General features: G+C 37.8%; 2 protein-coding genes across 3 annotated transcripts in view; one reads left to right on the forward strand and one right to left on the reverse strand.

Annotated features, from left to right (window-relative positions):
• The first annotated feature begins 19566 nt into the window (after positions 1-19566).
• Positions 19567-51899, forward strand: slc35f4 (solute carrier family 35 member F4). Of its 2 annotated transcripts, XM_084393000.1 has the most exons (7): positions 19567-19904; positions 43506-43806; positions 45376-45595; positions 47169-47294; positions 47415-47607; positions 49417-49506; positions 51186-51899. In XM_084393000.1, the coding sequence occupies exons 1-7, from the start codon at positions 19655-19657 to the stop codon at positions 51425-51427; spliced, it is 1422 nt and encodes a 473-aa protein (XP_084249126.1). In that variant the 5' UTR covers positions 19567-19654; the 3' UTR covers positions 51428-51899. The 2 variants fall into 2 exon arrangements, with proteins under 2 accessions (XP_084249126.1, XP_084249125.1); XM_084392999.1 differs by having other exon boundaries at positions 47169-47607.
• Positions 51900-65467: 13568 nt separating this feature from the next.
• naa30 (N-alpha-acetyltransferase 30, NatC catalytic subunit) overlaps positions 65468-72089 on the reverse strand; it is a 7118-nt gene continuing 496 nt past the window's right edge. The window contains exons 1-4 of the mRNA XM_084393555.1: positions 71578-72089; positions 70238-70361; positions 69900-69955; positions 65468-67628 (exon numbers count right to left, since the gene is read on the reverse strand). The exon at positions 71578-72089 is cut by the window's right edge and continues 496 nt beyond it. Coding sequence (XP_084249681.1) covers positions 67491-67628; positions 69900-69955; positions 70238-70361; positions 71578-72089 — 830 coding nt within the window. The 3' untranslated portion in view covers positions 65468-67490. The remainder of the gene's footprint in view (positions 67629-69899; positions 69956-70237; positions 70362-71577) is intronic.

Below are 72089 nucleotides of genomic sequence, written 5' to 3' on the forward strand. Positions count from 1 at the left end.
ATCTGCACACATCCGTTCCTCACTATTCCCAGCATGTCTGCTTTGGCAAGCAGCGAGAGAAGGAGTTCGGCCAATGACAAACGAGTTAAATTATCCCCAATGTGAATTGGAGAGATGCTGTGTCTTACGCTGAGACATGCATTGCTTGTGGGAAGAAGCGATCAATAAGAGAGGCAGCGAGATGGGGTTGTGAATAGTGTGTAGGGGTCCACTGAAATCAGGGTCTTCATTCAAGTCACACTGTGAAGAATGGCGTCGTTTCACTTCATACATGAACATGAGCTCCATGTTAAGAAAAATATATAAGAAACTAACAGTATTTATTTGATTTTAAAAAAGCCGTAGAAGGTTGAGAGAAAACAATTAGTGACACTAGGAGATAAGCGAATGAGATGGGAAGATAAAAATCTATTGATATATTTGTTAAGAATAAAGCCAGGAGAATACAGGGTTCAATATTAGATTAACCAGTCTGTCATCAAGCCAAGAAGGAGCATTGATTAGCAAGGGAATTTATAAACCCTGAAGACATTAACAGCAAGTATAGATCAGCTGGAATCTCAGGACTGGTGAAAATGAAATGCAGGAAAAGCAATGAATATAAAACCTCCTGTGCAATCTATGGGTTCCCTGTAAGCTTTTCATTATCCTTTAGATATTAGTGCCAGCGCCGGCTGGATTTATTATATAATATATAATATAGTGGGTAAAGATTGGACAGATGTCACAATAGAAGACGGAGGTTGTTTTGAGAATGCATACAAGCAATCTTGTTCATCTTTCCATAGCAATGGCAGTTAATGTCTTTCTTCTGCAATTACATTTTGGAAAAACAGACTACCGGGAAGCAAACAGTTGATATGATGGGTTTTGCCCAATGAACATGCATAATTTTGTGAGCATCAAGTCAGATGAAACAGGGACAAAGTACAAAGCATATTAGTTGCTGACTCAGGCAGTTCTGGTTTTATGCCCCATATAGTAGAATATTAATCTCACATTTTTAGAAAAAAAAAGTTCAATGGCGTTCTATATAGAATCCTAGGGTTCTTGACTCAATTTTAAAGAACCCTTTATGCCTGGTTCTATAAAAGGAGAAATGTCTTAAATGATTGCATAATATGTTTAAAGGGTTATTTAAATTTGTTCTAGTGATAAAATGTTTACGCTGTTTAAGTGTAAGCTGTTTAAATCATAAAAAATTACAATGTAAAATTAATTAAAACAAAATCCATAAAAACACCATCATGGGAAACCCAAGGTTCTATATATGAAGCACTTGACAGAACCCTTTAAAGTGTTATTCCATCGATTTTCAACCTGCTTTGTATTGTTATAATGTTGTCGGCAGTATATTTATTAATCACCACAAGAATATTGACAGCTTCAGGGCTTTCGTGAAAACTATGGATTATAATTCCACATTTTTGTCACCCTGCCCACGGACAGTCGACAGAGGGTTATTAAAGGGGAACTATGCATCTTACTTTACCTTAACTGAACAGCTTCGGAGTCATTGGAATGGTTATATGACTTTTTTCGGGTTGAATGATGGCCGTCTCGCTTCCCCCTAGCGCCTGTGAGCGGAAAAACCGCCCTTGCAACTTTGGGCCGGCGGGCCTCAGCGTCAGGAAGTATCATATGACATCAGGTCTCACGAAGTAACGAATTGCTTTACGGCACTGCACACACACATTTATGTGCTAGCCTTCTGTGTATCATACATACCTCAGTGGACATGGCTCCGTGCGTTCGCCGGCTTCTTTGAAAACAAATGCACATGACCAGAAAGAGAAGATGGGGAGATCGCCAACGAGTTTTGACGACAGTGTTGTCAAATATCTATTCCGAAGCTGTAGGGGGAGCTCTATAGAGAAACCCGCGAGCAAAAAGCGAGAAAACAGTGAAGAAATTGCCAAAACTGCATAGCGCTGCTTTAACAGAACAGTTATTGTAAGACTAGGTTTATCACTGAAAAATTTTATCGTACTTTGTCTACTCTTTAAACAGCACAATGGTAAAAATATTACAGCTTTATTGCCTATATGTGACGGAGTTTAGCTGATGGAACCGTTTCTTTCAGTTTTTCCCCCTCCGTTTGGCCTGAAACACTCTGTTCGTTGCCATTCACTACAAAGATTTTCCATCAACGCAGAGGTTGTTGTTTATATGGCCAAAATATAAGATGACATTCTGAAAGCTTGTAATGTAAATCAATGAAATATTTATAACAGTATAGCAGACTAATTACATAAAACGCATATAAATATTAGTTGCCACTCTAGATCTATCAAACAATATGTCTGTTTAAAGTCCAACTGAAATCAAAATGGACCATATTTACTTTGTTAGCGCATATTACTAGTCTTGTGGTGAACAATTAATCCGTGCAAGTTAAAACACAGAAAAAAAATGTTTGGCTTCGTAATCTTTAATCAAAATCTGAAAATGCCCCTCCCCTCTGCATTGGAGGACCTTCTCTGATGATGTAGGTTTGACGGCTTGGTTTGGGAAACGCTTAACCACTCCCCTCAAATCGTTAGTCTGTAATGAGCGAGAGATGGAGAGGAGGAGCGCTAGAGTAAAACCCTGCCCTCTGTTCAATATTCCTTTTCACTGGGAAATACGTCACAGCACTGGAGAAAAGTCGTTTGCAACTTCCGGTTCACGCAGACTTTAACGCTGGAGCAGATGAGATGGCAGACAGAGACACGGATATAAATGGGGAACGATCTACATTCATCCAATGACTGACAAAGTACAAAGGAACTCAAGGGCTATATATATACACACACACACACTCACACACACACAAGGGAAAACAAGCTAACAAGACACACCTGGGAACAATCAGACTAATCAACAAGGAAAACTACAAAGAACTACAAATATGGCACCAGGAACAGGAAACAGGAAATAGGAAATCCGTGAAAACGATTAAAAACACTGTATTATTCATGCCAGGCCAGTTGGTAATTTCACAATGTAAAGAAACACTACGCCTATAGACTGAACACTGTAACACTCATGCACATGACGTCACTGTTTTCACAAATTCGTGTTGTGTAAATGATTCCTGAAATGTCTCCCTAATCGAACACATCTTATTCAACTCAACAGCTCGTTAGTAAAAACTCAGATGAGTGTGTCAGATAAGAGAGACATTAAAATGTGCAGGACCAGGGTTAGGAACTACTGATTTAGAGGCCTGAGAAAGTCACGCATCAAATGATACAGTAGTCTTTAAAGTGTTCAAAGTCTCATGCAGTGACCCCAGCAAAATCACACTCCACTTGCATCTTTTCACACCAGGCTATGTGAGGACAGTCTCTTTCTCTCTCCCTCTTTTCAATACTTATCTTCTGCTTGATGGAACAGACACAAAAGCAGTGCTGAGCAAATGGCGAATACAAGTGAATATGATGCTGATCAAAATAGGCACAGCAGTCTCAAGAGGGCATTCAAGTCCAGACATATTTGACCAAGGGCATGAAGAGAGTCCACCAAGGGTGCAGTGTGTGCTCTACTGATGCAGAAAAAGACTGTGTGAATATTGCATCAGAGAAACATTACGCAAGTATAAATGAAATTAAGAACCACAAAGACACATTTGTTTGCATTCAACTGCAAAATAGTCAACACAACTGTAAAAGATGGTAAGAAATGGTTAAAGTCCCCCTGTAGTTAATAATTGTATTCCTTAAAACTCATCTTTGATCACTAAAATGTGATCTCCTTTCACGCATTGACTTGATTGGTTACATGGTAGTTTGTGACGACAGAAACACCAGCGATTTCAAATCTTTGGTTCACTGCAGTTTTAAGGAGAAAATACTCAGCAATGGTGTTGACTTATGAATGTGCACATGGTTTGTCTTAAACCATATTAAAAACACCACATAGGCATATAAACAACATTAAAAGCTTGATTTAAATATATGCTAAGAAAGACAAAACAATGATAATATCAGGATATAAAATCAGAAATAAATAGGATTTCATGTCGACTCTCAAACCCCAACAAATCCAAATAATCAGTATCACTCTCATTATGCAGTCTGACAATAAACTTTACAAAAACAAATTTCTTATTGCAAGATAATCACAATGGAATAATCAATAATAGATGAATGGTTGTCATGTTTACAACCCTTATCAAGCTGTATACTGCTATTTGCTAATTATATGAGCCTTTGGGTAAAAAGCAAAGAGCAAAACACATCTTTTTTGCAGATGCTCTGTTTATGTTGAAAATAACTCTCTTTATGACCTCAGCTCCATTATGTGTTATTGGAAGAAGAGCATTTCATGTAAATGTGATGACATTTAAGCGTGAGGTCTGTGATCAACTCATTATTTCTCATAATGTAATCCTCTAAGTGCTGGAGGTGGACATTACTGAAAGAAGCACTCTCACTCATATGATTTGCTTCACCATCAGAGCCCACAGTAACAACAGGCTGATAAGATGGTAAATCTCCCAGGAGAGCTGTCATAAAGTATGATTGGAAGGGGAACAGAATGAATTGCCCAACTCCCTGCATCTGGGGTCTGTCTGCCTTTTTGGCACCGAGATAATAAGAGAATGGCCTGACGAATGTCCCTTCTGGCTATGCTGGAGGAAGTGTATACTTGAAAAAGTGGTGTGGTCTAAATCGATGGTCTTGCCTGTTCAATTAGATAATTGACTAATTGTGGAGGTTTTACAGTGATTGTGAGATTTACAGCAAGTGTACATGTCTCAGATGAGGTTAAAACTGTGACACAAAGAGGATTTGTTTATGATCCACCACTAAGATTTTGGTAACACTTTATTTTGAAGTTACTACATATAAACCACTACATATAAGTAACTTTGCAACTATATGCCAAATATTAAGCCTCGTTAGATGATTTTTGTGCATATCCGATTGGAATCCGATCATATTTAGCAAGTGTGAACAGCAGAAAAGCCATTTACGAAGTCATTTTGAGCTACATTCATATTTCTAGAAATGCATTTCAGTCTGACTGCTCTAATCGGATGTCAATTTCTCATGCCACGTAAAATGTAAACGAGTCAGACGTTGTTACAAGAAAGATGCTAAAAGTCGACGCTAAACAAGGTTGTGCTGTTGCATCTCGAGCATTGTTTGGGATGTTCGTTAAGTTCCGTTGCAAAATATATATCATTAAAGCGGAATTTTGTTATTTTATATCTTCAGGTTTAAACAAAAAAAGCAGTGTGAATGTTAAGCGAACCAGGACTAAATGTATAATTTTCTTTTTTGGTCCAGACCAAAAGAACCAAAAGAACTGAACAACAACTGTGAACACATCCTTAATTTCTTGCTTTCTGATTTTTTTCTTCTTCATGACTGGGAAAGCTCCCAAACTGGCATCTCAGTGTTTATGCTATATGAATGATATCTCAAATGATGCGGCTTGTTTAGGAGTGATGTGCTGTTACTTTTATATACTTTTATACGCATCTACTACATGCGTAATTCAATTTAATATACTTTCTGGCTGCCTCTGTGATGAACGGTTTCTACAGGTGCACATGGGTGGAGAGCTGGCAGAGAGAGATTGTGTTGGAGAAGTAATGTGCCTTAACTTACAATCATTCTAAGAAAGGACAGAAGTTCCAGAGCTATAAAAATACCATAGCTGACAGGACTCAAAGACAGTATAATGGCCTCATAAGCAGTTATCTTGAAATATGCACACACTTTTCCATTTCCTAACATTTAAAGATGACTAAAAATACATTTTTCCTCCAAGAAGATGGTAGATTTCAAGGTCATACAAGTTGGGGAAAGAAAATGCTTAAAATGCTTATGAGTAAAAAAAAATTAGTTTGAAACTCACAAGAACCTATATTGAGGCCTGTTCATGACTACAGGTTAAACCAAGTTATAATTTTGATGATTATGGCTTACAGCTTATGAAAACCCCAAATTCAAAATCTCAGAAAATTTGAATATTACATGAAATAAATTTTTTTTAAAGGATTTTAAATACAGAAATGTCGGCCCTCTGAAAAGTATAATCATGCATATATGTATATAGTTATATATACTAAATATATTAGTTTCACCTTTTAATTTGAATTACTGAAATACACTCTCAGAAAAAAAAGGTACAAAAGCTGTCACTGGGACAGTACCCTTCAAAAGGGTTCTAATATGTACCATTTAGGTACTAATATGTACACGTTTGGTACCAATATGTACCTTTGAGGGACTTATTTGCACTCTTTAGGTACAAAGGTGTACCTGTTGTAAAGGTACCGCCACAGTGACAGCTTTTGTACCTTTTTTTTCTGAGAGTGTACACAAACTTTTGCACGATATTCGAAGTTTTCGAGTTTCACCTGTACATACAATTCACAGCAGTTTCCAGTTTAAATACACAGATGTAGCAGTGAAACACCAACTTTTATCCCTTTTCAGACAAATTATGTTTACAGGGGAAGATTATTGATTAGCCTAATACAGACTTATTTTGCATGGTTCCTTGCACAATATGACCTCAAAACACTTAATCATCATCGTAGATCTAATGCATTTTGATGTTTGCATTACGTAACTAGCTCCATAATCATGGCTTTTCTGTTTTCAGATAAAGTACACTTGCTCATATGCTCACCTGGTATATCGTTTGCAATTGCGATGCGGAGCACTCGGTTACCAATCCTGTGAAACACACAGTTACGATAACTGAGGTCAAAGACTTAAAAGCAAGCTGAAATGCATGGGCGTAGAATACACTGCACTTTTTGGGGACAAAATGTGTTCACGTAGAGGTTTTCAAGGGACAATGTGAATAAATCTAGATTTCAGTTCTAAGAGACAAGATTGTTTATGTCCAAAACGAGGCAAAGTCAGCATTATGTAATGGAGCGCTAAACAATCTCATGTATGTTTCACTCATACTGGATAATAACTTATGTCGGCCCAGGAAATCCCTCATATGGACAAAGCAATTACTTTTTGTCTCATGTCTGCTTTTGTTAACAGTCAGTTAGGTTTAGGGTTTAGTGCTGGTATTTACAAGACAAAGCATTATACATATAGCGACACTCACTAGATATTTTATGTCCGGACTGTCACAATACATACAACATGGATAAAACTGAACTTACTTTACTTCCACTCATTGCACAATTCACTTCAAAAGTGTGCAAGAAGCCTTCTCAATAAGCCTGGTTGGCTGTTTCACTGACACATTTTGGAAGTAAAATGGCTTGCAAATGCCATTTCATGTTCACTGCAACTCACCATTCCACAGACAATAGCAATTTAGTGGTTACCATTCATCATTACAGACATTAAAATAGGAAACTAATTAGAGTTTGGCAACACATTGGCATCGTCTCATCAGATCCAAATCCATCCTTTCTCTAGAGCCCTTACCATCCAAGATGCCCATTTGCTGTTACTAACTGGATTGTCTTTCTCCACCTCCATTACCCTTTCTTCTAGTGCCCCCTCATCCATCATTCCAGTAGTGGGAGAGGCAGGGGGTGTTCGGTTTGACCTTAGAGACTTCTAAATATGTTACCTTGTGTTATAACTCCTCATACCTTCCAGCTAAAGGTGTGTTAAACTCAGAAGACAGCAGCCAACAAACGCATCATGTAACCCGCTTTGTACACAATCGGATACATGAGATTAAACTTCATTCTTCCGATCCAGTTCAATGCATGATGTTTACAGAACACCAACTCTGCATGGTGTCTGTCCTGTTACCTTTCAACAACGTGCATCTATCAACATCTGTGAAGTGAGGCAAATTTTTTGGTCTTAACATGATTGTAATGTATCTTGCAGTATGACCATTGGGCTGTAAAATAAAGAAAAAATAAAGAAAAAAAATTATCATAAAAAGTAGTCCTACAACGATGCCTACTTTGACCCACTTCTTTTGTCGACTTGTCAAGAAGACACTGTTTTCTGAGCTGCAAGAGCAAATTCCCTTTATATACACTTCCAAAGGATGAGGATGTGAAGAGTCAGTGTTACAACGATACCAGAGCAGTATAACGCTAACCTTTTTTTGTTTTGTTTGACTGCTTCTCAAATCTTGGCAAGATCAACGTGGGATTTGCGAATCGCTTATCCATTAAACACTGGGCAGTACCCACTTTATTTGGACCAACTTGCTTTCCTCAATCACAACCAAGCGTGCCGCACAAGCCATGAAAGGTGAAGCCAAAACGTCTCGATCGCCCCCCGGTGACTGGTCCTAGTATAGGTCATAAGCCCCGCCTCCCCGTGTTACTCAAAGGGACTTGAGACCAACTAAACAGTTTAATTACACTTCAAATATTTTTTTTCCGAAGGTGTTTTCTGTCATTTACTGTAGTTTTTATCACGCTGATGTAAATTCAAGTGTTTGTTTTTAAAATAAGTTTGTTTTTAGTTAGTTATTTGATGCTATAAAAATGGTGGTGTGACGTCATGATTGACAGGTTCTCTGAGCAAAGAGCTTCGGGAGCTTTTTTTCGGGATCTTTGGAGGACTGAGGAGATTGGAGCTTTAAAAGCTTTACTTCCTGCTCACTACTGCGCAGGTCTGGTCCCGAAATCACTACTGCGCAGACTCAAATCCCAAGATGTCAGTGCCATATTGGGACACTGGCGGCTTCACTTCTCACCAATGGAAGAGAGCGAATGGGCGTCGTCCATATTTTTTTACAGTCTATGATCACAACCTGTAAGTTTGATTAATTATTGATGTATATATTTTCTACCAAGTGTTCAAAATATATAGTTTTGTGCCCACTATTACCTAAAATTGTGTTGATTAATGCAGATTGTTCTTACTACCATGTAGGTTGTCTACAAACCGGAAGGTTGGTGGTTCCATCCCTGGTTCCACCTGACCAAGTGTCGAGGTGTCCATGAGCAAGACACCTAACCCCAGCTGCTCCCGACGAGCTGGATGGCGCCTTGCAATACTGATACCGTCGTCGGTGTATGAATGTGAGGCAATATGTAAAGCGCTTTGGAGGCCATGTGTCTGTTGAAAGCGCTATATAAATGCAGTCCATTTACCAAGGATTTGGTTTACAAACTGTAATGTTTCATCAGTCATTTGTGTAAGTACTCTGCTAACGTATGTACTGTTATTTTTTGGGAAAGTGTTTACTATTTAGCTGTGGGCATGTTTTGCTCACACAAGTGTAATACAAAGCATTCTTTCTCTGAGTCTTTATTATTAGAACAGAGTAAAAGGGACTATTGTACAAGGGCTATCTGTACAATAATAGGATATAAAGACATAAACACTGTCCACTTTTGTCCTTGCTAACTTGCTCAAGTACTCTCTCTCTAAACACCCCCAGAATGTCCAACTTACCACTGATAAACGTCCTGCTCAAGTCGTGCTTGCGATGGAGGTTCGGGTTGATTATAGTTCTTCCAATGTTTCATCATTGGACTCACGCTCAAATTGATATGGTAAAATCATCATTGTTACTGTCCTCAAGGCCCTGATACACTTCAAGCGAAATCGAAGAACAAACTGATCTGATGTCATTTCAAACAAAATCAGGCCGAAACACGAGAACCAATGAGGGTGAGTAACTGTTTGTGTTTAGAAGATGAACAATAGTCTTAAGGGTTTGGAAGGATAAGAGGGTGTGTAATTGATGATGGCATTTTCATTTTTGGGTGAACTATTCCTTTAATGTCTTTCTAAATATATAGAGAAATTAACATTTAAGAGAGATGACCCACATCTAACACAATGTCTAAATAAAGTTGCTGTACAAGCCATTTCCTACATTTGCAAGATTTATATTGCTCTTGGAAGAGCTGCAGACTCTAAGAAGCAATGTGCGGTAAAGTGCCTGTAGTTTTGAGGAAAGGACAGAGCCGTTCAGATCTTTCATTCAAATCCACAGAGGAATTCTTAAAAGGGTTAGAATCACAGCTGTTTCTGCTCTCTATCCTTGTTGTGTCCACCAGATTGCTGACCTGTACACAACAGTAAAAGACAACCCATCTGAACAACACAATGTCAGTTTAAGAAGTTTGCCTAAAGGCTATGTCAGACGCATGCTGATCAGCTGGTTTAAGGCTTACACTGCAATAGAAACATGTGGTCACTAACGACAACATGAAATTAAAATTATACACGTCCTAGGCCTTAATGTGCACGATTCATCAAAATGTAACAGCTTGCTCTGCCTCTGAAACAACTTTTCCTTTCGGCTGACATCATCTAGCCCGCACAGGTTATTGGCTAATATTACCTAGTGCCAACTAGCTATTTAGGCAGGGGTCCCCACCAGTTATTGTAACCAGCTAAACCAGCAAGACATCCATGGTCAACCAGCTTTATGCTGAAACAACAACAAGACAAGCAACAAACAGCAGAGAGATGATCTATGGGTTATTTCCTCAGTCAGGTAAATTGTCAGATCATTCATGCAGACCTTCACTGAAGCAAAGCATCAGTTTTTGACGTCTGTCTAGGATGAAGATGATTGGCTAAGCATGTGGCTGCGTTCCGAGGCTGCGTTCCAGTCCAAAATTGTCATACCCTTCACTCGCTAACTTCCCTCCGTCTCGTTCACTCGCATGTACGTCATTGCTTACGTTGAATGAGTGCCCATTACTGGCAGAACCTTTGCAATAGGCTGAATTGGAATGTGCTAAACCCTTAGATCACTTAGAATTCACTATGGGGTTGATTTATTATTTAGTTTTTTCCCTTACAAAATTGTTTAATGCAGCATTCTATACATATAGGTGTTTTTTAAATAATTAATAATATCATAGAGTTGTTTGTGGTGGGGTAAATTAAACGCAATATGCGTTGACGCAACAATCGTGTTGCATTGTGGTATATGGAGCTGCCTGAAGTGTACATATGAAGTAGACTCGCTCCCTCGGTCAAAATCGAGGGAGCGAGGGTCTGTCCATATAAACTTCCCTCGTCCACTTCACGAAGTGGAATGCACTCCAAAATGGCGGCAGGGATTCCCCCGAGGGGAAGTGCTTAGGGAAGTTCGCAAGTGTTTGTCTAAAAGTGGACTGTGACGTTTTTTGCAATGTTCCTTAACGCTATTTAAGTGGAGAACAGCATTGGGGCTCTGGACATATATATGGAAGGCAGAGCACTTGTCTTTATGTGCATAATTTAAAGAATCTCACCCACTATTTGAAAGCTTGTTCAAACATGCATCAAAGCACACTAAAGGGCATGAGATGGAACTTTGATGCATTAACTGAAAGTAACAGCATAAAATCAGAATAACTGATGTAAACCAACACCAGCCAGGGATACTGAGGGTATAGAAGTCTCTCCAATTATTAGAAGTCAATATTTTTTTGGTTATAAATCATTGAATCATCCTCTGACAGTCTGCAGCAATTCATTTTGTAATCGACTTTCAAACAGAAATTATTGCGATATGTATTGTTTACATTGATAGTACGTGTCATATTTTCTTTTTACACATTTATTTGTGGGTCAGGGAACATGATTCAATTTGTAAATTCTTTAATATGTTATTTTTATATTGTATTTAAATAACAAGGACAACCCTAGTATTAAGAAATGTTGACTTTAAATAAAGCAATCAGCATTTATTCCTCTTGTTTCTCTGCCCTTTATCAGCAATGCATAACTCTTGTCTGAGTGGATCATTACACCCCAAAATACCACCGTCTGTCTTCTGGAACACCTAAGGCATTATCCCAATGGCTCCTTACAATCACACCACAATGTGTTTAATTAAAACCATACATTGCTATCTGTGTGTGCAAGTAGCCACACATATTAAATATTTACCAGCTCAACCATATGTGCAGTAATACTGATGCTGCCTGAAAACCTTCCCGTTCTCTCTATAACAGCTAAGTGTTATCTTTATAGCACACATGGAATATTTATTCCAGCTGGAGGTGGCTGTGAAGACACTGACCGTGAAGGTGACCCATCAGGTCTGGGAAAGAGAAAAGAGACTTCAGGTTACCGCTCTCCTTCAAGTGTCCCTGCACATGAAATGTGTGATAGCCATACTGTATGACAGATATTAAAACCTCATAGTCGATACACACGACGTCAGAGAGCTCTGAAGGCATGTAATGCATACATACGTTTGGGAATTGAATATTTAAATATAATGAAGAGCACAGCACCGCATTCATGAATTGTTTGAATACGTATGTATATTTTCAACATAAATCATGTGAGGTCTGACTGATTAGAAAAGGTCTGCCTGATTAATTTGCCTTAAAAGATTGCTTATCCAATACCATGAACCTGACAGTTCTAAATATAGAGGCTTAACAGCCATCTGCCTCATTAGCCATGATAGCTCTGACCGAGGAACATGCTATTGGCTCCTGGAATCAATGGAAGTTGAATTTTAATCTCCTCACATTAGCGTTTTGGTCAAGTGCAAAAGAAGGGCGTATAGAGCTGATACTTTGAGCAGAGTCGAGAAATAATGCCAGTACTACCAATCACCGACTCACAGAACAGAAGGGTCAGCAATATTTTGAACAGAATCACTGCCTTTCAAGTACTTTATGCCTTTTTCTGTTGAAAATGGAGGAAAATGACTTGTGATACAGTGGACTCATTGGAAAAATGTGCCTGTGGTGACATTTCTACAAAATTATATAACGGCGGCGATAAAAGCGTGTTCGGTTGAACGTGAATCTGGCAGAGCCGGACAGTAACGGAGTACATTTACTTGAGTACAGTACTTAAGTCCAATTTTGAGGGATCTGTACTTTACTCGAGTATCATTTTTGGGGAGTACTCATAACTTTACTCAAGTACATTTGGGAGGCAAATATTGTACTCTTTACTCCGCTACATTTCTATCCATAACCGTGAGTACCCGTTACTTCTTCAAAAAAAAAAAGGAAAAAAGAAAAATCTCGGAAACCCTCAATTTGTTGTTTCCCGCTCAAACGTGATTGGATTGTGCAGGCGCCACTGATTGGGACAGCCTATCAGCAATCACCTTCAGCTTTCCACCAAAGTCAACTCCATGGTCAGATTTAGATAAGAGACGAAACCATGGACGAAACAATAGATGAAGGTCCATCCCGGGAATGTGCCAACCCGTGGCCCCACCTCGCCAGACTATTTCAATTTTCTGAACAAGTTAATGATAGTTTTCGCTTCAAGTGTTTGCTGTTTACCAATGTAAGCACTGTGGCAGTAGTAATGCAATATTTACTTGTACTCTTGATACTCAAGTACTTTTAAAAACAAGTACTTCAGTACTTTTACTTAAGTAGACATCTGACTGTAGTACTTTTACTTGTACTTGAGTAAAATTTAGCAAGGGGTATCTGTACTTTTACTCAAGTAATGAAGCTGTGTACTCTGTCCGCCTCTGGAATCCGGCAATGGTTTATTACATTGGCTGTTGTACGTATCGCAGCAGCTCAGAAATGAATTGTCTGTTGAGTGCCGCTTAAAGGTTAATTCTCTATCTAGTTTGAAAAGAACCAGGTACACTAAACCATAAACCTTACTGATAGTGTTAACGAAAGCAAACATGAGTTAAAAACACATTTTTCTGAAGCAACCATGGCATTTCATCTTCTTTGTGAGTTTTTGTCTTCAAGCTTTTTTATAGTGACTCATGTTTCACGGCACTCGTACCCAAGCGCTCCGCATCGCAAGTGCAATGCTGCCCAAGGTAAGCTACTGTTTAAGATTACCAAGTCAAAAAAGTCATACATATGGAGCTGATTATGTGATGTAAACGCCAAAATGTATTAGTTTACAAATCATGCACTATGGTAAATTAGTAAATTAGAGTTCATAACATAGTATTGTGCAAGAAACCACACAAAATAAGAATTTATTAATCAATAATCTGCTATGTAATAATAAATTGTGTTAAAAGGAATAAATGTTGTTGGTGTTTTACTGCCACTAGTGTTCATTTCAACTGGAAATGGCAGTGAAAATAATAAATAGTTTAAATAGATCCATTTTTAGAGTTTTGCAAAAATATTGGTAGGCATGCATAGCCTACATACTGCAAAAAGCCTTATGATAAAGGATGCCAACTAAAGTCCTCTATGGTCCTGGGGGCCCACAGGACTGTTCACAGACAATATTAATTAAGTAAACTTTATTATTGTAAGACATTAGCTAATTTAGCATTTAATTTCCCTGCCTGACAAACCAAGCATCCACTATCTTCCTTTCAAAAATGGCCTATTGACTAGTTTGTCATTAGAAAATTGGTTTCTAGTGTTGCTACTTGCTATGCAGTTGCTGTAGCCCATTATCATCTGTCAGGCAAAAATCATAAATTTGTTTAAAAAAGTAATAACATACCTCTGCTCAATAAGATGTTTAATTTGAGGTATAAGTTATGTCCGTATAACACAAATGGTGCAGGATATTGTGTCAATACTTACAAATCCCTAACCATGAGCAACAGTAATATGCATGCATCAAGGGCAAGGCTATTTACTCAAAAAAGCAAAGAGGCTAAATCAAATTGAAAAAATGTAAGCACAATCTCAGACGTTTGTAATTAGTCACTCTCTCACTAATTTAGTTGGAATCAATGTAGGCCTAATGTCACTTCCGTATCTCATTACAATAGTCTCTCTCTCTCTCTCTCTCTCTCTCTCTCTCTCTCTCTCTTTACAGAAATTCCTTCCTGCGGCAGCTGGACAGACATCTCAGGCTCCAGTCACGCACTGAATGTCTGTCTGGGGTGCATTTCCCAAAAGCATCGTTAGTCCGTTAGTTCCGTCGTTATCAGCATAGTTAAACAAGTCTGTTTTTCCCCCGAAAACCATATTCCAACCAACAGTTGTGTGGTTGGACGAACTACAGCTCTCGACCTGTGGTTTTGTTTGCATGGCATGTGGACTTAACGTCCCCTGTGGTGAAAATCAAGTTTTTAATGTTGTTTATATGCCTATGTGGTGTTTTTTAATATGGTTTAAGACGAACCATGTCCTCCAAATTCATAAGTCGACACCATTGCAGAGTATTTTCTCCTTAAATCTGCAGTGAACCAAAAACAGTCTCAAAAAGTCTCAGGTGTTTCTGTCGTCACAAACTACCTTGTAACCAATCACATCAACGTGCGATTATCAACGAGTGGATCTCTGAACTGGTGTGAGTGAGTGGAGGCAGGGCTAATTTGCATATTCATAGAACCGTATAATAAATGAGGCAAGGGTGTCGAGGTACATTCAAGCTATTTTAAGGCATGAAGACATTTTTTTTCAAGGAAAAAACCTTTAAAAATGTCATGTTGGTGATCAAAGATTAGTTTTAGGGGATACAATTATTGACTACAGGAGGACTGTAATGAATCCTTATCTTGAGCAAAATAAGCAAGCTGACATTCAGTACAATCTATAGGCTATCTTTTATTTCGAATAGGTCTTTTAGCTTGTCAAGAGATTTACAGCACCATTTTTTGAGAGAGTGCGCATACACTGTGCGATTTGTGTCTGCTTTTGAGCTGAATTCTGACTCGTGCGACTTGAGTTGGGCCGATTTTCAGTTTTGTCGTGCAGTGTTCGTGCCGACCGGCAATCGGATGGTCGGATGAATTTCTGGCACGTCCGAAATTTTGGCGCCCCTCGTGAGGGTATCGCACAGTTGAAGCAGAGCTAATAACCGATTGACCTAAACTCAATGTTTTTCCCTCACTTCGCCTGTGCGAAAACAAAAGTTAAACCATTTCATTTTTAATGCAACAAGAAAGAAAATTAAGAGGGAGATCTTTAAGTTCTGTAGCTATCAAATAGCTGCAATTTCACAAACTGTTGCTCCAGTTTATGTTTCAAAATAGATAAACCATATTACCCACATCTTCCAAACCAACTGCGTGATCATGGCACAGGCCTACTACGGCACCTCTTTTATTAATTTACATTCATTTACTTCTTTCACTTTTCACTAATTTCTTTAATATTTTTGCTTAATTTTTATTATCATGTGAAATGTGAACGGTTGTCCATCATCTCGAAATGTTTCCATTTTAAACCATGAAGATGAGTTAGTGGGTATCACACAAACAAAGTGCAAACTTTGCGTGAGAGTTATGCCTGTGAAGAAGTCTCAAACCCCAGTCAATTTTTCACTATAGGCCTACTGAATTATACTTCGCAAGGCTGTGCGATCGAATGTGCGCGTATGCTCGTGTACGTGTAAAAAAAAAAAACGAAGTAGCCTATGCTTGCTTTACGGGAAACGCATCCCAGGAAGATAGAGATCTACAGGAACAGGATTGGGCACCCCTGATCTAGCATTAGTTTGATCTCAAGCATATTAATTAAAAGAAGTTATTAGTGACATCATTAACCAACATGTTTGAACGACAAATTTGCGAAAATATAGCCTACGGTTAGCTGATTTTTTAACGTGACTAGCTGATTCCTTCAATGATGCATCGTATACTGGTAGTTAAGCATGCGAGTTACGTTGTTGGGCAGGAAACACACCCCTGCTCTTTTTCTGATGATGAATTTTTGTTGATCCTCTCCCTCAGAGGGCAAATGACAAAAAAAGTAATAACAGGAAGAAGAAAGAGCAGGCGAACTCTATTGCCCTTGAAAACATATAGTATGTTCACCTATTGATTTATTGATTTATTGACTTAACTATATCTCTTCTCTGGGCAGAGAATCCATGGTGAGTGAAGAGGACAGTCATTTACATCCAACCCTTATTATCATGCTGAAGACCTCTTCGCTGAAGCAATCTGCCTGACAGCACTCTTACAAAACAGACAACCACTATTTCTGATTACTGCTCTTATTTTACACCAGTACTCTTTGAAGCATGAATGATAAAAGGGTGGTTACAGTCAGTGAATACTAAGTAGCCTATTGTCAAGATCCAGAATGTGTTTGACAAAACCAAAAGGGCTTAAAATGTGCTTTTTACAGGTGAAGTGTGTCACTTCCATCAGCTGCCCTAAATGAATTATAAAAAATAATGACAAACAGGTTTCCCCAACACAACAGTCCTGCTTCACTGCTTAGTATATTACTTGAAATACTTTTGTGGTAATACACTTTATTATAAGGTCATGCTGTTACAGTGTAATTACACAAATAACTATTAATATTGATAAAAGAATATGAATTAATTACATGTATTTACTATAAAGTTAGGGTTTGGTTTACGGTTATAGTTGCTTGTAATTATGCATAATTTACTGTTATTATAGTACGTATGTAACGTGTAACTATGTCATGTTAAAAAAAAAAAACATTGCCCTTTTGTGTGCCAAAAATCAAAGTCATGCATTTGACCAAAATGCATAAAAAAATTCAGAAATTAAACATAAAAATAGAAATGAAATCATAGAGAGGACCCCTGCATGACTGCATGTCAAGGTAAATAATCTATTAAAAATATCAAGTAATTTGACTTTTTTTTTATGACAAGGCAAGGTTAGTCCAGATTGTAAAATGCCATGTGGTGTGACACTCCAGAAATGTGGTGATATTGATATATTCATAATTCACGATAGCCTTTGTCAACAAAAAATTCTTACCTTCAAAAATATCTTTGAAAATATTTTAAAAATAATGATTAGACAAATAATTCAATTATTTACATGAATGATTTTCCATTATAAAATGTTTAAAATAAATGTAATTGTATTATATGTTTATGTTTTACCAAAACGTAAAGGTTACATGCACTTTATTTTAAGTTGTCCTTATTACAGTGTAATTATGCAATTAAGTACTGAGTAATATTAATTAGCAACATGTACATAGTGTTAGGGTTAGGATTAGGGTTTGGATAAGGGATAGTTGCTTTTAATTATGCCTAATATGTATGTGAAACGAGGACACTATAAAATAAAGTGTTACCCAAAATTTCTTTGAACTGTACAGTATATCATTGGCTATGCAAAAAAACCGAGCTGAAATGGAATACATTCTGAATGGTGTAGAAAAGTTCTGGGCTTGAGAGTCATAAGTTGCTGTTCTGGCCACCAAACAACACCAGCAAGTGTGAAGAATGGTACGAGACAGTGATAGCATAACAGGCTGGAAGGAGAACAAAAGGAAACAAAGCAATGTGTAGAGCAGATAGGTTTAGCCAAGAGTGAGAGTAGCGAAGCTGAAAGAGTCTGGTGCAGTAATTGGGCCACATATGAAACTCAGCATGTGTCCTTCTCTCGTAGAAAATCCGAGAGCACCGTGAGAAAATTCTCTCATGTGCCGGAGATCGATTTCACACAGAGTGCTAAGGATTTGCTAAAGAACCATATGGAGTCACTGAAATAGACTTGGCTTGGGAAATTGGACTAGGTTTGGCCTGAACCTCAGCACTTTTCTACTGGAAGCATTGGTTTTGAGCAGAGATGCTCAAAGCTGAGACCAGCAACTCAAAACTTGCATTCAGAGGCATTTTATAGTGCTTTGCTCTAGATTCGAAGTTGTGTTCTTACTTACTGGCATGGGAGAGATTCAAACTGTGTGGCTAAATGGAAGTGATAACAGTTTACAACAACTGTGCCTCTGTGGCTTTAGCTAAAACATGAATTAGCCATTATTGTATCACTCAAATTAACAATTAGGAGTGGAGAAATTACCCTAGAATGCAGATTAGCTACGTGAAGCTAGCCAAAACTAATTTTGTTGGGCAAAATAGCCTTGTGGCACCATCTCAGAGCTACACTCTCACTCTCAAAGGCAAAGTCTCATAAATATTTGAAGAAAACAATAGGCTATAGAGACACAGCCGCGTGCCTCTAAAGTATTAAAGTGTAACATATGTTCACTAAAACAGAGAGAGCAATTCAAGAATGGACAAACACTATCTTCACTTTTGCTAATCATGTCAAGGCAAAACATATCTATCTATCTATCTATCTATCTATCTATCTATCTATCTATCTATCTATCTATCTATCTATCTATCTATCTATCTTTCTTTCTGTCTGTCTGTCTGTCTGTCTGTCTGTCTGTCCAATATATGCCTGGTCCAAAGCATTTCCCAGAAAAAAAATATATATATCACACTGTTCACTGTCATGTCCCTCTTTCATTCCCACCTTTTCTGTGTTGAATATTTCAGTGACTCCCTAGACCCAATTCTTTAAGATTGCATTTACCAATTACCACGATAGCATGCAATAGTATGAAGATCGTGTGCTTTGTCCCTGCAGTGCCTTTTACACACACACACACACACACACACACTGTGTCTCCACTTTTGTAATAACGACTGCACTCCACTGTTGCACTATAACTTCTCCGTTATATATTCTTTTGAACAGGTTCGTTTTAATGATTCATTCGAACCGAATCGCACAGCGTTTGTAAATCACACGAGTAAAACAGACAGATTCCGTTACTAAAGTAGTATCTAAAAATGTATTTACCACAATAATAAAACGATGATAAGTGAAACGGTTGGTTTTTATAGAGCAGTTCATTGAAACGAACCGATTCACTAAAATGAATCGGACCTCCAGTGTTTACTATCATCTGTTCGGAGCAGCGTGACGCCCCCTGCTGTCTGATGCACGAAAGTAAACGCGCTGGGCAAGTTTCACACAACAACCCTGAGAGACTCCTCAAAGAAACGTGTGCTGGAATTTGACTCGGGTGATGCTCTCAACAGCGGGTTTCGTATGGTTATCGCTTGTTAAATGAAAGCTGCCATTTTGCCCGTTCAGAGGTAAAATGAGCAGCACGGATATCCAGGATTCGGGAGAGGAGCCCTGCTTTCGCCTGGAGACCCTACCGGGCAAGAGCCCACACCTACCAGGCAAGAGCCCGCACCTAACGTTACCGGGCAAGGCGTCTCCGCAGGTGAACAGCCGCTGGGATCAAGCGCCTCAAGTGACGGCCAACGGGCTCCATGACATTGAGGATCGGATTTTACGAATTACAGGCTATTATGGCTATAACCCCGGGTACTCCAGCCACAAAAGTAAGTGTTTAAATACACACACGCAATAAAAAATGTAGCCTTTTAGTAATGGTGTCGAGATCAAGTCTGCTCACTGTGGTGGCCTTGGACGATGAATCTATACGATGTGAATGTGGAGAAAACACATGCTGTGTGTCTCATCTTGCTTTGTTCACAAGTTATGTGCGTGCTGCATAAATAAATCTGATCAACACATGAATTTAGTCGGCAAAACTTTCTGAGTTTTAGAATAGGATGGAATGATGAATTAAACAGAATATGATGGGGTGAAATTACTGGATATAATACAATATCGGTCAAAAGTCTGGAAACATTTCTATTTTGAATGTTTTTGAAAGAAGTCTCTTATGCTCATCAAGCCTGCATTTATTTGATCAAAAATACAGAAAAAAAACGCAATATTGTGAAATATTATTATAATTTTAAATAATGGTTTTCCTTTTGAATATACTTTAAATATATAATTTATTTATGTGATGCAAAGCTGTATTTTTTAGCATAATTACTCCAGTCTTCAGTGTCACATGATCCATCAGAAATCGAAAATGGAACCTGTGGTATTTTTTTTTTCAGAATTCATTGATGGATAAAAAGTTAAAAAGAACAGCATTTATTCAAAATAGAAATCTTTTCTAACAATATAAATCTTTACCATCACTTTTTTTTTTCACTCTAACATATTCTTGCGGAATAAAAGTAGGCTATTAATTTCTTTCAGAAAAAATTGTACAGAGAGACCCAAACCTTTTGAACGGTAGAGTATATTGTTACACAAGATTTATATTTTAAATAAACGCTGTTCTTTTTTTACTTTTTATTCATCAAAGAATCCTGAAGTAAAAAATAAATAAAATTAAGCTGCACAACTGTTTCTAAAATTGATAATGACAAATCAGCATATAAGGATTTCTGATGGATCATGTGATACTGATGACTGGAGTAATGATGCTGAAAATTCAGCTTTGCATCACATAGATAAATTATATTTTAAAGTATATTCAAACAGAAAACCATTATTTTAAATTGTAATCATATTTCACAATATTACTGTTTTTCAGTATTTTTGGTCAAATAAATGCAGGCTTGATGAGCCTAAGAGACTTCTTTCAAAAACATTAAAAATAGAAATAGAAACTTTTGACTGTTACTGTACATAATATGAAGGAATTAAAATATTAAGAATGGGGGAAATTAGATTTGAGAAATCAGACTGAAACTAAAATGTAATAGATATATAACAATAAAAGATATAATAATAAAATGCCAGTTTGCTTTAGATAGTTTAGATTTAGTAAATTATGTCAACAAAATATAAATATCTTACAAATTTCTGCAGCCAATTGTGTTGTAGGCTAAATAAATTTTTATTGGCTTATGTTTTATGAATGAATTTTGTTTACAAATAAAGCATATCATATAGCATACTCATATGCAATGATAATAAGCCATTGTGCAAACAAGTAAACAAGAAATCACAAGAAATATATAAAGCAAGAAGTGTGATCAGACAGAACGCAACAGTAGTAGACACTGATTTACTGAACACCTTTTAAAATGACAACGTGAATGGAGTAGTGATGATTGAATCCTAATTATAGGTCTCTGTGCCTTTCCTGAATTTCAATACCCTCAGTCTAGTGTAATGCAATCGAAAGAGTCTTGACAAGGACAGATTTAAGGTTCCTAGCAGCATGCAGGATTTAAATGTAATACATGAGCGGTGGTGTAGTGGCCTGTGTCCCCGGTGTGCCGTTATTACACTGGTGCAGTATGTAAGTACATGAATCATGTGTAATGCATTTGTGTGTGATGAAGTCCCTGAGGATGATGGATGGTAACGATAAATCTGTACTGTATTCATCTTTGCCACTCGCACATCACACATAACGGGCTGTGCCAGATATGCCAATTAAAACAACAACAAAAAACAATCATATTGAAATGGCTTTTCAAATGAAGACACACAAAAAATGTTATTTATAGTTAAAAGCTAAAAAAAATACTGTGATCAGCCAAATATAACCCGAAAAGATTTTTTTATGCAAAGGTGTCACATTGAAATGTTTCCTCTGTAAGTTTCTCTGTTTTACACTGTAAGTACACATAAGTGCACATGCTGTAAAATAAAGTACAACCGTTACTTTAAAAAAAAAAAAGTGTTACAATATTGTGTTACTCCCTGAAAAGTAACTAATTTCTTTACTTAGTTACTTTTTATAGAAAGTAATGCGTTACATTATTTTTGCATTTATTTTATTGTTTAGCTTTTTCTCAACTGGGCTGAGCTTGCTTGTTAGTTTTTTTAATAAAAAAAAAAAATTAATAAAAAAAAGTTATAATTTTGGCAAATGTAAAGTAGCCTGGTAATACCAAACTCTTCTACTTCGCTTTGCTTCGAAGACAGAGTCTGGAAGGGCGTAATTGAAAAGTGTTTTCCTTCTCGCGTTTAAAGAAAGCTTTTTCTTTTCTTTCTCGCGTTTCTCGCTTGTCTGAAGTTTAAAATCATTGGTTACCCATAAGCCAATCACATAACGTTTGGTTATGGCGTGTGTTATTATGCGCATGCTCAGCCGCATCTAACTTCCACTGTAAACACATGTATGATGCGAAAACAAAACCATCGAGCGAAATACCGGAGTGAACATGGCTGTGAACGACTTTTGCAGATTATGTGAAGTAAATCTACGCATCCACGGTACAATCAGCGTCTACGTCACGGCTCTCAGCCCGCCCTCTGTTCGTTGATTGGCCCGGCTGTTTTGAGGCCGGAGGAAAACTGAGATATAGGGCGCTATCTCAGACTGAGTACAAAAGCGAACTGAAATTGAGCGGAAGTACGAAGTCTGACGTAGTCAGGCTAAATGTAAAGGCCCTTTCACACCAAAAGTGAAATGGATAAGCCTCAGGCTGCAGGAAATGCAAATTCAATCAATAAACAGGAAACCAAAGTAACTTGCATTACTCTATCCTCGATCCTCTGTATCATCGTTTCACTTTTTTACTCCTCACTTTAGGATTTTTTGACAATGCAAGGCGCTCAAAGGATGCAAAAGAGACACTGCACTCCTCCTTCCTACCTTTAGATGTCACTGCTGAACATTGTTATTTGGTTAATTAGGTGTACTAAATGCTCAGTGTATTTCGTCATGTTAGATTTGTTTTATTTTTGTTCTATATTATGAAAAATCCATAATCTCTGATGTGTCCAATTTAGCCACTTGTTATCAAAAAGTAAAAGCTTTTTTTTTTAAATCACACATTTTACCAGGGCTTAATTTGTGCAGGAACATGAACAAACATATCTATATCTATATCTTGGGGGAACTTGTGATGGAGCTCATTGCTTCGGAGAGTTATTTGTGTTGTTGGACATCATTTTATTAAATGCTGTGAGGAGACACAGAAGAACTGATGAAATATGGGGCCTTAAACAGCCGCTATGCTCATACGCCGGTGTTGTGCCTAATTTCGACTCCCTTCCACATTGTTACCACCCTAGTTGAGGCCACTCCCTGATTGGTTATTCCTAACCCCGCCCCCTTCCATAATCATATACCTACTGAGGACTTTCATGGGGTGGGGCGGGGTAATAATCTGGCAGGGGTAAGAATTTGGCACATCATTGGTAGGTAGCCTCCGCAAAATGACTAGAGTTTAAAATACTGAATTCCATATAAATGTTAAGGGAAAATGGTTTTCAAGTTTTACAAGACAAAATAAAAATGTTTGTCAAACCTTTTGTTGGGCTTAAAGGTGCTGTATGTATTTTATTTTTTATTTTTTTGACTGTACTAAAGCACAAATGTTTGCAGAGATTTAGGAAACATGCTATGTTCACATGCTTCTTTCTCCGAGAAACAATGCTACAGCCAGTTATTCTACTTTGAAATGTGTGTTCCGTGTCGTAATGTCTGTTTTTGTTTTGGTCTGTGTGATCCCGCCCACTGCCAATTTACCCAATAGTATTTTGACACCCCGGGTTGCCAGTTGGCAGAAAACACAGCAGAACAGAAGCCACGGAAGCCAGCAAACGAACTGGATCAGAGATTGCAGATTCTACCGGACCTAAAATGCCTCAGCGTCCATCTAAAAAGCTTTAGGACCAGAGGCATATTAAAACGCGGATACCTGAACTAATCAACTTACAGTGTAAGGCTCGTCACCAGGGTGGGAATTATACCGCGGCCACGCGGCCATGGCCGCCGTTGCCCTACACTTTGGCCTTCATGCCCCGTGAAAAAAAAATCATCGTACGGCCACAGTGGCCTGTGTGCCCTGGCCCTGTCCAAGTTCCACCCAAGTAGTCTCTGAACTTCAATTAGTTTGTGGATTCGCGCAGGTGCAGTGTCATAATCACATCGATGATCTCACGTATCAAAACAGCAGTGCAAGAAGCATGTAACGTCAGCACCAACAGAAGAACGACACTCTGTTGTCGAAACTGGGGCATAGATATATACACTAGATTTCGCCTTGGCTACGGCATTCGTTCATGAACTGCCGTAGCCAAGGCGAAATCTATATGTCTATCTATGCACCAGTCTGCGCACACGTCACACAGCAGGAAGCGCGGGCGCCCTCAGATCACTTGGACGTCGCTGTGTTACAAGAGGTAAAAACGATATAAATACTGTTCGTTTTCTCACACAAACCGCTCGTTTCGTGTCTTAGGCCATCAATGTGTACTTACGATGGGGAATTGTTTTAATTTGGACTCTGTGGATGGCTGCTCTTTGAGACCGTGACCATAGACCTGCATTATATGACTGACAGACAAGAACGGTTTGACCTAAAAATATCAAAATCTATTTGCTAGTAGATAAGTGCCCTTTTCAGAAAAGGGCCCTATGCAAGGTTCCAGAGGTAACGGCGTCGGCGCACTGAAGCGTTTTTTTTTTTTTTTTTTTATAGTTCAGTTACTATAAGATTTAATGTTATTACCTTGACAAACTATAACTTACATCATTAAAAAGATATAAGACTCACGTTTCAGTATTTGACCACTATTGTATTCTGAGAAATTTATATTGACAGTTATGTCTTAATTTGTGTCAGGAGTTATGAAATGCAAAAATGAGTCGATACCTTTAATATGAATTATGAGCGTCAGACGCTCCCATTCATAAAAAACTCCCGTGCTGTCGTCATGAAAGCGATTCACAAAACAACGTCCCTCACGGCTTTTAGCTCAAAAGTGTGCAGATTTGGAGAAATATTGATATATTCTCAGTTTACATCAGATTTCTATTGACAGGAATAATATTTTATTGAATTTATAGCCAAATGCGTCGATGTAATCATTATGAGCGCTGTATACTGATGTGCTGTGTTTTCAATTCATACCAGCAGCCTGAGGGCGCTCTACTGAACATTATAGTCCATATTTGAAACACATGAAGAAGAGCGTTCGACAATGCAGGAAATTATTAATTTATTGGCATTTGTGTTGTTTCTGAATGCTTTTATTGGCATTTGTGTTGTTTCTGAATGCTTTTATTGGCATTTGTGTTGTTTCTATTGTTGTGTGAGGGTGTATACCTTCTGGATGTAATGGTGCTCTCTCTCTCATTAAAAAATGTTTTTTTTTTATTAAAAAAGAAAAGGTGGAGGCCAAATGGCCTTGCCCCTGAAATTACATAATTCCCACCCTGCTCGTCACCTTCCATTATCCATGGCACTCGTTCCTGTTGCATGTCCTCAATCTGGCAACCCGTGTGAGCGTGAGTCTGAGGAGGATGGGGCGGGAGAAAAAACCCTCTCAAATATTTAGAATTTGGACTGCAGTACCCATTTCAAACACTAGCTGTAAATATTACATATTGCACCTTTAATGCATAAAGTCCTCACAACACATCATAAGTATGCGGGAAAAAAACGGTTATCGGTTAACATAAATCAAGATCATCTGTGTCTAAAGCATTACATTTCTATGTTAATTCTGAGAATATATTCGCATGTCCGTTTCCATCATAGACTGTAAAAAAATATGGACGACGCACCTTCACTCTCTTTCATTTTAGAGAAGTGAAGCCGTCAATGTCCAAAAATGGCGCTGACATCTTGTAGTATCAGTAGTGAACATGAGGTAGAGCCGCGATATCAAGGTCCCGTCCACACTCCTGCCGAATCAGTTAGTATGCAGTTTACTGCTGAACAACTCATTATGTCGGTGTGAAATAAACAGTCGTGGAAATATAGAAATTAAAGTTAAAGCTCCAATCTCCTCCCGAAAATCCTGAAAAAGTCCATTGGTGCCTCAGTGACTACTTTGCTCAGAGAAGCTGTCAATCTCAGCTGTCAATCATGACGTCACACTCCTGTGACTAAAATCAAACTTATTTAACGCTTGAACTTACATCAGCGTGATAAAAACGACCTAAAATGACAGAAACCTTTGGAAAAAAACATTTTGATGTGTAATTTGATTGTTTAGTTTGTCTCACGTCCCTTTAGATTACATGGAGAGGGCGGGGCTTATGACCTATACTGCATTTGCATCTGCGACTTGTGATTAGATTACATGGAGAGGGCGGGGCTTATGACCTATACTGCATTTGCATCTGCGACTTGTGATTAGATTACATGGAGAGGGCGGGGCTTATGACCTATATTGCATTTGCATCTGCGACTTGTGTGGCACACTTCTTATGCGCATTTTCAAAATGCACATCAAAATAGTTGGATGGAAAACCGACTGAGATTCCGCATGTTCCGTTACCTTTCCCTTTCCCTACCCCACTAACTTGCCCGTAACACTAACATTTTGCTAATTGGCCAAAAAACGCTTTAAACCCATTTTGCATTAGAGCACGAAAGAATCAAAGCATAGCTCTGTCAGAAACAGTCTGTTGGTGTCATCTGTTGTCTTCTGACCTCTCATACATGGAGATGCCCGAGTCAGTGATCATCTAAACGTATCTGCACGGTCGCTCTGACTGCAGACCACCTCGCCTAGAGAGAGCTATTTTTAGATACAAGTCTAATGGGACTCTTCTCATCTGCTTAGCCAGAGCGGCGCTGTTAACTGTGGGCTCACATGGGAGCTTTACAGACTTCAGAACGGACAGCTGACGCGGGTAATCATCCTTGAATCACCTTAAAAAATAAAAAATAATGTTCACACTTCAAGTAAGTGTTATTTAGTGGCAATTTAGTCTCATTTTGTTTTTCTAAATATGTCTATACAGCTTCTTTTTTTTTTTTTTACTTCAGTTACTATTTGGTAACACTTTACAATAAGCTTCCATTAAATATAAAAAATTAGGAGACTTTAAAATAGCATTATAGGTGCACTTTATTATTTAATGCATTAACTAACATTAACTAATACATTTGTTACAGTATTTATTCGTCTTTGTGAATGTTTCATTGTTAGTTCATGTTAGCTCAAGTTCATTTAAACCTTTACTAATTATTAAAACTATTTCTAATTAAGGTTAGTACACAGACCAATCAGAACACAGTTTAGAGATGATTCATAAATAGCTCTAGTATTGAATGCCTTTGTATTTAATAAAATGTTTGCATAATTTGTGTTATCCCTTGTTAATGCAAAGTCATCACAAAATGATAAGGATTTATGCTGATGTTGTCCAAAACCCCACTTTGCCTGGGGCCTTTCCAAACTTTTTGGACATCTCTGTAAACTTCTCTCACAGGCATTGAGATTTTCAGACATGTTATTAACTTTCCTGGGTCTGTGGAGGTGATCTTCAGCCATTATCATAAAACCTCTTAAAACCATTTAAGTCTTAGTAGGCTACATCACTGATCAGGGATTGTTCATATGCTGCAAGATCAGCACAAAATTGGCTGAATGCTTTATACTTTGTGCACTCTTGTGCTGCCCCCATCTGGTCATTTGACATATATCTCTTCACTCGTTCATTGATTCAGGCTGATGTAGTGATGGTCCCACTGACATGGACAAATTGTGAATCATTTTACTGCATATTTTCATATTTTATTTAAGATGTGGCTGATTCTGAGAGTAGCTATCAATACGGATCAAGGCTAGATGGGGTCAATCTTGATCATGTGCACATTTGCTGCTACCAGGGTTCAGTTAGTGGTTAGCATTAGGGTTAGGGAATGACTATTTGGCCACAACATATCATAAGGTTTGAGTTCAGAGAGGAGCTGCAACCCCTTTGCCTGGACACAAGGTGTCACTCCTCTCTTTTTACAGTGGTTGTACAGACTGTGCCTGTAGAAAGCTAACAGTTATTCCTATTTGTGCAGCCCTTAAAGAACCAATATAGACATGGCTATTTTTACTTTTTTTGTGAGCCAGTCACCTGAGCCATAAATATGATATATTATTTTTATATGGCATAGAAACAGTTTTTGCCTGCATGGAGCTGGTTACACCATCTACCAGCAGGGCTTATAGGTAGGGTAGGCAATTTCAGAGAGGCTAGCAACAGCAAGCTAGCTAGCAAAAGCATAAGACCCCACTCTCCCTTCAGAGTGTCTTCAAAGACACACATCCTCTAAAACAAATGAACACACACAGCAGAGTCTGCAGCGTCACGAGAGATGGTGTTAAATAAACCATGTCTCAAAGCACATTGTAATAATAATGAACGTAAACAACTTACAGAACTCTTGTACCACCTGACTGCTGCAGATTCATTTCGGCATTGATAGCGTTGATAGTGTTGTAGAACGTCACGGGTTGCCTTCTCGTCATCGCAGCATTATCTTGTTGTTTTGTGCCACTCAGTGATTGTCTGTCTGCAAGTGCGTGGAGGTATGGAAATACATATGTTGACAGGCAGGTAGGACCGAATGCAATGATTGGACGATGATGTTTTGGTCCTGAGACTTCCACAGAAGATATATGTACATGTTTTAATGTTTAGACCACTTCTATTATTGATTGCTATCAGATGTGAAGAGAGTTTCAAGTCAACCAGTATAGCAACAAGTGTTTATAAAAAAAAATTGCCTACCCTACCTTTAACTACTGAAACTAACCAGCTGAACATTGATCCCTAGATCCAATTCACTGGTTCAAACCGAAAGCCTGGTTCAAACCGGATATTTGTGATATATCCAGCTGCAGAACCGCAGCGCTAGCGGTTTCAGAACAACAGAATGGAAATGGGGGCGGAGCTTATACAGTCTAAATAGAGTTGCGCTACCTATACATTTAATTTTATTTCATTTGACTGTATTATGTGATAATATTATATTTGTGTAATTTATGTGTTGTTACAAATAGTACTTAAAGACACATAATAAGGACATTTATTTAATGTCAAATATACTGTAGTTATTCATATAAAATTCAAAATATACATTTAATGCAAAGCCTCTATATGAAAACCAGTAAGACATTTGACAACAGAACAAGCATGAAAATTCAGTAAATTAGTTTAATGATCAATGTTAAAATACCTTGATTATTAGGGCATAAAAAGTCATAATTATGAGATAACCAGTCAAATTGTGAAATAAGTCATGATTATAAGATAAAAAGCCAAAATTATGAGATACTAAGTCTTAATTATGAGATAAACAATTATTTCATTAAAAAGTCAAACAATATTGTCGTAGTTATGACTTCGTATCTCATAAATAATTTCTACTTTTTGTCATAATTATCTCATAATGCTTTTTATCTCGTAATTGACTGTCATAATTTTGACTTTATCAGATAATTATGACTTAGTATGTCATCATTATGACTTTATATCTCATGATTATGACATGATTTTAGAATCTCGTTTTATGTCATAATTGACATTCTAATTATTATTATTTTTATGTGGTGGAAATTGGCTTCCATATTTGTTAACAGGAAAGACCAGGTGGCGTCCAAACAGTGAAAGTCTGACCATTAGAATTTCTTTTTCAAATCTTCAGAGTCTGAAGTGATAAAGACAAGAAAGTATATATTTATGGAGATCACGTAGCTCCTCGGCTCTTGTAAGTCTTTTATGGGGTTTTGACCGATTGGTTATGAAGTGTGTGTAACACTCAGCGCGTGGGTGCACTATTCTACTCTTGTCTCGCACTCGTCTCGTAGAACGCAGCTAATAGACGTGCATAAAGGACGCAGCAGGTCTGTGGACAATGGTGGAGGAACATGGCACTGATCTAAATGACAAAGGTGCTGAATGGGGCCGCGGTGGCAATATCGAAGGTGGAACACAAGGGCCAGGCGTTGCTATGACAGGGATGAGAGAGGAGGGGGGCGTTGGGACGAAACAACAGGCATCTCAAATGGCAGGTGTCCGTTTGAAAAAGACAGGTTGAAAATAAGACCTCTATTGAGTATAGGTCCATGTGTGTGCTTTTTAGTTTCCGTACAGGAGTGCATGAATTCTGTCGCATAATGGAAGTAGATTATAGATTAGTGAGTGCAATATATTAATAATAAATCAGCAAGAGAAAAGTTAAGTCATTAAAAAAGCTGTGGTTTAATTTTCTCCTTGGCATCACAATTCACAAAATATATGCAGTCCTGACACAAAATCCATCATCAAGTATGTGTGAATATGTAATATAATCTTATACTTGAACTGCGGAAATATAATCTGTCTTTTAAGATTTCTCTCTCTATGCACGTGTCTCTGGCGGTGAAGAGCTGTATGCATGTACTGCAAACACAGGAAAGATATGGACACACATGATTGACGCTGAGACAAGGCTTTTTTAATGGATGTCAGTGGAGGAGAGGCTTCACTACGCTGAATAGATCGCTTCTGTGAGGAAATAGCTACATTTAATACATTGACAGCCTGTCCGCTAATGTCTTCATTAGCAACATGTTCAACATCTTCAACAAAAAAACTACCAGCTCAAAACTTTAACGGTAGTGTTTAGACATGTTGTGTTTGTCTAACTGGAACATACCCATAATGTCACACTGTAAAAAAAATCGTAATTTTAACTGTAAAAAACTGTAAAAAAGCAACGGAAAAAAAATGTTAATTCCTTAACAGTATGTACCCTTACTATATACAGTGAAAAACTGTAATAGCTCTCAAGGGACATTTCATGTAATTTTACATTAATATACTGTTAAATGTGCGGATTTTGGAAGTATACTGTAAAAAACAAAAACTTACCGTTGCATTTACCGTACCTTACCGTAAAAAATAAGGGTAGCAATTGTTTACTAATTTTACAAAGTTTTACATCATCGAACTAAAAATTACAGTAAAATACTGGCAACCAAGCTGACGTTTTTTACCGTAAATTTCACAGGTTTTTTTTACATTGTGATTTTTTGCCCGTAAATTTAAATCCCGTAAAACATAAAAGGTTGCCACCATATTTTTTACGGTAAAATACTGGCAACCACAACTGCCGTTTTTTTACCGTAAATTTCACAGGTTTTTTTTAACAGTGCATTACCTACACCTGGGGTTACTCTAATAGGACACCTGTGTGAACTGAAAGGGAGTTGACTTAATCCACCCACTAAAAAGCACCTTGGGAGCAGTTATTACAAAAATGAGGAAAGTGAAGATAGCCCCAATAGAAAGTTTAGCATCATCTGTTTGCAGATACAGAATGCAATAAAATCCACACATTTTAAATGTGGCTTAACTGTCCAAATACTTCTGGGGGCCATGTTGTTTTTTACGATCAACTCAGTTCAGTGTCATTTTGACATAGCGCCAGATCTTTTTGTCACTAGTGGAACCATTTGTTTCAAACTGTAGTCAAATGTGTGATCAATTTCCTAGTCAGATTGTAGCAGTAGGTTACTATTACAGATATCAAAAATGGATTTCTTACTAGTTAAAATTCTGAATACACATATCAGAAATACAATTCTTACTAGTAAAAACCTTTATTTTTGATATCAAGAATTAAACTGTCATTGAAATGTCTATTCTTGATATCAACAATTGAATTCCTACTAGTAGTAACAATGTTCATTTTTGATATCAATAATTCCATTTTCACTAGTGACAATGTTAATTTCTGATATCATGAATGTGATTGTTACTAGTAAGAAAGCCATTTTAGATATCTGAAATAATATTGATATCAGAAATACATTTTCAGATATCAAAAATATAAAATTTTACTAGTAGCAATTCAATTGTTGATATCAATAATAGATATTTCAACTAGTGACAATTGAATTATTGATATCAGTAATTCACATTTTTACTAGTAACAATGTAATTATTGATATCAAAAATGATATTTCTACTAGTAAGAAATCAGTTCTTGATTTCAACAATTGATTTTGAATGGCAGCCTATGGTGACATCTCACTAGTGAAAATATAATTACAGATATCAACAATTCAATTGTTGATATCAACAATTACATTTTTGATATCAAGAATTAAATTGTTGATATCAAGAATTAAATTGTTGATATCAAAAATGTAATTGTTGATATCAAAAAATGTAATTCTTGATATCAAAAATGTAATTCTTGATATCAACAATTCATATCCTGGAAATGAATAAAAGTTAAAACGGCTTGCCATAGTAGGTTATGTGTACTTGAGTTAACAGTAGTTGAGTGGGTGTATGTGGTTGTTGGTGTATGTTTTTATGTGTGTGTGCTATGTAATGTGGACCAGCCAATGGTCTCCTTGAATACAATTTCTTCATAAACATTATTAATTAATATAATAAACTTAATATATAATTACTTAATTAAAATTTTATTTTTATTTATTTTACTGTATATATATATATATATATATATATATATTCACACATGTATTAATATAATTGTAATTAATATACATTCACTGGTCAGTTTATTAGGTACACCTTGCTAATACCACATTGAAACACCCTTTTGTCTTCAGAACGGCCTTAATTCTTCATGGCACAGATTCAACAAGGCGCTGTAAACATTTCTCAGAGATTTTGGTCCATATTGACATGAGAGCATCACACAGTTGCTGCAGATTTGTCAGCTGCACATCCATGATGTGAATCTCCGGTTCCTCCACATCCCAAAGATGCTCTAGAGGATTGAGATCAGGTGACTGTGGGGGTCATTTGAGTTTAGCGAACTCATTAACATGTTCAAGAAACAAGTTTGAGATGATTTGAGCTTTGTACATGGTGTGTTATCCTGAAGTATCCATCAGAAGATGATACACTGTGGTCATAAAGGGATTGACAAGGTCAGAAACAATTCTCAGGTAGGCGTTTAAATGATGCTCGGTTGGTATTAAGGGGCTGAAAATGTGCCAAGAAATGATCCAACACAACATTACAGCACCAGCAGCCTGAACCGTTGATACAAGGCAGGATGCATCCATGCTTTCATGTTGTTTACGCCAAATTCTGGCCCGACCATCTGAATGGTGCAGCAGAAATCAAGATTCATCAGACCAGGCAACGTTTTCCAACCTTCTATTGTTCAGTCTTTGGTGAGCTTGTGTGAATTATTGCAGCCTCAGTTTGTTACCTCTTATCTGACAGGAGTGTCACCGGTGTGTCTTCTGCTGCTGTAGCTCTTCTGCTTCAGGGTTGGACATGTTGTGTGTTCAGAGATGCTCTTCTGCAGACCTCAGTTGTAGCGAGTGCTTATTTGAGTTACTGTTGCCTTTCTATCAGCTAAACCAGTCACAAACCACTCTCCTCTGACCTCTGGCATCAACAACGTTCACTGGAAATTTGTCTTTTTCTGATCATTCACAGGCTATCTTTGGTTGCAAGACAGTGACAACGGTCGTCGTTGAACCTCTCTCCCTGCACAACTTAGGACCGCAGTTTAGGAGCCACAACCACAGCAATCACCACAATTGGTCATCTTTCATCTGGGACAGCCCAAAATCATACAGTGTGTACTAGGCATTAAACACAATGGCAGCAAAGCACATTTCCTGGCACCGTACAACCAGAGCTGCTGTTCGGTGACACGCTCTGAGCTTATCCGAGAAATATGACTCTTATTCAAAACTTGATGCAAATTTGCCAGTATAGTGAGTGCTGGCTAAGCAAAGACGCTTCATTTGAGTTCAGGAGTATGCAGCGGACCTCAATGCATTACTAGAGGCATTGCATTGCTTGCATGTGTGTGGTGTTAAACAAAGCCAAGATGAATGAAGGAATGAGAGGCAGAAAGCTTTTTGTGTGTGTATACAGTATGTAAGGTTGTGTGACAATGGAAGAAGCAGATATAGGTGTGTGTGGGTGTATCACTAATCGAGTGAATAGCTGGGGCCACAGGAACAAGCATCATTGAGACATATTAAATGCAATGCCATAAAAACCGCAGACAGGGGCAGAGTGTAATGGACACCGACCAGGCAGGCCTGCTAAAGGTCTACTCGATACTCAAATCGCTCTGTGATTTGAAGACTCCCTTTAGTCCGATAAAATCTCAGCACAGCACAGCTCACAGGAAACAACTTTTATGGGATAGTAAAGTAAAAAAAAAAAAAAAAAACTGTTATCATTTACTCACCATTATAACGTTTTAAACCTTTTTTTTTTTTTTTTCATGGAACACAAAAGGAGATATTTTGTTGAATGTTTAAGCTGCTCTTTTCCATAAAGCAAAATAATATGGTGACCACAAAGCAAACATGAATGTTTGGCATGGAAATTCGGTCCGATTTTCGCATATGATGATAATTCACTCTATGACAGTAGGTGGCGCTTCTGGACAAGCAGAAACACCATGATTACTCCAGTACACAAATCACTGCACACATTTTAGTTTCTGATACCCACTTGGCAGGAATTCAAACCGTATTTACATGTTTTCAAACAGAAAATCTTATTGGTTGGCCAACATTTCTTGCAGTGCAATTGAAAAGAGATTAGAGCTATCCATCACACTGACACATGCTAATTTTCATGTCTGTTTGAGAAGATGCATTAACAGCCATTTATTCTAATTAAAATGTTTATCACATAGAATTTTCACACTTAAAATTCATCTTTGTGTGAACAGGCAAACTCTCAAATCTTACTATGCTAACTATATGCTAGTTTTTATTTTAATTTCAGTTAGAAAAAATGTTTTTAGCTTTCAGTTTAGTTCTCATAACCCTGGTCGCTGCTTTTGTTGAATGTAAAAGAGCAGCTCTGACATTCTGCAACATTTTTCCTTTTGTATTCCACAGAAAAAAGACAGTTGGAGTAGTTATGGTCAGTGTGTCCTTGCATAATACGGAAAAGAATCTTCAAAAATCTTTTTCTGCGTTTCACAAGCTATCCCAAAATCTGAAATTAACAGCACCGATCCCAGACTCCCACTTCCTGTCACTTTGTGTGATTAACAGGAGAGATTGGATTCATCCGGGAACGCACAGAAATCAAAGACAATACTTTTTATGGAGTCCCGCAAGGCTCCGTACTCGGCTTTATTAGCATAATGCTACAGAGACTCAGACAGCAAGACAAGACCTCTGCTAAAGCGAGCAGTGAAGGGCCTTCAAGTGGAGCACAAGTGCTGATGAAGAAAGAAAAGGGCGTGATTGGGCAAGGAGAGAGAGCAAGAAAAAGACAATAGCTACTTTTTTACTCTACTAAATCATCTTCATCATACTGCCTTTATTAAGCCGCTGGATGCTGTAAATATAGAACTGACTTGAAAAAAAGGCAGATTGTAAAAGCAGAAAGAACGAAGGGTTGAAAGAGAAAAAGGGGAGAGGGACCAATGCAGCATAATTAGCCCGAGCTGCTTGGTTACCTTCCAAACAGAGCAAAGGATACTCTGAGCAGGAGAAGAGGCGGGGACAGAGAGAGAGAGAGAGAGAGAGAGATATGAAGGGGATGATTGCATTCCACACACACTTGAAGCCCAGTCTCCCTAGGAGACGCAGGATAGCAGCATGACACTGCAGCATCTACACTAGAGCGAAACTGTGCGATTTTATGTGTCACGTTGAGAGTGTGTGAGAGCCAGAGAGAAAGAGAAGTTCAGTTAGCAGAGAGAGCAAAGTAACAGCAGGAGAGCAGCAAAGTAAAAGATATCAAGAGGAACAAGAAAGAGACTGTGGGAGTGACAGGAGAGATGCGCGTGGGGATGAAGTGGGTTTGTCGGAGGAGTTGAGCCGTGCCGCTCACACGAACACACACACATACACACACACACACACATTTCCAAAAGCTCAGGAAAGAGGAGAGAATGAAGAAACACTCGGCCCGAGTGGCCCCTCTCAGCTCCTATAGCGCCCAGGTGCTCACCTGCCCCATCTCTGAAGGTAAAACGCAATGTTTGTGTGTTTCTGAATACAAAATCGTCCCCAGAAATTAGCTAAATCTGAGAAAACCTTCCTTTGGAGATGTTCAGGGACAACCTTAAAGGTAAAACATTTTAAAAAATGTTTTTATTTTAAACCTTTTATTTTAAAAGTTTAAGTTTAGGACTAGTGTTAGAGTTTGGGTAATGGTTTAAGCTGTAGTAATTATAATTATTTATAATTAAGTCTGTGTATATTCTCATTTGGATGTTTGAGTAAGGAGGGATTGTGTACGTAAGAAAGGGAAAAAATAGACATGTACAAAATTGCAAGTTGGCATGGTGTGAAATGTGTTGAGTGTGTGTTTGTGTGTGTGTGTGTGTGTGTGTTCGGTTTCAGAGATTTGTGTGTTTGCAACTAAGCAGAAAAGGAGCCACCTCAGCAGTTTATATCACATTTTCAGTATTAAATTACCTTTTATTTAATGATGTACGGTTTGTCTATTTAAGCGTGATACAGGTTTCATGGTGCTGTGGGGTTTTCAGAGTAACACTTTCCAATAAGGTCTCATTTGTTAACATTAGTTAATGCATTAACCAACTTTAACAGTGAGCTTTTCTTTTCTTTTCTTTTTTTACAACATTTTATAATCTTTGTCAATGTTATTTAATAAAAATACAATTGTGCATGTTAGTTCATGTTGCATTTAGTGCTATCTCTTCATAAATATGTTTTAGGCTAAAGGGACAAACAGCAGGCATTAGCCAGCAGTGATAATTTACTTTCGGTGTTTGTTTTCATTGTTAATCTACGTTTATGCTGTACAGAATTTCTGTAAATGTCTGTGTTTCGTTGAAAATGTGTTTGTGCTTCAGATTGTGTGAATCATGCTGTTTCTTGCCTGTGTGCTTGTGTTTGGTTAAGCGTTAAATAAACAGTCCAATCCTCAGGGATACTGTTCTAAAGATGTGGTTTTACCACAGAAGAGTCCATTAGGATGTCTAATGACTTTTCAGTTGTGTTTTGGTGTTGACTGTGGTTGTGTCCACATATAGCATGCATCACAGTTGCATTATGGGATTGAGATGTTTCTGGTTGCAGGTTTTAAAACTTCCTGGTTGTGCCGTAATGCAAATATTAAGTAGTAGCTCAATTTACAATAATAACTGATGTTTTAAAGATTTTTTTTAATCCAAATTTTGGTACATACTGGATTGGTCTCAGACAAGCTAATTGCTAATTGATTTTTATTCATTTCAATAAATGCCTATAAATGAAAGCTTCTGACTAATCCTACTACTTCTACAGGTTCAGATTTAAAGAGATAGTTCACCCAAAAATGAAAATTCTGTCATTAATTATTCACCCTCATGTTGTTCCAAACCATCTTTTTGATGAAATATGAGAACTTTCTGTCCCTCCATGGACATGATGAACAGATTTAATTTAGGCTTTTATTCACATATAAATGCACTGATACCACATTTTTTTCAGACCAAGTACTTACATTTGGGTACTTGCCGATACCAAGTACCGATATGAGTAGGCTACTTAATAATACCATTCAGGTCTTCTAACAATGTTTTATTTTCATCAGATGTTTTTCACTTTCTGACTGTAACAAAGTAAATATACAACTTGTATAATCAAATTGCTTGTGTTAAAGGAGCTATTTCTCACCCGTCACCCCTCCTCTTGACAATTTAGCAGAGCCTAGTTTGCAGTCTTCTCTACTTTTATCATCATCGCTTACCTTAAAATATCTCCAAACGGCTGACATTACTCCTCCTCCGACCACCTGCTCAACTGACGAGAGGTTAGGCTAATGTCTCGTTGCCATAAGGGGCCGTTCACATATCGCGTTTTTTGCGCGTGCAAATTCGTTCTTTCAAATGTAGGCACATGGTAAGCGCGCTCATAATAGAAGCAACACGGTGCGGCACACACGTTTTCCCGCACCTATGTTCATGGTTGCATAGCAACGACAGACGCCACGGGAGCGCAAGCTGAGAAAGTGGTGCGGCCGCGCATTCCACGCGGTTTTAGACGGGATATGTGAACGGCCCCTTAAAGTGGTATCGGGTGCGGTTGTATCGGGGTAATTTTACGAGTACGAGTACATGAGCACAGTATTGGACCGACACCCGAGTACTGGTATGGTATCGGTGCATCCATACATATAAACATTCATCAACTCAACCATCAGTTGTGGTAAATGGAAGCTCAAGCATGTTTGCTTGACATGTGAGAACCAATGAGGTTCATTCTCGTGTTACGCAGCACGTTTGAGCTTCTGCAAGAACCAATGAGGGTTGTTCTCAATGTTTATATGTGAATAGAAGCCTAAATTCAATCTGTTCGTCATATATAGCGATTGAGTCGGACTTAACCACTTGAATCATATGGATTAATTTTACGATCTCTTTATGAACTTTTTGAAGCATCAAAGTGGTAGTTGCGTAGCTGTCAATGGAGGGATAGAAAGCTCTCATATTGCATCAAAAAGATCTTAATTTGTCGAAAGTCTTAACGAAAGTCTTACTGGTTTAAAAACGACATGAGGGTGAGTAATTAATGACAGAATTTTCCTTTTTGGGTAAACTATCCCTTTTATTGTGGTTCATTTTTTGTACTGACATGAGGGTGAAAAAATCAAGTCAAAATTTAAATGTTTTGGGTGTAAACGATTCCTGTTCCTTTTAAAAGTATGAACTAATAAAGTAATAATAAAAAATAAAAATAAAACAGTGTATTAGTCACTGCTTGAGATATGTCAACAGCTAAACTGCTCACCATAAGTCAGTGTATATTAGCGATACCTCCACCAAATGCCTTGTTGTAAAATTATGCTTTTGAATCTTTAAAATAGCTGTAAAATAACAATAGCATTTTGTGCAGTGCTGTGTAAATATGTAGGGGCGGTAAACCAGGGATTTACCATTGATGTGACATTTCTGTGCCTCCGCATCTTGGACCTGCGGTTCCCTGGTATTGTTGGTTTCTGCAGGTTGTTAAGCTATGCAGTCAAGCTATCCGCAGGGTATAAAAAGTCTGTCAGTGTGGGTGCACACTGTGGGAGACCTTTTTTCAGCCCAAAATATGCCTAGAAAAGTTGTCAGGTATGTTTTTTTTTTCCCTTTTATAAAAATAACATAATTTGAGTTGAGTTGTTGTTTAGATGCAACTATGTCAGCAAACATCTGGAATCGCTCATCATCAGACAGGACAAAGGTGTTCTTATCTGAAGTACATCTTTCTAATATATGAATGCAGTTGTGTGGCTTCTCCCTGAACAGAATGTTGGCGTGTCGCAGGATTTCATATAGGCTTTTTAAACACGGTTGAATTTACATCCCTTTATGTCTGGAAGGTTGAGGCATATGACAATCAATAATGCAAAATGGGGTCAGTGTCTTGTAGAACACAAATTTTAACTAATGTTTAAAACATTTTAATCTTTATGTATATTATAGTCTTTATATGTATTATTATAAAACTTTTATATGAAAAAAAAACCTCTTTTCAATGTTTTTTTTTTTATTTCATGAAATTTCATGAAATGTTATTCAAAGAATGTCATTACATTTTAGGGAGTCACATCACGTGATATTTTGATAGGCTGAACTAACCATGCCTTGTCATAAAAGGTCGAATTATCTGATATTTTAAGCACCCTTCTGAAACCTAAAATGGTAAATGGGACACCCTACGCTACGGTCTAATGGACTTAATGGACATGCGCACGCAGCAGCCATTGTAAGTCCACAAGACTGTAAGTGCATATGAAGTGTGCCATTTGGGACAGGGCCATAGAGCACACAAGCATGATGGTCATGATGGCATTTCCTGTTTTGTTCTTTTTTTCGCATGCCTCTGCATGATGCGCCACATGACCGTGATTTGGTGGACTAATGTTGCAGTACTCAAGTCATTGTATCTATGAACGCCATTTTTAATTTCTTTTTGAACATGTTATGTCAATTACATAAACACATTAATCTAATACTTACGAAAGATCAGTAATCAATGCTTTTCCCCTGTATTTCAATCAGGGTGAGAGCCATGGCTTGATAGCACGATCACAACAATAAAGTGGCTTTGTGTATATGTGTGTGTGTGTGTGTGTAGACATTCTTGCTGACCCAGCACACTGCAAGCTAGTGACCATGGGCCAGCGCATGTCATCTTTTATTCCTGGTCTGGTGTAAATTGATCACTCTGAGTCTACAGCAGATTTTGGCTGTGTGATACTAGCGCTCTTCCCCTCTATTCAATATCCCATCACCTCCCATTCACCACTACTCTCTCTCTCTCTCTCTCTCCATCCATCCATCCATCCATCCATCCATCCATCTATTAGATATGTAACAGTACACAGAAGTCACGGTTCAAAGAACATTCAAAAGCAACATTAATGTTTGCAAAATAGTATCTATCTGTCTGTTTACTGACAAAATCCTTCAGCATGAGGTGTAATGTTGTCAGTACAGCTTCTATGAAGGAGGTCATGACTGATGACAGACGGGATGTTTTCTGATTGGCCGATGTTTTTGTGGGCGCCCTGTGGTGTCGAGTTTCTATGTATATCCCACTATATGTGAATGGTCTCTGTGCTTCTCCATGACCCTGTGAAGCTATTTTTGACAGAGCTTGACTGTGCGACGTAGGCAGATTTTAAACGCTGTCCAGCATTAGTGCTTCACCTGCAGGTAACTGACACTGACAACGTCTGATCAATACATCCGTACGAACCACAGAGAAACATCAGGGGCAGCTGCACGAGGAAGTGTTGGTGAATTTCTCATGAATAAATCACGTCAACAAAGCACATAATTAGCATTCCCTAACCCCGTCTAAAAATAGCCTGTCCTGTGTTCCAAAATTTGACCAAGTAAAAGACAGGAACAGAACACTGTCGCTCTAATGTAAAGTACAACAAACTTTAAGTATATTTGTATTTCCTGTCGTAAATACCAGTTTTCGCAGAGTAACAAAGGAATAGGTTTCAGATTTTTGGCAAAGCATAGTTAGAAACAAAGTGAACTCGAACATATAGTCGATCAAGGGAGAGCTGAAGAAACGTCCAATCACAATTCAGTATTAGAGAGATGATTTTGAATACTGAAGATTCTATAAGCCTAATGGGAGATTTATAGACTCTAAAAGTGTGCAATTACAGTTTTAAGTAAAGTTTTACACCTAAAGAAATGTTTACAGAGTTTTTTAACAACCATTTTTCATTTCTTAGGTCACTTTTTCAAAACTGCCAACTCTCACGCATTGAGCATGAGACTCACGCAATTTACACTTTTCACACGCTGTCACGCCACACATCCATTTTCTCACGCACAGAAAAAATGCGGAGCAAAGAGGTACTTTTAATATTAAACTAATTCTCAGCTCTTAGATTCCGTCAATTTTATTACGAAATTCAGACAAAAATACGTTTGGCGCTTGTAAATGTGACGTGACAGATCGCTGAGCGCCTCAGTTCAAGTGCACGTGAACCGATCATCTGTTACTTTTTTATTTAAAGATGCAGTACAACTTACCGAAAGTATAATATCGACCAATTGGTGTTTTTCAACCACGCAGGAGAACAATTATGTCACATAACGTTACATTTACCTCAGGAAAGCCATTTAATGACCATAGCATGTTAACTGAATAGAAAAAATAGAGAGGAGATTTTGCTGAGCACTATATTACATATTTTTATTGCACACATTTACGTAACTGTTAAACTTAGGTTCAAAACCTAACATAATACAAAATAATCCAGAAATTTGCTACATTTCTGCAGGGATTCCATATACAAATATATTCTTCATCTAAAAAATGAAACACTGTCAAAACGATTAGATTTAGCTGAACACCTGCAGAGGTGTTAGTCTTTCAATTTCATAACCATTTAGTATACAAAAGGGGAAAACCTTTATGGAAAAATTAATGGATCATGTGAAATATACTGCAGTGAATTATAAGCAGCGAGAGTGTCATTCTTGTTTCGTAAAAAGAAATGTTACAAAAGACACCGTATAATGCTACCTTATTGTTAGTGTTTTTAGCTGAGTGACAAAGTGTGTTTGTTGGTTGACAACCTTTGCCAGTGTAATGGAAGAATGACTTGATTTGAGATATGTGTGATATGGTTTGGTAGTTTTAGTGCATTTTGAATTAGAAATTTACTACTGTGCCAAGTTGAAAGTTGGTTAGGAGAATTGTGTGAAAATTACCTACTATAAGTATTGAGAAATGTTTGTTAGTGATTGTAAACAACTGTAATATGATGTAGACCTGCATGAGGACTCACATTAGTTGCCTACTCCTTTTTATATGTGTAAAGGTGCGTTCACATTAGCAACATTTTGTGGAAAGAATGGTCCAGCGTCTATTGTTAATAGTGTAGCGATGTATGAAGCACAGCTCACATTGTGCAAAGGGACCAGGGTTCAGGTACCACTTTTCATAATAATGCATTTTAAGGTAATGAATTCAGCTAGCATGCTAACATGCATATGTGAATGCAAACAAGGGGGTCTGTTGAATGTAGGCACAATTTTATGATCTTATGTCCTCGAACCCTAATTTACATCACGCTCCAAAGTCTATACTTTCTTATCACCAGCCAAGTACATACTTGAGACACATTTTACAGTCCCCCAGTTTCAGATGGGTTTACAGTACAGTTTCCCATATTAAAATAACTGGGTAATAACTAAGTACTAACCCTGAACCAACCCCTAAACCTAACCTTAAAAACCATATTGTTATCTTATATTACCCAGTACTTTTTCAGGTAAGTACACTGCAAGTGCAGGTACTGTAAAATAAAGTGCAACCCATTTAATTACTTAGTACACTTTTAAATGTTACATTTCTGGGAAAAGTCACGTTTATAAAAAACTATAACACTTAAACCATTTAAAAGCTGAAACCAGCTGACAAATTTATGTTCTAAAAACATTCTAGGAAGAGTGAATTGCAATGTTTCTAAAATGTTAAAATATCCATTGTTCTGGTTGTAATTAGAATGTTATTTAAAAGGTTGTGACAATGTTAGTACAACGTTCTCCTAACTTTTCGTTCTCCGAATATAACATTCTTTGAATGTTTATTGGTAATAATCTAAGAACGTCAATGTTAACATTCAGCAAATATTAATATCATAAGGAATGTTGTTCTAAGAATGTTTTCTCTCAGCATCATGAGAACGCATATAACATATTGATGTTATAAGAACGTTCTATAAGTGTTATTTTAAGAACGTTTTATCTTAACATTTAAATACCCTTCACAAAACATTGGTGGGAATGTTCTGTGAATGGACTATGTCAAGCACAGTTGGAGCTGCAGAACAAATATAAAACACAAGGGATTTCATAATCCAGATTTATTACCAGGGATATAATGAGGCAAGGACGTATAATGTGTGCTGTAATGGTGCAATACTGATCTCTGTGTTGCAGGAGAGGAGGGCTCAGAATCACATGCAGAGACTCCAGGCAGTGAAACCAGTGGAGAAGCCACCGCATATCAGACCTGCGCCAACACAGTGCTCAAGGTGCTGGGGGGCTTACTGGTGGTGCTGTGCATCTCCTCGTCCTGGGTCGGCACCACACAAGTGGTTCAGCTCACGTTCAAGTCCTTCTCCTGTCCCTTTTTCATCACATGGTTCAGCACCAACTGGAACATTCTCTTCTTCCCGCTCTACTACTCTGGGCACGTGGCCACTACCAGAGAAAAACAGACGCCCATTCAGAAATTCAGGTGAAGTCTCAATGAATGAAAGCACGTTTGGGTAGGAAGTACAATCGAAGCTGACAGGCAACTTAACTGTACACCTATTAGAGAGACAGTTCCCCTTGGGCAGGTATGGGAAACTCTGCACTGTCCTGCAGTTTAGCTCTGTAGGCCTAGCCTAACACATCTGATTGTAATTTTCTAGTTCTCCTGAAATTTTGGTTAAACTTTTAGGTATGTATAATTGGGGATGGAGCTAAACTCTGCAGGACAATGACACTCCAGGACCAGAGTTGCCCATCCCTGCCCTAAAGCAAGGCTCAGTAGAAACAGTTCAGTCCAATTCATTGCAAAAAGTCTGCTCAAGAAACAGTTTAGACAAATCTCTACTTCTCTTACATTTGTGGCAAGATTTTCAGTGAATAATTAATACAATTTCTGTTTATTCTTTAAAAGATTTGGAATACAGCAACAAGAGTAACACTTTAGTTTAGGGTCCAATTCTCACTATTAACTAGTTGTTTATTAGCATGCATATTACTAGGATATTGGCTGTTTATTAGAACTTATAAAGCACATATTAATGCTTTATTCTGCATGACCATATTCTACATCCCTAATTCTACCCAATTCCTAAACTTAACAACTTCCTTACTAACTATTAATTAGGACTTTATTTAGGCAAAAGTCATAGTTAATAGTGAGAATTAGACCCTAAACTAAAGTGTGACCACAACAAGTTATATGCATGGAGCACTTTAATGATACTTTTATGATCTTTTCGGATCCTTTTTGAAGATAGTAAATCTCAGTCTCCTTTTGATTGTAATTCCATGTAAAAAGTGACTAGCGCCAAAACGTAAATATTGTACAAGTGGGTGATTTTGTATGAATTGTATGATTTGATTCATACAAAAATGTATGGCTGCAACAACTTATCGCTAAAATCGATTATTATCGTCAATGAAAATAATCAACAACGAATTTGATTATCGATTAGCCATATCTATGCGCTGTTCCCAGGAAACCATCAGCCAGTCCAACGCTTAACAGTAGTGAATAGCCTACTGAATAACCCAATTTTATGGACAAAACGCATATGGAAAATAGGGGAGGACACAGAGTTTGCTGCTACGTTCATGGTACATGATCCAAGTTATCTGAAACATGAGAATGCGTTATTTATAAGTGCTTCAAACAAAAGCATAACGCATCTTGCCCTGTCGTGCTTTGACAGACGTGCTTTCCTCGGCACATAACTTGCATTTTATGGTTATATCCTTGTCTGTAAATGTTAGAATGTCCCGCGAGTATATCCAATTAGCATATTCTGACAACAAGCGAGTCTTGTTATCATTTTTAATTTAGTCGGTTTAATTTCTGCAAACCATTTTTAATTTAGTTAGTACTAATTTCTGCAAATTAGTAAGCAATCAGTTGTTTTTGGGTTTAGAATGTAATGTTTGTATTTTAACCCTTTTTTGCTAATTATGTATTAGTCTTTATGCCATAGACCTGGAGTTCGGTTCATTTGTACTTGCCATGTGCAGCATTATCAAAGTAAGCTAAACATTTTCCTCTCATTTCATGATGTAGGGAATGTAGTCGGTTGTTTGGAGAGGACGGGATGTCTCTGAAGGTGTTGCTGAAGAGAACGGCGCCTTTCTCCATCTTGTGGACGCTGACTAACTACCTGTACCTGTTAGCACTGAGAAAACTAACCGCCACTGACGTCTCGGCGCTCTACTGCTGCCACAAGGCCTTCGTCTTCCTCTTGTCGTGGATTGTCCTCAAAGATCGTTTCATGGGTGTGCGGGTACGTGGAATAAACCTGACTATTTCTCAGCTAGTTGCAGAATTTCATGTCTATTTACTAATTAGCGGTCTAAGCATCGACACAATTTTTTCCTCAGCAATCAAGGAAGTTGAAATTTGGCAAGAAATCTGTTTGGTTAAAATGCTTCAAAATTCATACAAAATCAGTAAAAAATGTCTTCCAAAAAGCCAATCAAAATTCAGCAGACTATTTTTTCAATGGGAATGGCGAACCATCATGATATTTTATATACAAGTAGAGGGTGTCCACAAGAACTTCTATACCAAAATTGATGAGAATTGGCCACATAATGTTTACATAGACATTTTTATTTGTATCTCAGGAATTTATTTGTGTCTTTGTATCACATTCTTATTTCAATAAATAAATAGGGTAAAATGTGGCTAAAGGCGCACCGGGGTAAAAGGCGCATTTGACTTTATTCTATTTTAAACCAGTAGATGGCACAAATTCAGCTCAGCTCTTTTCTTAACTGCTTTTAAAGGGGATGTCTAATGCTATTTCATGCATTCTGACTTATTTACACTGTTAAAGAGTTGGATTCCCATGCTAAACATGGCCAAAGTTTCAAAACACAAGTTGGACGTATGATGGAGTATTTCTGTGCCAAATACACTCCTTCAAGATTCGTATAAGTTTCGGAAAGTTTTTTTTCGAGTATGACCCTGTATGACGTCATAAAGGGCAGAAGTGCTTGAATGGGCACTTCTCCCGGAAGAGTGTGTGCACACACACATCAACCAGAGCGAGAGCAAGAGCAACGCCCATCAACGTGCAAGTTTGGGTTACGGAAGCCGTCGGCACCGCTGTTTTCGGAAAGACTTGGTACAGCGTATCTGTCTTTTATAAATCTGATAAAACTAAAGACTCTTCAGAGATATGAAGGATGCAATACTACTCTATATAGGTACTCAAGATTAACATGAGATTGGCAGAAACTGATATGTACTTTATTTGGTGAGTAGCCATTTAATTAGCAGGATCGGCTTTATCACAAAATAAACCCTTTTGGGTCACATGTGCTTTGCATTGGGGTCCTGACTGGCTGATTTTACATTATCCTTTACATATACTCACAATAATTTGGATTTATGAATGAATCGCCATTATTCCAGTGAGTGAGCTGAAATGAGTTGCATTAGAAGCACTACCTGTTGATGAATTAAATGATTCATGAATTGGAGCTTGACAATTATAGAGAAGGGATAAGTGATTTTTAACAGATAACAGATACAAATGGTGAGTCAATGAGAATCTATTCTCGTTCAAGTATAAAAAAGCTCTCCTTTGCCAGAAGCTATTGTTATGCTCACAGTATGTCTGAATTCTTGACTTTCATTGGACTTGATGTTTTAGATCTGGATTTCAGACTAATTACTTCCAGAAAACATTTTTATATTTTATATTTTTAGCTATCCAACTCAAATATGAAACTGGCAAGTGCAAATCAAAATGGTACCCTGGAGTGCACTGATGTTTATTTTAGTATAAACCTCAATTGTTTTTTTAAGGCTTTATTGATTAATAATATCTTTGTAATCTTTCCTTTTAGATTGTGGCTGCCATTATGGCTATCACAGGCATCGTGATGATGGCGTATGCTGATGGTTTCCATGGGGATTCCTTTATGGGTGTGGCCTTGGCAGTCGGCTCCGCCTCCACTTCTGCTCTCTACAAGGTCAGTCCAGATAGTTTTCCTGCTCAGCTGAAAATACTGATTCCCAGAAGACCCTTGACGAGCATTAAGACTCCTTTAGTATTGATAGCTTTTACTGCAAAACCTCTTTGTATCACCCAGGTGCTGTTTAAGATGTTCCTCGGCAGTGCCAATTTGGGAGAGGCTGCTCATTTCTTCTCCACGATGGGCTTTTTCAATCTTATCTTCATCTCCTGTGTTCCCCTTATCCTGTACTTCACCAAAGTGGAGCACTGGGGTTCCCTCTCGTCTTTGCCCTGGGGTTACCTCTGTGGCGTGGCCAGCCTTTGGCTAGGTAACATGGAATTATGGAAATAACTGATTCTTCACTAAGCCCCAAAAAAAAAAAAAAACATCACTGACCAATCTTATCTTAGCAACATTTAACCTGCAATAATACATTGTGCATTGTACAATACATATGTAATCTACAATAATCAAATTAAATATTTGTGGTTTTTATTTGTCAATACAAGATCTTGACCAAAAAGCGATGCACCTCTTGATGGAAATAACATCACAACCTTTATTTCCATCAAGAGGTGCATCATTTTTGGTCAAGATCTTGTATTGACAATGCAAGAGTCCAGCACTCTGTAAAGTCTCCTCCAGCACATCCCAAAGACTCTTCATGCTCCTCACAACCATTCATTCACAATTTGAGCCTGATTTGACAAGATTGAGCCAATCTTGACATTGTCATCCTGGAATATGGACATGATGTGTCTTACTAGATGGTTGTTTAAGAAATGAAAAGCTACACACACCATCAATTAGGGTTAGAAGAACTGTTGCCAAACATAACATGCGAGTTTACGGAAAACGTTTTATGCATTTTGGCCGTTTAAACGGGTTTCAAAGTGCAAGTCTTTGAAAACTATACCATTATCGTCTCCGTGTAAACTACAAAAAGGCAATTTTGTGAAAACAGTGAGTTTAGTTTATAGAAGCACAGTGTTTCTTTACAAAGTGACATCGCCATCTACTGGCCTGGCAGCATAAGATGGTGTTTTTAGTCATTTTCGCGGATCTGTGTGAATGGGATCATTTTGACAACATGATGGCGGGATAACCTGTCAATCACATGAGATCCACCAACAGCACACCACAACCATCCAATCAATTTCTGATGGACAAAATCAAGTCCCATCCTGCACTTTTTCTTGTTCGAGAAGCTGTTTATCTCGGATATATGTAGGGATATACATAAGGCAGAAAAGGCTATCGCTATGGCAAGCGGTTTTAGCTTAAATTGTACCCAGCGTTACTCGTCGTAATTGCATTTTTACTAGTAAGAATTCAATTAGAGAGCTCTACAATTCATTTCTTACTAGTAACAATTCAATTGTAGAGCTCCGTAATTAAAAATGAATGGAAGACAATGGAGACATATGACTAGTAAAAATTCATTTGCAGAGCTCTCTAATAGGAATTGTTACTAGTAAGAATTGAATTGTAGAGCTCTCTAATTGTAATTGCTACTAGTAAGAATTGAATTGTAGAGCTCTCAAATTTAATTCTTACTAGTAAAAATGCAATTACGACGAGTAAGGCTGGGTACAATTTAAGCTAAAACGGCTTGCCATATATCGCAACTTCCATTTCATGCCAACTTTTAGTTTTGTATACAAGTTTGTATACATTTACTGGCGTTAAATCCTGCTGATGGTTTACCACTTGATCACTGCATGTTCAGATGTGAGTTAGTGTTGTGGTAGATCAAATACAACCCTTACGTACACTTCCAAGAGTGCTTTAAATGCATAGTAAGCAAGATAAATCAGGTTAGAATCATCAGTTTACACCTCGAAGTAGCATTTCTTTGATATCCAATATGTGCTGCATCAGATGTGTAAAGCTTGATAGTAACAGATCCACTTATATTTACTGTATATTTGAGCTGAACCGGAGCTCTGTGGCTCTAGGGTGTTTTAAGGATAATATGATATCCATTAACTTTTGTCACTCGTTCAAATCACGTGATGTTCTCTGTGTATTTAGCCACTTGGAGAGGACTGAATGACAAAAAAATTCTATATGACCAAACAATCGATTACATAAAGTTCCTGTTTCTTATTTCTCTCTCACTCTCTCTCTGTTGTAGTATTTAACATCCTGGTCAATGTAGGAGTGGTACTCACATATCCTATTCTCATATCCATCGGGACGTTACTCAGTGTTCCAGGCAATGCAGGTGCGTGAGTCTCACCACACACATATTCATATATATGAATCCAGATATGAAAATTCCGTCATCATTTACTCACTCTCATGTTGTTACTCTCAGTAAGACTTTCGTTCATCTTGAAAACACAAATGAAGATCCATTGACAGCTACGCAACTACCACTTTGACACTTCAAAAAGTTCAGAAAGAGATCGTAAAAGTAATCCATAAGAATTGAGCAGTTTAGTCCAACATTTTCTGAAGAGACTCGATCACTTTATATGATGAAATGTAAACTGATATTTCCTACTGACACACTACAGCTGTCTTAAAAACTTCTTTCTTTTTTTTTTGTGAAAATATTAACGTGCCGAAAAGACTTTTGCACAGTACTGTTTTTATGACAGGTTTTTGTGAGAATCGCCCTTGAAGTACAGCAGAGCAAATCTCTCACCCTCCCCTAAAACAAAATATGAAACTGTATTATAACTGAGTGTCTTGACTCAAAGCAAACACCTGCACCATGACAAAGGGGTGGTGAGGTTGCCATGGCGACAGTAAATGCTTTAAGATGATGCTTGTCTTTCGAGGTCAGTGTGTTAAATCGTGTGTGGCTTTTGTTCAGAATGATTCACTTGCAACAAATAGTATGATTCATTTGTTATTTATGCTACATGTTTCGACTGTGTGCTAAATTTTTTATGTGAATGTATAGATACATTTTATTGTCATAAACCATTTCACATTTGCATAGCCGAGGCAATAAATTTGATTAGATTTTTGCCTTCATTAGCACAAATTGTAAAAGTTCATATGCATTTTGAAGTCAGCAAACTGGCACTGGATGGCAATTACTATTCACCTAAAGAGAAATCGCCCTAAAATATCAGCAACTAATGCTGAAAATGTCTTTATTAACGGTAATGAACTTTATTTCACTGGAGTTAATTGGTTGCGTGGCAGAGAGGACTTCGCTAGAGTCATTAAGTTTCACACACTGTTTAGACAGTGTTGGGCACAAGTTCACATTTTAATTATAGAAACTCACTCTTATGTAGTTAAGTAATTAATAGGAGTTGCTAACAAAACACTGTACTATAAAAAGCCAGTAGGATTTCTTGAAATTTTATTTAAAAAAATGTTGTCCACCTAATTATATGTAGTGCAACCAATATGCATAAACATTCAGGGGGTAAAAAAGCATAAAATAGGAAATTATATCATAGAGAGACCTATGTTGAGGTCAAAAAGTTTCTATAAATGTATTTAAAAAAATGTTTTACCTTGTTATCACAAAGCAAAGTCAGTTCATATGTCATATACACTATGAAACCTCAAGAGAGACGATATTTAACAAAAATAAAGTTAATTGAATTGACAAATATAGATAAAATAGTTTTTTAAAGGTGTACGTTCACATGTATTGAAATTGAAAACATGTTATTACTTGTTTGTTTGTGTTGTATTGTATTCTTTGTTTGTGGTGTGTATGCAGACTTCTACTGTTTATACATCTTTACAAATCATTTATTATTCGTTCATGCTTTTGGTGTACCCAATCTTAAGTCGAAACTATTCATCTTTTTAAATTAGATTTAACATTAAATTGAAATGCTATTAAAAAGTTGATCAAAACCATATGAAACTGACAAGAATTCAAAGAGTAGATGACTTTTAAACTGGCTGTTTTTCTTCCTCTGTGTTCAGCCATCGACGTGCTGAAGCATGAGGTGATCTTCAGCGTGGTGCGTCTGGCTGCCACCTGCATCATCTGCCTGGGCTTCCTTCTGCTGCTGCTCCCCGAGGAGTGGGACACCGTCACCCTGCGCTTCCTCACCACCCTGGCCGACAAGAAGACGGAGGAGCACGGCGAGGAGCTCACCGAATCCAGCGTCCACACGCGCAGCCGGAGCAGAGCCAACGGGGCCGTATCCATCCCCATGGCATGACCTTTGACCTGTGAATGAGTAGCCAGACATCAGCATTGATCCAACACGTCACAGCCTTAGAGAAAAAAGAGAGAACGGTTTGATAGTGTTTTAAGGGTTAGTTCACCCAAAAAATGAAAATTTTTTGATTTACCATGATTTACTCATCCTCAAGCCTTCCTAGGAGTATATGACTTTCTTCTTTCAGCCAAACACAATCGGAGATATATTATTAGTTTATTTATATAGCACATTTCGTACAGAATTGTAAATCAAAGTGCTTTATAGAAGTAACTAAAATAATTAAAATAACTTCAACAGATGCATAGGAATTTAAAATAGCATGCATAACAAATAAAAATAACAATAAGTTGAGTTGAGAATAAAAATGTATATATCGGGGATCCCCTGTCTGGAATGGAAGAGATAAAAAAATATTAAATAATATCCTGGCTCTTCCCAGCTTTATAATGGGAGTGAATGGTACCTTAGATATTGAAGCCCAAAAAAGCAAATCCATCCATCACAAAAGTAATCCATACGGCAGGGGGTTAATAAAGCCCTTCTGAAGCAAAGTGATGCATTTTTGTAAGAAAAATATCCATATTTATCACTTTATAAACTATAATCACTGGCTTCCAGTAAAAGCCGTACACGGGTCGATTTCCGGTGGAAGAGTGACCTCTGACCCGACGCATGACGTATTGATGAACACTGAAGATTGAGCAAAGCAAAACACCTGTCATGAATTAGAAGTCTAAAACGAGAGGTTTTTAAGAGAAATGTCGAAGGAGCTTGAGTTTGTTGCCCAGCCCTGTTTGTTCGTCTAAACTTACGATACTCCTACATCCTACGTCATGCGTCGGGTCAGAGGTCACTCTTCCGCCGGATCTCGACTCGCGTACGGCCATTACCGGAAGCCAGTGATTATCGTTTATAAAGTTATGAATATGGATATTTTTCTCACAAAAACACATCTCTTTGCTTCAGAAGGTCTTTATTAACCCCCTGCCGTATGGATTACTTTTATGATGAATGGATGCGCTTTTTTAGGCTTCAAAATCTACAGTACCATTCACTCCCATTATAAAGCTTGGAAGAGCCAGGATTTTTTTTTTTTTATATATATAACACCAATGGTGTTTGGAATAAAGATTAATAAAGTCATATATACTTAGGGTGGCTTGAGGGTGAGTAAATTACGGGATCATTTTCATTTTTGGGTGAACTAACCCTTCAAGGTTTTGGAAAGAAGACAAAAGAGAAAGTGAAGAGGAAGGCATTTTCTTAAAAAAATAACCACAACAGAAAGATTATAGCATGCTGTCCTGCTCTTTAATCGAGATGACAGTGGAGGCTTGAGCGTCTTGAGAATATTGTCCCGCTAAAACAGGGATATTTACTGACAGTATTTTTGTTTTTATTTCACCGAAGGGATATAGCATTCTCTTCCCTGCGTTTCTATGGGAAGATACGCATCCATTCCATAGAAATGGACTTTCAGACTTGGTTTCCCGCTGCACGCCGTCCCTGCACCCCTGCACCCCTCCGCTAGCCCTCCCCATGGAATGTATTCTATGAATATAGACTCTGTCAGGGCCAGTTCGGCTCACTGTACACATGAATGCATTCAGAGGTCAGATATATATGTATATGAAATATGAAGATTATTTGCATTGTACGTAGTAGTGTAATATACGTAGGAGAACAATATTATGCTTTAATGAATAAGCCTTTCTTTTCCTTTTATAATAAAACGCAAAAATAAAGATCTGCTTTGAAAACTGCCTGTCATGGTATTATTTTGGACACATGGGCATATAGTGTGATAGTCACTTTCTACAAAAAGAAATTGATTCAATATTCTAATATAAAATACATATAGGTCTGGTTTCACAGACAGGGTTTAGATTAAGCCAGGATTAGGCCTTACTTCATTTAGGGTATTTAAGTAGCTTTTATATTTAACACCACCCATAATCCTGGAGAGATCCACCAATCAGGGAAGTCGCTGTTAGAATGGACACAGAAACTTGAAGGAATCGTAATTTTAACATATATTTGAACATTTTGCAATGAATTGCAATACAAAATGACGATAAAAATTGTAATAAAAATACACAGTTCAAAAGTAAAATAAATTTTTAAAGAAATTAATACTTTTATTCAGCAAGGATGCATTAAATTGATCTGTTTTTATTAAATGCTGTTCTTTTCTGTTCATCAAAGCATAAAAAAAAAAATGGTTTCCACAAAACATTGAGCAGCACAACTGTGTTTAACGTTGATAATAATAAGAAATATTTCTTGAGCAGCAAATCAGCATTAGAATAATTTCTGCAGGATCATGTGACACTGAAGACCATGTGAGGATCATGTGAGACTTCTTTTAAAAACATTTTATCGACCCCAATTTTGAACAGTAGTGTACATTGTTTTTAGACTTATAATGAATGGTGTCAGAGTATTTTTAATCAATATCAAATAAACAATTGTAGCCGCAGTATTATGAAGCTGTGAGAGATGATTATTACAAAGGTCAGATGCGTCTGAGAATGTCTTGTGGCGCGCTGAGCAGTGATTGTAAAGTCAGGGGATTTCCACCAAACAACAGAAAGACCAAAGAACATATCAAACTATTATTAAGAGGTGTGAAATACATATGTCTCTTGGAGGCATCTTGCCTCTGCGGGAAAGGGTTGATTGTCCTTGGAAAAGGTTAAAATAAAGATTATTTGGGCATCTTACCTCTGGAAAAGGGCTGATTATCAACTGGCAGGAATCAACAAGTAGAGAGAAAGACGAGAGGAGTAAGATTTAACTGTGGGAAACAGTTGGGATGAATCTTAAAAAAAAAAAAAAAAAAAAAAAAAAAGTTGCATGGTCATTGTCAAACAGCAGATAAGAAAAATGTATAAGAATATCTCCCTGGCAAGAGACAAATTCAGATGTGGTGACTGACATCTTATTTGACTTCTGGAACTCCTGAGCTTCATTTGCAAGCAAGATAATACTTTTTTCCCCATGACAATGGTTAGTTGTGTATACCATTACTGTTTAATTCGTAAATATTGTAACTCTCATTTCTGAATCTGAGTGCAGTAAATCAAAACATCAGTTTAGCAGATGAGTGGTATCAGTAGATTTTTAGGGTTTTTGCCTACAAGAAAACTAAGAAACACAGGAGATTTGAGGTACTATGACAGCAGATTTAAACCTGCACCCCGTGAGCACAAACGATCTATAGGTTTAAGCATGTGTGAATGTGAGATTGAAAACGTCCACTGTGCCACAGCTCTGACCATGATACAGGGAAACAAACATGCTGATTGACTGAGGAATACTCATCATTACCTCATTTTTCACTGCTATAAACACACTGGGACACCTTCACAGTCCTGTGACAGCTGATCTGTGCGAATACATATAACGACCTTGCTTTCTTGGAAATGTAACGAGATGTGAGCTGAGTGGGCAGGAGGAACATCTTCAGAGCGTTGGAGAAGCCCATTAAATCAAATGAGGCAGAGAAAGGAAGAGAGGGGTAACAGGAGGGGAGGAATATAGAGAACAGAGGAAGTCTTTAAATCCACATTATGGGGCCCAGTTCGCTCACCCTGGGAGGTGCCGATAACACTCCATATGCTGACACAGTTCAACGGGAAGATTTGCAGTATTCTTCATGACCTACACTTCCATTCAAAAGTTTGGGGTCGGTAAGATATTTAAAATGACTTTTTAAAGAAGCCTCTTATGCTCACCAAGACATTGGATCAAAAAGACAAATATTATTCACATTTAAAATAATTATATATTCTTATAAAATTAAAATATTTTCTATTTTATATCATTTTAATTTGCTGATTTAATATGCTGATCCTTTTTTTTTCAGGTTTCTTTGATGAATAGAATGTTCAAAAGAACAAAAAAATGTGTTGGTATAGACATTTCGCAACACTTTGCTGTCACTTTTGATCAAATCTCATTTCTTCAAAAATGTACAAAATTCATTACACAAACAATTTATATTGAAAAATACATCTTTATAAATACTTTTGGTCATATAGTGTATGTTTAGGGAAATTTGTGTGTTCATTCACATATATTTAAGATGACATTTGACATTATTTGACATTTTAGGCTACATCATTTTTATTCAAAATCAAATGAAAACTTTTGGTGGAAATGGTACGTATAAAACCCAACAAACAGATACAAAGCTTTTTCTGAAAATGTATTTTAACCTAGATTTTTCTTTTCACCATCTTACTCGTCATAGTCATAAAGATGTGGATATATCTGAGGTCGTAGCAGGCATAAGTTATTATTTATTGAAAGAAAACCAAAAATTTACTATGAATGGGCATAACTTATACAGTATTGCTGTGTAATAATTGCAAGCCAACTAGGTCTCTAAAGTCAAGTTATACCTGCTGTAATCCGACAAACAGAAAACTGTCACTAATTCTGTCAATCATTAAGCCTGGTTCCCTGAGCGGTCGCATGCCTGAGCAATCAGTAAGACAGGCCCTCTCAACGCCGTCCAAGCATTAACACACAGTTATAAAGTAACCTGTGGGGACAGTCACCATGGAAACTTACCTCATTACGCCAAAACCGAGAAATATAAAGCGCGAGAGGGGGGCACGCACCTGCCATTTCACAACACAACTTAGCCAGAGTTTCAGTTTGTCCGCTTAAGAAGCACTGATGGGGAATACTCTTTGTTTAGGTTAAGTCAAAACTTAGCCTTCCGGATTCAACCTGGATACAACATTCAGATGGAGTGAGAAGTTAGGCCTGGATTACACCTTTGTAAGCAGCTTAGGAAATTTAGACTAATGTGGTTCCTTGAAAAACATACTTTGATATATATTTGATACATAACTTACCTTGGCTGGGAGTATAAATGGACCATGGGAAACAGCAACTCCAGGCCAAAGATTTGCCAAGTTGCACCATCTCTTGGTCAACCAATGGAGGATGAGCCTTCCCTGCTTCCAACCTCACCATGGATGATAACTGCTGTTAAAGGCACAGAGAGGCAAGAGAAAGGGATTGTGGGACAGAGGAAGACCAACCATCTTCCTCCTTTGACAGGAAGACACGAAGTGCCTCATATTGTTCGTTTAGAACCAGGTCAGTGGTGTGATAATTAGACTTTATGCTTAGCACTAATTATGAACAATATTATTCTATGAATCATGCAATGTGTTGAACAACACGATAGTTCATCTTTACTTGTTTTACCTTTAAATTTATTCAAATTTATTTATGACATTGCTAAGTGAATGTTCAGACTGATTTTTTCCCCATATTAAAATGTTTGATCTTATCCTAGTTGGCATAGGCAATAAGGCTACATTTTTAATAACAAACTAGTGTATTACTTTTACGTCAGGGCAAGACCCAACTTGGGTAAGCCATTTTGATGGGCCTGACATAGACCTTGTTTTTTATTACTTCATTCATACTTGTGTTGTTAGTTGTATTGTCACCCACAGGATCTCAAAGTGCCTGTGATAAAAGCATTATTAAGTCTCATCCACCACAGCCAGCAAAGGTCTGAATATGTTGTATAGTTACTTTACTGTATAAATACTTTGAAGTCATTCATACAGTCCTTCAATTTATGATTCTAATTTGATCCTAATTATGAACATCATTCAACTCACAGGGGTGGCAAACAATGGCCCTTGCCACAGGGGCTGATGTGAATCCTGCCAAACATGCACGCATGGCATGCAAAACGGAAGAGTCTGAGGTCTTTCACTATGTTCTTCCATCTTCTCTGAATAGTTTGAAAGAATGAATCGCTTAAAAGTTGTTTCTAAAGAGGGCAAATCTAAGGGTAGCTTCTGTCTTGTCTTTTAATGAGCATCATGTGTTTTGTTCTTGCCAGGACACGGAATGGAGAGATGGGCCTGTCCATTGCTATTCCACTCCCAGCCTGGGAGGGCACTGTGGCACAAGCAACACACTACAGGTATACAACTCTTTTCTGGGTGGACATACAGGCTGCTTCTGAAATCGCATAGCCTACTCTCTTGAGTAGGTACTTATTTTGAAAAAGTTATTACTTCACAACCACTAAAAGAGTACGTTCTGTATAGTATACGTGTGCAGTATGAATGTAATCCGGACGTACTACATTCGCCACGTTGTCATTATCATGTGACCTACCAGCGTCAGTTGAGTCCCTTCACTGCCATTCATAAATCCTCTCCAGTGGCCTCATGGGATAGTAAAGTGTCCATCTTATGCACACTTCAGAATCTCGCACCAAGTAGTAGGTTATCCGGGTACTTTTTGCCTGATGTTTGGTGTTTTAAGCCCCCAACGGCGCCTTCCAGGCAGCGAGGGGATGGGTAGGTTTAGGGTTGAGGTTAGGGTTAGCTGCCTCTAAGGAGCCATTGGGGGCTAAAAACACCATCAAGCTTTTTGCCTACTCTTTTATGAGGAATGTAAAATTGGACACACTTCTTTTGTCACATACTGTTTTTTGCCTACTATATAGTAGGGAAGTATGCAATTTCAGAAGCAGCCATGCAATGCCACTTTAAGACAAGCCTCCAAGGTTTGTTCGTTCTCCAACTCCTTGTTAATACAGAGTAACACTGAGACATTTAATGTTGCTAAAATAAAATAATGTTGCTTTTAAACATTATTTTTGGATTTATCTATTTTTAGAGTTACACTGAAAAAATATGTATTTTTATAAGAGAAGTCACGGACAATTGCGCATCAGATATGATTCAGTTTACGGCACTTCTCATTCATTTCTATGGTATCCGCAAACTGATTGACTGTCGCACAACTATGAACATGACGTAAAGGCTGTATTGTGATTGGTTATCAAGGCACACATGATCCAACTTGGCCGCTACGCTTTCTCCCATAGTAGAGCCACGGACCCTCGTATCTCCCAATAATAAAACCATCTCTGGTGGACATTTAAAAATTAAACATTTGTGAAACCAAATACATTTTCTTGAACCTTCTCAAAGTAACAGTTAAATTTGCACCATCAAGATTCATTGATGAGTTGTGTAGGATGTAATGTAAAGGATAATGTACAGTCAGTCGGTCAATATCGCAAAATAAACTTCCTGATCAGGATCCCCATGGGTCTTCCAAATATTAAAGGGGAGCTATGCAGCTTTTTTAGCTTAATTTACCTTAACTGAACAGCTTCGGAGTCATTGGAATGGTTATATGACTTTGTCCGGGTTGAATGGTGGCCGCCTCGCTTCCCCCTAGCACCTGTGAGCGGAAAAACCACCCTTGCAACTTTGGGCCGTGGGCCTCAGCGTCAGGAAGTATCATGTGATATCAGGTCTCGCGATGTAACGAATTGCTTTACGCCACTGCACACATACATTTATGTGCTAGCCTTCTGTGCATCATACATACCTCAGTGGACATGGCTCCGTGCATTCGCCAATGAGTTTTTACGACTGTGTTGTCAAATATCTATTCCAAAGCTGTAGGGGGAGCTCTATAGAGAAACCCGTGAGCAAAAAGAGAGAAAACAGTGAAGAAATTGCCAAAACTGCATAGCGCTGCTTTAAAGCCCCAGCTCCTGGATGCATTAGTGTAATTCAAGCACTGATCCTTCTCTTGCATATAGGAAAAGAATGCAAATAGACATGCAGTCAGATATATTGTTAAAGAGGGTTTTTTTGACAACTCAGGAACCGAGAGTTTGTGATGGTGTTTCAAGACTAAAAGATGTAGATAAAGAGGGAGAAGACTGACAGCTGGTGAGCATTGAGCCTTGCCCTGTGGTCCCACTAGATCTGATTACGGTGTTGTTGGAGTGGAAATTATGCTGGGGTGCAGCTGTGGTACAGTACCTTCATCTCTGGGATCCATCATCAGGGTACAGGGAATGGGAGTAGATCCCTTCTCCACACTCTGGAAATCCCAATGTCGTCAACACTGAGAGAGATCTTTACTTGCACGCCTTCAGCCAACCATTCCAATCAATTTTAATAATTGCACACTTGCATCATACAAGCAAGTACTGAGGCAAAGGATGCTCAGCTCCCCCTCTCTGGATGTAATAGGTGGTCTTGACCTAGATATGAATAGGGTTATGGTTAGGACCGGGCTCAACCTTCAAGCTTCACCCATTACATCCAGAGAGGTGGAGCTGGACATCAAGCTCCACTCATTAGCCATATCCCAATCTCTAATCCAAAGGTGGGACACTTTCTGTTGAGTCTTTAAGTGTTATGATAGTTTAGCAACTACTTACAAATACCACTCAGAATTACATTAATACATTGAGGCTATTCTTGGGTGGATCACTTAAGCATTTTTTTACCTTAGCAGGGACACATGAAAGGTGTCCTGCTGGCACAGACGATGCTCAGTCGCCAAGCAACCAAGAAGCGGCAAGCTCAGCAGAGGTGCTTTAGGGAAAGACGGGGGAAATCGAAGAGGGGGTACACCTCTTATGGTGAGTCCCTCAGTTTGAACACTTTTCCAATTATTAAATTCCCCAAATTGTCCTTTTCACTTTGACTGTGTACTTTAGCTCATTGAAGTCTTGTCTTATGTATCAGTGGAAGGAGAGGAGATGGAAAGAAGTCAGAGGGTCCGGCTTATATCCAGGTCAATGCAACAAAATGTCTTCTGGGATGAGTTTGAGGGACGGATTCTGGACGTAAGGGAACTGCTGCAGCCAAGTCCACAGCTGACAGACCCAAACGTGGGAGACATGAGTGACAAACCGCTAATGGCAAATGGAATCCGGCCAGAGGTAGAAGACCAAAAATGTGAAGGTCTGGGGAAGGAAAGTCACCATAAGGACCCGCATACTCCAAAGAGCATAACAAATCTAGACCCACAATTGATAGAAACTGTGCAAAGGTTTTGCAACACAAACATGAAGTTACCTTGACTTGAAGGGACTTGAGGAGAAACATCATGAATCTGAAAACCTGTGTAAACCTTACTCCCCTGATCTCAAGAGGCGCTCTAGCGACTGATGCTAGCGGCTGCGATCTTTAGCCTCCTCGTTAGAGAGCCCGACTCCCAAGCCGGAGACCACGGTTGAATCCCGCTCGGAGTGGGTCAGCAGGACCGGTTACACAGGGGAAGAATGGGAACTTAACAAGAAGCCTTTCTTCCAGGCAGACTCTGAAAAGCACAGTTAGTCTAAGAGGTTGCAAGCACGAGGTGAAGTGTACATGACTTTGTACTGTGGTATGCTGTCAGTTACACAGGCAACATTAACTCGTCCTCAAGTTCATAAATGACTGGGAAATGCCATTACAGTAATACAACTTCTAGTAAAACTTCTAGCAAGCAAGCAGGCCATACTTGCTTTTAATTCCTGTGGTCAAGTCAACATTGCTTTACAGATACACTATGATTCTTCCATGGTTTGCCAGATATTTTCCTGTCGATACCAATTGGAATGAACCTAATTAACTTTTTCTGCTAGTCATGACACATGTTAAAACAACTGGATATATGACATGGTAAAGACATGGAGGCAGATTTACTAACAATCTAAACTAACAAGCGCAAACCCTCCTTTGGTGTTTAAAAACTACTGTCTGGATTTACTAAAAGACATGCAGTGAAAAATAAGCAATGAAAAGACATGAACAGGGTTATTATTGCATATGCATTTGTAGGAGTTTCCCTTTCAGACAAAATTTATGGGAGGAGAGTATTTAAATGAATCATGAGAGGTGATTTATTAAGGTTTGCACTCGTCAATTTACTGGTATTTGTGCCATTATTTACCGCCCCAAAAAAGCATGTCTTAATTTGCGCTGCTCATTATGATCCGGGGGCATTTGTGTTTTCATTTGCATGTCATTAGTGATCACGCTCAGAACTTTCAACTCCCATCGGCACTTTTATGGAATTGCGCTCTCATGCTAATTCACCCTTTTTAGGAAATCTGGCCCATGCTGGTAAGCAATTATATCACACATCTTACTCACATCTCATTTTAACACATCTGCTAGTTTATTTTGTCAGATTGTATTGCATTGCATTGCATTTTTGTTCCTTTTTATTGACTTAAGTATGGGGTAAAAAATGTTTAAAGGTATTTATCTGCATGCCACAAATGCTGTACATAAACCTTAAGTTGTAAGCATTTATTCTGGAATAGTTATTTTAACAGTAGTGAGAGCGTAATGGTTTACAACCTAGGCTGCTAACACAAAAGCTGCAAGGTCATTCCCAAGCACCATCCATCCATCCATCGACTTCACATTATTTGTGTTAAGTAGGGTTGCGGTGAGCTTATCCCAGCTTCTCTGGCTGCAGACAGGGACACACCCACACACAAATGGCCAGTCCATCGCAGTACTGTCTAACACACATTCACACACACCTACTGGCAATTTACGGCCTCCAATTCATCTTCTTGCATGTCTTTGGATTCTGGGGGAAAGTGGGGAAAAAACACATGGCAACATGGGGAGAACATGCAAACTCCACGCAGAAAGTCCTCCCTCCGTCTTTAACTGGGAACTTTGGTGCGAGATGACTGTGTAATCTATAGTCTACAATCCCAATCACCAGAAACCCAGAAATTGAAGTCATCATCCTCCTTTATTGTGCCCCCAACAACATAAGCGCCTGGTTTCACAGACGAGGTTTAGATTAAGCCAGGATTAGGCCTTTGTTCAATTAGGACATTTAAGTAGCTTTTATAAACGTGCATGAGAAAAACATGACTGGTGTAAATCTTGAGACAAAACAATGGCACTGACCTATTTTAAGATATATCAGCAAGTTGCTTTCAGTTAAAACAGCTCAAACATCCATTTTAGAGACTAGACTTTAGCCTTGTCTGTGAAACTGAAGGTCTTCCAATGATATGTAATATTTCTATAAATATTTTTTTTAATCCTGCAGGCAGCTAGCCAGTTTGGCACTTTGTTTTACAGTATGTGCACTTATACTTACCTAAGAAAGTACTGTCTGGGTAATATAAGGTAACTACATGGTTTAAGATTAGGTTTAGTTCTAGTTATTATCCAGTTATTACAATTACTATTAGTACATAGGATGTACATGGCTGTAATAAAGTGCTATCCTAATTTGAAGACTTGCACTTTTTAAGCAAAACCCTTCAGAAAAATTAAGGATCAAGTGTAACCAAGCAACTTGTGAAAAATGTGTAGACCTGAAATTAAAACTGGCATAAATTGTTACACGTGGTATTATGATTATGCAAAACTAGAAAGACATAATATGCAAATCATGCCGTTTTCCTGCAGAACATGTCTGTATATGTAGTCTGAGGAATAAAATAAAAATCTGGTCATGTGAATCAGTCTTGTGCAATTATGTTAAACAACACACTGTAGTGGTTTTGAGTACAGCTGCCTCCTCTTGACAACAAAAAATGAATTTTAACAGATTTAAATCAGTGTACTCACACACACAAATTAACAGCAATGAATAATCAAGTACCTCTGCCGCTGTAAATAGCTTAATGAACTACTGCATCTAAATACAGCTGATGTTGAACTCAGCGGCCCTTTTGCTGTGATGGCCTTTTTATACTGAAGCAAGCTAGGTTTAAAGGTCAAGTTTGTAATTGCTGCACCACTATCAGCATCAAACAGAATCTGAAAAATTACTGACGATGCAAACAACTTCCAAACAACTCTCCGGCTGCCATTATTCAGTAAAAGATGTAGTTTCGCCCTAAAATAATAATTATTATAACACCAATAATATTTTAATCTGCTCACACAGATTGTAGTTCTGTTTGGTGTCACCTAATAGTGGCACATAAATTGCTTAAAGGGTTAGTTCACCCAAAAATGAAAATTCTGTCAGTAATTACTCACCCTCATGTTGTTCCAACCATGTAAGTCTTTCGTTCATCTTCGGAACACAAATTAAGATATTTTTGATGAAATCTGACAGAATTTTGACTCCTCCATAGGCTTCCAGTGTGACCGAAACTCACCGGCCCAGAATAGTTATTAAAACATCGTTAAAATAGTCCAAGTAACTACAGTGGCACTACATTAAGTTTATCAAGCGATGAGAATACTTTTTGTGCACAAAAACAAACAAAAATAACGACTTTATTCCACTTTTCATTTCCTTCTCTCTGGGCCTCGTAGTGTTTTTGCGCTGCGCGTCTGTGTTGCACGTCATCACGCAACACACACATGACCGGCGTCGACCAATAGTGAGCCTACGTGGTGACGTGCAACACAGACGCGCTGCGCAAAAACACTACGCGAACCAACTAGAGGTCCAGAGAGAAGGAAATGAATAGTGGAATAAAGTCGTTATTTTTGTTTGTTTTTGCGCACAAAAAGTATTCTCGTCGCTTGATATACTTAAGATTGAGCCACTGGAGTCACTTGGACTATATTAACGATCTCTTTAATAACTTTTCTGGGCCAGCAAGTTTCGGTCACACTGGAAGCCTATGGAGGAGTGAAACATGGCTCAGATTTCATCAAAAATAGCTTAATTTGTGTTCCGAAGATGAACGAAGGTCTTACGCGGTTGGAACAACATGAGGGTGAGTAATTACTGACAGAATTTTAATTTTGGGGTGAACTAACCCTTTAAGTAACCTTTAATTGACTTAATTATTCAAAAAAAAAAAATAATAATCAATAAACCACAACATTAAAATAGAATTTAAATAATTTGACATTACAAAGTTTGATTTGCAAGCTCTCCTTTCAGAAAAAAACAAACTACTACATTTGCTTAAAAATCAAATAATTTATTTATAATTTTTAAACCAGGTCTGTTGTCCACTTGAAAACAAAGAAACTTTTGCAAGACATTTTTGTCAGGGGTGAAAGTGGGAGAAACAAGGGTGGAGAAAATGTTCATCAACATGCAAACGGTCGCTCTTCCCCCCAGCAAAATGGATCCATGTTTGAGGTGCAGATCTCGCTCGTCCAAATCATCCGCTGAAAGTACAAGAGTTACACTAACTACAACATAAACTCCACCGTTTACAAGGGTGATATTTAGCCACAAGTGCAGATTCAAAATTAGTCCCATCAATGAATGATTCCCCAAAACAGAAGCCAGTCAGATTAGTGTCCACATCATCTAAATATGTGATCTTTACCCAGCTAGAACCTGCCAGCTGTTCGGTCTAAAGCTGATGGACAAGCTTACAGTGACAAACCACAAAAGTCAGATATTGGCAGTGCAAAAAACATCATCGTGCCAACCACCAGCATTTCTCCAATACGAAAATATGGGCAGCATAGAATGGCGAAGTTGGCATCTTGTGAAAAGCATTGGATAGTTCATCAAAACAGAAAATTGTCTTTGTTAAACTCACCCTCATGTCATTCCAAACTTGTATACGACTCATTTTGAAAAATGCTTCAACCATTTGTGACTATACAATATAAATCTAATGTTCTTTTGACCCCAAGTGGCATTGTAGGGGAAAAAAACAGATTTATCAAAATGTCTTCTACAGAAAACGACGTAATCTTGGAAAGACATGAGGGTGAATAAATGATGTTGAATGTGACCAATCCCTGTATTTCAAGCTAAATTTACATCTGCCATCTAAAAACTTAGATGGTCTGTTTGGATGAAAGCTACTCAAAGGCTCTCAAATTTCCATTTCAACATTGACTGTCCACCTAAATCAAAAGGAATCAAAGACAAGTTGGCTGTTAAGAACCACTGGGTCCTTGAAAGGAGCCTGTGACTAATGAAAGGAGAATTGAATAGAAACCAAACACCTGAGCCAGGGAATTGATGGGACCGTTACATTTCTGGGAGATGTACTACAATTTGGGCTTTATAAAAAAAAAAAAAAATGCAATAAAACAGAAAAACAACCAAAAGATGCATAAATTCCTCTTCCCATAATTCCATCAGCAACATCAGTGTATTTAAGCGCAAATTTATAAAGCAACCCATCCATCTTCTCGACAATTGAGAGCAGCAGCTCTATGGGGATCTTTTGTGTTGACAATCAAAAACAACAAATCAAACTTCCATATGTACATTTAGCAAATCAAAGAAACTGTTTCCCACTCCAAACTTGAAAAAACAAAGTTTTTTTTTTTTTTTCAAGAACAACTCATGAGCCAGCAGCAAAGCAAAATGGGGGGTCTATTGGCAATGACATAGAAACACTTACATACAACGTGATGGTACAACCTGCCACAGCACACTACTGTTAAACACAAACCGATAAAAACAAGAACCTCTGGAAATTTCCTCCATTCAATTTTAAAAACACCTCTAAACATTGTCATCTTGCATATAATCAATCTGTATTATATGGAAGCTTGATTTCGCCATGGAATAAAAAAAAAAAAAAAAAAAAAAAAAAAAAGATAATTGCGACTTTTTATCTCACAATGACGACTTTTTTTCTCTCGCAAAAAAAAAAAAAAAAAAATCTCAGATATGGGGGATAGAAAAAATCTAACTTTAAAACTCACAATAGAGAGAAATAAAGAAATTACTTTTCTCACAAATGCGACTTTATACATTATAATTCGTAATTTTGACATTATAACTCGCAATTGTGAGAAATAAATTACTTTCTAACAATTGCAAGTTTAAATCTCGTGATTCTGTCTTTTTTCAGAATTGTAAGATATAAACTCGCAATAATTGCGAGTTATAAAGTCCAATTTTGAGGAAAAAAAAAGACCGACAAGCCTGACTGAAAGTCGCAATTGCGTGTAATAGTCAGAATTGCGAGATTCTGAGAGAAGAAAAAAAAAGTGTCACAATTGGAAGTTTAAATCTTGCAACTGGGACTATTACACGCAATTGCAACTTTACAGCAGGCAATTCTGAGGAAAAAAAAAAATTTAAGATGTAAACTCGAAATTTCGTAATTGTGAGATAAAGTGGCAATTATCTTTTCTATTTTTGATTCCAAGGCGGAAACCAGCATCCATAGTTTCATGACTTTAAAGCAACTATTTGCATGAGTCCAATGGAGAAACTGAGCTGGTGAGATCTGTAGTCTGTCCTTTACTGGTCCACTAAAGCAGTGGCGGACAAGGGAAATAAACAGAGCACAAATTCCCTATCTAATCAGTGCAAAAATGAGAAGTGCGTCTGCTTGAGGTTCATTTCTCTAGTTCAGCATATCCGAATATCCAAACATTGTATCAGATATGGAAAGGGAGTATCTATGATGAAGTCTGTGGTAAAAAGTACTGAAAAAAAACAAAAACAAAAAACAGGGAATACTCTCCTTTTAGGCCATTTAGTAATTGATTTTCATTCATTTTAATTTAGTTGTACAAAACACTTATGTCAGAATCACAAGCCACATAAACCAATATGGCAAAACGTGAGCTAATAAGACCAACTTAAAAGAGCAGAGATGCCGTCTGCACGGTTTCGCAGCACTCAGGTTAAAGTGTTTCTGTATCTGTGTATGTTAGTTTGTCGAAGATCAAACTTCTAAAGCAGACAAGGCTCTGCTCAGTGTTTTCCAAAACATAAAATATACACATAAAATAAACCACAGACCCCCGTACGCACAAAAACAACGCAAAGTAGCAGGCACAATCGCAACCTGCAATGCTCCCGTGCACCCTCTTTTAGAAAAACAAAATTGTAAAACAAAAATTGATTTGAGTAGTTTCGTTGAGTCGGTTTAAACACATTTCCATCCTTCGCATTGTGATTGTTCATAAAAAAACAACAACGAAAAAAAAAAAAAAAACTAAGTGTAGCGCACTGTTTGCTTTCGGCACGATTCATTTCTCCAATGCCGTCGACACATTCCGCCCATCCGCCTCCACTGCCTGACGCAAATACACGGAGGTCTTAAGCCAGGCTATTGACACCTGAACAACACGTGTTTCTCTTTTCGGTGTCAATGTCATATTAGTACCCGACTTTCTTTTCTGCAATGACCTCTCTTTTGTTTACACAAAAAGTTCTTAAAACACTTTATTATGATTGGTTGAAATTTCCCTCAGAGTTTCCCCTTTGTGGCTCAGCAGAGGTCGAGTGTCTTTCTATTGATGGGAAGTCAGGTGATCTGAGCCAAAGGACTGGGGGCGGAGGAAGAGGAGGCCAAAAGGGATGGAGAAAGAGTTGAGGGACCCCGTAGTTTGATTTAGCGAAGCCAGAGTTTAAGCCGAAGTGCGTCCACTCCGTTTAAATAATATCTAAACAGCCGCTTGTCCCTGACAAAGCCCAGGTTCTCATAGAGTTTCAGGGCTGATTTGTTGGTGATTTCCGTCTCTAGCACCACCTGAGGATGAGAATAAAGCATATAGAGATAATGGGCATAGCATAGGTTTTCAAATACATTCTTACATGTAAAACACAAGTGAGGGGAAAATAGAAGTTGAGGCATATTTGGAATGGCGTAGCACCACATACTCATTCACTCCTGGTCACTTCATGCGTTTTTACTGATCGGATAGCAGATTTGTAATTTACACTTGGACACATAAATGGGTCTTAGCAAAACTATACTGTGCCAGAGCGCCCACCACACACCAGCTTATTGGTGGAGAGGAGACAGTATAAATGAAGACAATCAGTATGGGGATGATTAGGAGGCCATGATGGACAGAGGCCAATAGTTAAACCCCTACTCTTTTTCCGAAGGACATCCTGGGATTTTTAGCTATCCGATCAGAGAAAACACATGAAGAGACCAGGTGTAAACAGTCCCTTAATTGGAACATTATTTTACTTTTTTACATTATGGATATATATTAAACTGATCAAAAGTGACAGTAAAGACATTTATAATGTTACAAAAGATTTATATTTTAAATAAATGCTGTTCTTTTGAACTTTCCTTTTGATTCTTTCATGTGCAAAATCCTGGGAAACAGTGTTTCCACAATTATATTAAGCAGCACAACTATTTTTAACATTGATAATAATAAGAAATGTTTCTTGTTTCTTTTACGGTTTTTGTAGACAAATAAACGCAGTAGTGGCGATCATAAGAGACGTCTTTCAAAAACATAAAAAATCTCGCCGACCTCAAACTTTTGAACGGAAATACGGTGTATTTGATTTAAAAAAAAAAAAAAAAAGTAAAAAACATAACTTTTTGTTATTTTAATTAGAAATTTGGTGGTATAATGCCCCTTTTCACAAGATGTAAAATGAGTCTGTGATGTCCCCAGAGTGTGTATGTGAAGTTTTAGCTCAAAATACCGCACAGATATTTTTATATAGCATGTTAAAGTTGTCACTTTTTGAGGGTGAGCAAAAATGCGCCGTTTTTGTGTGTGTGTCCCTTTAAATGCAAATGAGCTGCTGCTCCCGGCACAGGGGGCGGAGCTTCAACAGTTTGGACTCACACAGACATGCACTGAAAATTTCAAAAACTTTTAGCCTTTTATGTTCAAACCGGAGTCAGACAAAGATGGAGAGACTCAAGAAGAAGTGACAACATGTAGAGCAACAGGACGTTTCTGAATGGTTAGTTGATGAATTTATGTAGCTTGTGTGTAGTTATCTTCTAGTCATTGATTAGCATATTCTGTCTTGATAATCTATAAATCGTGTTCTGGGGGCGGGTTTATGTATTATGTATTTTAGGGTTCATGATGTCACTAACCCGGGAGGAAGCTCGTGTAGTCCCAACCAGCCATTTGTTGTAGTCCTTAAAAAATGATTTCTTTAAAAGCAAATATCTCCCTTTGTTTTGAACTTTGAGCGTTGTAACTTTGCAGATGTTGTTTATGCTCAAACAGCAACATTACACACTAACTAAAGTTAGAAAAGTGAAATCATAATCAACCACCCCTTTAATTTATTCCTGTGATCAAAGCTGAATTTTCATTCAATTTTCACATCATTACTCCAGTCTTCAGTGTCACATGATCCTTCAGAAATCATTAAAATATGATGATTTGCTGCTCAAGGAACATTTCTTATAATTATAATTATCAATGTTGAAAATTGCTAGAAAGTATTTGAACTTTTGAATGGCACTGTAAATGTATATTGCAAAATGTATATATATGAATGCAACCTGGCGGCTTAGCCTTGGATAATGTATCTCACAATGTAATATTACTGATCTTCTATTTAAGAAAATAAATAATATAAAAACGGACAGTGATGAGTATTATGGCATGATATTTCCTCGCTTCTAGCTTTTAACTGAAAACACTATGTAACATTTTTACACAAAAATGAAATGCTAATTTGTATTTTAAATACTCAGCACAATCACATTTAGCATATATCATGACAAATAGCTTTAGTTTCTGAGATCCAACATCAGTACACGTGACAAAATGTAGCATAAGGCAGTTTAAAACATGCGTTACTATATAATTCACTATTTAAAAAAAAATCTATATATATTATACTCATTTTAAAGGTTATTCCAAGAAAAATATTTTTAATGTCAATAGCATTATTAACACAAGACTCGGAAGAAAAGCAACCTCGTCTGGGAGAATCCATGCTTCTCTACTGTGTAGTATGTAGTAGTATTCCATTCCAAATATATCCCTAGCGTGAAATATTTACAAGATTAATCTCTTACCTCATCACAATCCCCCTCCACCATAGCATAAATGGCCTTTTTCACAAGGTTAGTGCCTAACAAACAAGTACAGCTTTTAATCATTTATAATACATTTCCAGTATTATATATACCAACTGAATATGGTAAATAATACAGTATTGAATGGAGAATACACATGGAACGATCGAGCTCCTTCGACACAGAAAGGCAAACCATTGATTTATAGCAGCAGGTCAAAGCATTCAGAGACACTAAATGTATCCATGAGCTGACACTGAAGCAGACGCGTGTCCTATAAAAAGATCCCTTCTGTTGCCATTCTGAGGTGAGGGCAACCATGCTAGCATAGCTCTTACCGATGCCTTTCCTGCGGAATTTGGAGTCCACGGCGAGCATGGCGATGTATCCTCGACGGAACATCTTCTTATGCATGTCTAGCTTACACACGATGGCACCAACACAGTCCTTCTCAACCATCGCCTGTGACACATCAAAGAAAGAGTCATCAAGATATGGTGAACTGTGCAAAACAATGACAAATCTCTCTAATAATAGGCTCAAGATGATAATTACACCACCCTCAATCCGTTCAAAAGGATAGAAATGCACTTCGACACCTTGGAACGTACCATTATGGTACTTTTTAATAAAACCACAGGTAAAACCATGATATGGACTGCTCCACATTACCATGGTTAGATCCTGTTTTTTTGCTGTGAAACTACAATACTCACCATCTGTTTACTAAAAATCACCCTTACATAAAGACTGCGGAGTGATGGTACGTCCCATTGTACTGAATGATTAATTACCCTACCCTAGTACTACAATACTATGGTATTAGTGTGTCAAAAGTGCATGGTATTACCACAGAAAATGTGTACCATGACACTTTTTGATACTCGTCTGTTACGCAAGCATACATCCTTACTCACTAACAGATTATATACATGTTAAACATCATTCTTGCAAAAGATACAATAAATAATATTTAGTGTTGCAACAGTAAATAGTCATATGGTTACATCTGGAACACTTAGGAAATATGACATTTAAAAAAGGACAAACATTTGAAAATACATAACGAATAGATTGTGGTTTGGCCATGTCATGTTTTTTAGATAAACCATGGTAATATATGGTGGCATGGCCATACTTTTTAATGTAAATTGGCATATAATTTAAATACCACGATATATGAGAAAGCTAATCAATCAGTAACATTTTATACATCACTGTAGCATGATATTACCATCACTGTACCATGGACATGTTACATTTGATTATGTCAGAGATGATGTTGGGTGCTCTGATATTGATTTATTTATTTGTTGGTACTCATCTCTGTCAGTAGAAAATCACGATAAATTTTCAGAAGGGTCAGAATGTGATTTAAATTGGGCATGTACTAAATCCTTCAAGAAATATGACAAGTATTTAAAATACACGAATCTCATTAAAAAATATTATAATGTTTTCTTGGACATGTAGGCTACTATAGCAATGCCATGTTTATGTTGAACAGTGATATCATGCTATTCTTTGATTTACATTGGAATATCATTTAAATAGCAAGACATGCGAAAATTCTAATCAGAACCATTTTATCCGTGTTACACATTTTGTTATGATGTTGAATGCTTTGATATTGATTTCTCCAACACCCTCAAGAATAACTGAATGACACGATACATACCAGAAAACAGAGCTGAGGCCAGTTGTGAATAAAGTACCTATAGGTATATATAGAGTAGGGCTCAGATAAGTCTTTAGTTATGAGTCGGATTATATCGGGCATCTGGAGCTCAGACTCGTATCTCACGTATCGGATGGACTCGTCGTGCTCCTCCAGCGCTAGTCTCGACATCGCCGCCACCGGAGCGCTGTCAGCCGGCGCCTGCTCTACTCGAGCCCGCTGCGGGCCCGGGCCTGACTCTGCCCCGTCCATCCGAGCCGGACCCACCGAACCAGTCCTGCTACTTACATCATTCTCCAATCGACAAGAGCTGCTCTCCGTTATCGCCATACTATCATTGCAGTTTATCCCGTTGTTCGGTGGCGATTGGCTCTGCGTTAGATCACTACATCGTTTATTTCTCGTTAAATTGTTGTTTTCCGTGTGATCGCCCTGTGTTTCAGCGACTCCGTCCAAGTGATGATCAGAAGCGGCGTTTTGATTGTCGGACGGCCGGTGTTGCTGGACGTGGT

Source organism: Rutilus rutilus, assembly GCF_951802725.1.
Source record: "Rutilus rutilus genome assembly, chromosome: 21".
NCBI classification, from domain to species: Eukaryota; Metazoa; Chordata; class Actinopteri; order Cypriniformes; family Leuciscidae; genus Rutilus; species Rutilus rutilus.

Coding starts and splice junctions, on each gene's coding strand:
- slc35f4 (XM_084392999.1), top strand. CDS start 19,655: ATGAGCAGCACGGATATCCAGGATTCGGGAGAGGAGCCCTGCTTTCGC. Junction 43,807..45,375: donor ACGCCCATTCAGAAATTCAG/GTGAAGTCTCAA, acceptor TTCATGATGTAG/GGAATGTAGTCGGTTGTTTG. Junction 47,608..49,416: donor CGTGGCCAGCCTTTGGCTAG/GTAACATGGAAT, acceptor TCTCTGTTGTAG/TATTTAACATCCTGGTCAAT.